This window comes from Carassius auratus, chromosome 36 (assembly GCF_003368295.1).
Source record: "Carassius auratus strain Wakin chromosome 36, ASM336829v1, whole genome shotgun sequence".
Taxonomy (NCBI): Eukaryota; Metazoa; Chordata; class Actinopteri; order Cypriniformes; family Cyprinidae; genus Carassius; species Carassius auratus.
The window spans coordinates 1,478,971-1,550,527 of NC_039278.1; the positions used below are offsets into that span (position 1 = coordinate 1,478,971).

The 71,557-nt window shown below is 43.8% G+C and overlaps 2 protein-coding genes across 3 annotated transcripts; both read right to left on the reverse strand.

Annotated features, from left to right (window-relative positions):
- Positions 1-26,276: 26,276 nt before the first annotated feature.
- On the reverse strand, positions 26,277-34,721 carry LOC113054922 (5-aminolevulinate synthase, nonspecific, mitochondrial-like). 2 transcript variants are annotated; one of them, XM_026220723.1, is made up of 11 exons: positions 34,564-34,721; positions 33,987-34,202; positions 33,758-33,898; positions 32,730-32,858; positions 32,418-32,640; positions 32,117-32,301; positions 31,772-31,951; positions 31,521-31,685; positions 26,939-27,207; positions 26,702-26,864; positions 26,277-26,614 (listed from the first exon to the last, which is right to left on the reverse strand). In XM_026220723.1, exons 2-11 carry the CDS (start codon positions 34,147-34,149, stop codon positions 26,454-26,456), a joined length of 1,779 nt encoding a protein of 592 aa, XP_026076508.1. In that variant the 5' UTR covers positions 34,150-34,202; positions 34,564-34,721; the 3' UTR covers positions 26,277-26,453. The 2 variants fall into 2 exon arrangements, with proteins under 2 accessions (XP_026076508.1, XP_026076511.1); XM_026220726.1 differs by lacking the exon at positions 32,730-32,858.
- Positions 34,722-57,352: 22,631 nt separating this feature from the next.
- On the reverse strand, positions 57,353-59,380 carry LOC113055673 (pro-FMRFamide-related neuropeptide FF-like). The gene is made up of 3 exons (XM_026222072.1): positions 59,237-59,380; positions 58,898-59,019; positions 57,353-57,635 (listed from the first exon to the last, which is right to left on the reverse strand). The coding sequence occupies exons 1-3, from the start codon at positions 59,378-59,380 to the stop codon at positions 57,515-57,517; spliced, it is 387 nt and encodes a 128-aa protein (XP_026077857.1). The 3' UTR covers positions 57,353-57,514.
- Positions 59,381-71,557: the final 12,177 nt, after the last annotated feature.

Consider the following 71,557-nt stretch of genomic DNA (forward strand, 5'->3'; position numbering starts at 1 on the left):
TTTCCTGATCCTGGGGGAGTAGACTAAATGTTACACTCACAGTCTGTAAGTACGTTCACATACGTAAAGAATTTGCCTCTGATGATTAAAATGAGAGTGAATTCGTTCTCATATCCAGTCCCCCTACCTGCACATTTTGTATGTTTCTCTTATTGCTTCAGACATTTGTTCTATTAGAACGTAAGTGCCCTGCAAAGTGGACATCAAAGAATATTCTGTCATGATTCCAGTCCAAAGTGAACATATATGCTCCATTCAAAGTGCACTGAAGTGTGTGAGACGTGAATTTAAATTGTGTTTATTTACCGAGGTGTGCGATGTCACACTTGTCTGTGTGTAAAGACATTGTGCAGCGCAAATGCATGAAAGATTGTTCTGAAGTGAAGTGACTTCAACAGATTTCCCCTGCTCAGGGACTAGGGAGCAATGAACACTGTGTAGGGACCATATAGATGGGGACACAGTTCATGCTCGGAGCTCACTACTAACGAGCTGATTATCTGAATCAGGTGTGTTAACAAAAGCCCCTTTCACACTGCACGTCGGACCCGCAGTATTTCCGGAACATTGCCGAGTCGCCTTCTGTGTGAAAGCAACCACGTCCCGGGATTGATTACCACATTGAACCCGGGTCGGGGACCTAGTAACATTGGGGGGTTCGATCCGGGACGAGCGCTGTGTGAACAAAAGCCAGATCTAATTCCGTATCGAAGTGATGACGCGCGTTATCGTGCGACTCTTTTACCGGCTGTTTTGAAGGAAGATCAACATTCGCGATGAAAACATATGTGCAAACTGTAATGAAGCAGAGATCAGTTAGTTCCTCACTTTCCGCGCTGACTCAGAGATCGTTTGCTTGCTTCAGTTAAAGTATAACGTGCCTAGCGTTTTCGACTCGTACATTACACGTCACGCGCTGATGTCACGTGTCGTTACGGGATCTTCAAGGGTTGTGTGTGAAAGCACGCACATATACCGGGTCATCACTGGCAGTGTGAAAGTGCAGAATATAGCGACCAGGAAACAACTGCAGGAACACTTTACCCCTGTATTTGCCGGAATGGCAGTGTGAAAGGGGCTAAAGAGAAACAAGGACTGGAATTGAGAACCGCTGGTGAAGAGTAGAGCCTGTTGTTTGTCACACTGGACAGCTGGCCAATCACAGCACACCTCGCTTTCCAGAACGATGAGCTTTGTAAAAATCTAGGCGTTTCAGAAGGCGGGACATAGAGGAGAAACTATAATGTACAGGATGTGGAAAATAATGTGTTTGTTGAGCCTTAAACCACATAAACACATTTCATTACACTAAACACACAAAATAATGTTATTTTTAGTGATGTCATATGGCCATAATGCCACATTCACAAAACAAGATACTTTAAGATAAATCCAACTGAAAAATAAAGGCCAGTTTTCAAATTAATTGCTTTTTTTATTAATTTATTTAATATGTTGTATTTGTAACTGACATTTAAGTTTTGCAAATAAATAAATATTGGACTAAAGAAACTGCTGTATAAAAAGGTTATCAGTGAATCTGTTAACAGCTAGTAGCATCCGTGACACACCTCTAACAAATATCTTACATGTCTTGTGTTGATATAGCAGCCAACGTTCAGATTCCCGTTACTATGATTTTCATCAGACCGTTGATCTGATGATAAACAGACTGCACTCATGTGTTTGGTGAGGCGCTCCTCGTTCAGACCTGGTTGGACAGGATTGTTCGTTAGTTGTGTGAAAGGAGCTGACCTGGGGTCATTGTGCAGGGGTTTGTCTTCAGTCGATCACGGGTATGGTAGTGTACAGATGAGGCAGACATCTTGTGATTTTACTAACCTGAGTTACACAAGCCTCACAATACCCAACCAGTGTAACTCTTCCAAACGCTCTCCATCATCAGTCATGCACCAGACTTCATGCTGACTGTCCTACAAACCAGCAGGAATCTGCCCAGAAGCTTTCTGCATTCATCTCAATGCCAATGCTTTTGAAAATAATTTATATGAAATCATTAAACAGAATACATTCAAATCAAGACATGATTGAAATGAATTTGAACTACCATTGTTGAAAATAGATCAGTGTCGTGTCTGGAACAGAACTAATATTGTAGGACATAACTTCCCTCTAATGTATTTCTTTTGTAGTTCTCACACACAAGTGCTCTTTACTCAAGACTCTCATGATCCACACTTTTACCGGGAATTACTGTCATTCAGGAGTGTGATGAATGGTACACATACAAATCAAACTTTGAATTCTGCTTCCCAAGGTTCCCACGACACAGCAATAGTTCATGTGAGTCACACGAGGCGATTCAGAGGAAGTGAGCTGTTTCCACTGATTCATTACAAACAACCACCACTAGTCCTTGACTTAGACCGCTTGTTAAAGGCTTCTGTGTACATTCAGTGTTAGAAAGTGGTCTATTGTTGAATTCAAGTCTCTGTCTCGTACAGTATATACAAGCTCTGTATTCTAAATGATATAAAGCAGTGGTGCTGGAAACACTCAATTACAAGACATTACAGTCATGTATACTCATCTTCACTTTCACACAGAAAGCCTTCATCTGGATGTCTTCTGAGTTTGTGTGTGTGTTTGGCAGTAGCCGTCTCCTCTCATTCCAGTGGGTTTCATTATGTCTGTATGCTTACATGAACGTGGAAGTCAAGACAAGCTGAAGGACTTTGTTGTTGATAGACACCCACACCACGGGTTCAAGCCAGCCTGACCCCTGCGGTGAGGTGATTGACCTTGTGATGATTTCCTGTGCTGACGGCCGGCTGAAGCCTTCTCATCCCCAGCACCTCACTGTGATCCAGCTGTCGAAGTTAGTCTTCCACAGCATCAACACGACACACACCAGCTCATCTGTTCATCTGGAGTCTCCAGTCCTCGAGAAGGACACACAGCCGGCCGGACACTACAAACCAGAACAACAACAGTGTTTATAACGGGACGCCAAACACAAACACTCCGCTCTGGAGGAGAATAAGAGATGAACAACTAAACTTCTCCATCACCCTGCAGAGGAAAGTAAGTCATGGCTTAAACGATTCCTGTGAAAACCACTGTGCTGCACTGTAATAACTTGGTTAAAAGAAAAAAGCACCGAGACGCCAGCCGTTTCCCTCTACACGTACAACTCCCAGTGCCAGAGGAGAGGAGCGCAAAAGCTTGGCCAGTCTGTAGGAGGAAAATTATAGCGTCATGATGCCATATTGACTTTGGTTGAAGAGAGCAGGTTAAATTTAGGCAGTGCATGGCACTCAACACAAAGCAGACACTGCTCTGGCAAACACACACACACAAACACACACACACACACACACACACACACGCGCGCACACACACACACACACAAACACGCTCACACACGCTCACACACACACACACACACACATGTTTGTTTCTGTGTAAAGTGTGTTCATCCCGTAGGTGTAATGGTTTTTATTCTGTAGAAACTGTATATTCTATCTCCCTTCACCAACCCTACACCTAACCCTAACCCTCACAGGAAACTTTGTGCATTTTTACTTTCTCAAAAAAACTCATTCTGTATGATTTATAAGTGTTTTGAAAAATGGGGACATGGGTTATGTCCTCATAAGTCACCCTCTCCTTGTAATACCTGTGTCATACCCATGTCATTATACAGAGTTGTGTCCTGATATGACACACACACACACACACACACACACACACACACACTCCTGGCACAGTCCTCACACGGCTCACATTCACTGTGCTGCTGATTTTATATGTCAGGAACTCTTCTTAGAGCTTCTGTCAGTGTAGACCTTTAGAAAAACAGAAATGCTTCTCCAGTACATATAACACTTTCACAATCATATTTTTATATATTAGCATTTTAAAATATATACATATTTATTTTTATTATTATTATTATTTCTTAATAATTTAAATAATTTTCACTTTTAGTCATGTTTTTTCCTCCACTGGTTCAGTGTAAGTGGTGCTGTGGTGAGATATTCCCCGTCTTCACTCAATCAACACGAGCTCATTAAAAACTGCATATGTACTATAGAAGAATTTGTAGAAGAGCTGTGTATTTTTTAAATAGTATAAAATTAAATATAATGTATACACACACACAATTATTTATTATTTGCTTTTTAATAAGCCAAAGTATCGTAATATGGAGAGTGTTTTGTGGAAAAGGCCTATAAAAATGTTCATTGTTAAATTAATATTTGTTGAGCTTATTTATTTGATTCTCTATATACTGTAAATAATATAATAAACATGAGGTATTATCTTATATAAAAAAACAAGTGACAGTCAACAGACAGCTCATGATGACAATAAAACTGTAATCATATCAGCTGCATAAATCCTGATCTGAGCATCCCTTCTTTATTTACACAGTGACAGAAACTGCCCAAACAACCCTCCAAAATAACAGCTTGATGATTTTAGCTGTGAAAATGAAGAAAATATATATAAAAAGAGAAAAACAATCAATATAAATACTAGTATTGCATTTATTAAGTGTACCATAATTTATTTTCTTTTTTTTTGAATACTCACTTGTTATTTTAACAAATAAAATTATTATTGCAGTTCATTTTTTTTTAATTAATGTTTTTTGTAATAATTGTCATGATTATTAGATTGGAGTACCAATGAACTTCAGTAGATGTTACTTGGACACCAGCACCTCTCATACTGTTGCACCACACCCGAACTACATTCCCCATGAGTCACTGCATCACAATCACCTTGCCACACCTGCACCTTATTTACACACACATAAAAACAGCACAATCACTCTCACTCACTGCGAAGTCTTGTTTAGCCTGTCTAGCACTTCCGAGCGGTTTCCCTTTTGTTTGTTTTTCAGAGAGCTGTAACCTAATTCCACAATACCTTTACAACCTTAGTCACGTTTGATGTGGTAAATTCACAGTAGGCATACACACAGGTTTAAAGACTCGTTCTCGCCCCCTACAGATTCGCCATGTGTGTGTGTGTGTGTGTGTGTGATTAGAACAAAACCTTGATTACCATGTATGAATGCATATTTGTCATTTAACTTTAACTTAATACTGGTGGGGATGCTTAAGATAGTGTTGGTCATTCAGGGTTTCTATTAAAAAAATGTAATAGATCATATTAATTATTATTAAAAGACAATACTACTACTAATTCAACTACCATATTAACAATATACAATGCACTATGGATTGATGAGCTACTGGTTTCATGGATATTAACAGGGACAGTTTATAAGAGACATGCCACTTCCTCAATCCTCAGTACAACTATCCATTGAGATGCAGGGTTGCCAACTCTCACGCATCTGGTGTGACACTCGCGCTTTCAGCATCAAACTCACGCTGAAGTCCAAGTGTGAGTGTCACGCCAGATGCGTGAGAGTTGGCAAACCTGCAGATGAAGTGAAATAATACAGATCACTTGATGGAGAGAGAACTCTGAAGCGCTCGGTCAGTGGTCAGTGAGTGAAAATATTTCTGTGCTAATCTTATAATAGCCTCGAACTCACACACTGGTGAGTAAAATCTAAGAATGTATTAGCCAATGGCTAACAATAGACATAATTTAGTTGCATATGCGATTGATTTACTCGCAATGTAGAGGGTTGATCTGGGAATGTGTGAACTATGAAAACTCAAGTGGAAAGAGATTTTTATTTTACTTCTTTTCTACAAAACAAGGATGATGTTTAAAATAAGCTCAGTGAGACCACACTATGTGCAGTGTGATCACCAAACCGAATCAAACCAGACTGAATATATGGCATATGAGGTGGTGTTTTCTGGGTAAATCACATTTCATGAATTAGGCCCAACGTGTGTTCTTGTGTTTCTGTGGAGGTACTAAAGAGGATGACAAACTTTCTTTAAACCTCATTAAACCAGATGTGGTATTCTTCAAACAGCTGCTAATCACCACGTCAATGTTTCTCCACCATAACAGAAGCTAGAGAAGAAGAGATAACATGTAATTTATCATTTGTAGGACTCTTGACATGGACTAAAGCAGGGTAAAACCATCTACCTCTGCATAGTGTGCCATTGTCGCTGCATAACCACAGGTATGCTTTAACATGCCAAGACTGAGCTTGTTCAGCTTGAAGAGTCTAAAGGCCACGTCAGAGGAGGAGAGGTTGAGATGACAGCAGGTGAATAAGAGGAATGTAAAGTGGTGGGGATGTGGAGAAGGATGGGTCCCTGAACACGTCTGTAACCCGTACATTCAAACACATGCATGCACATGCTCAGAGATGCTTAACCTCCCCTGCCCCTGTCTTGAGTAAAACATGCTAACTATGTACAAAAGTGGGTTGAAATGACATCTGCATGCAATCTGTGCTCACACTTGGAGCTTGTGTGCTTTAGGAGCACCTTCTGATCAATCACAGAAACTAGCTTTCTCTTCTGAAGTGGCATTAGAAGGTATTTAAATCTATTAATACAGACTGTTTAAGGGGATGTTCAAGCGTCTTTTGCACACTCAAGTTTGTTATTTTCAAAAGTGTGCACATAATAGAAACGACGTAGTCAAGATGCTCATGCGCAGTGATGTGCACATTTTTTCCAGGTGCTTCTTGGCAGCAACAGGATGAAAACATTTTAACTTTTCAGAATGCCACAAGCGCACCACAGCTCATGTGACAAAACCAACCAATCAGCTTCATCCTTTCCTTTACAAAGCTCAGCCAAGAAGGAGGAACAGCTGATCATAGCTGTACAGGGATACCCCCTTCTTGATGAATCTAGTAGTAGAGCTACAGTAGCAAGCCATTTATGGTGCATGTCATCAAGGCTAGCATTAGCGACGGCAGACGCTCCCGAGCGCATGGAAAGAAGGAGAAAGGGCTGTGGCCGGCATAAGAGCAGTTATATGACAATTACAACTGTATAATGAGATTGATGCTTTAAATAGAACATTCTGAATACAGAAATATGAAATAAAAACAAAACCTCCAGTAGAAGGGGAAAGTCACTGTTGCTACTGAATCATTCATTCACCAGTAAGACCATTCATTAACCATATTAAAACCAGTAAGAACACCTTAGCAACTGCATGCAAGCACCTTGGCCAACACTCACAACACACTAGCATCATGACAGTGATTTGTATTCACATGCAGTTAAACAATAGACCTTCCTTCAGCTTATTACAAGATACTTTGACTAACATTTTATTAGTAAAATGATTTCATGATTAGATGCAGCGTGTGTTGTTGTGCAGCAGTCACTGCTAAACAGATCTTGTGATGAATATGGTGGGTAACGCTGCACACATGTGAGAGACAGACTGCTGTCACAGTCTAGAAGCACACGCAGACACAACATACACTGTGTGTCGTGTGTTAGCATGCAGCATGCTAGCAGCACCTGCTGATCTTCTCAGAGCCAGGACCGAGTCGCTAGAGCTAAAGACAGCTTCTAACGAGACAGACACTTGCTCATGACTACTGGAACCCAGTGAACCCTCGCTGTCAGCGGTGAAGTACAGACAATAGTATGAGAATGAGATTCAGCCTCTGGATTTACAAAACGTGGCTCATCTGATCATCGCTGTAATGCATCAGTAAAGGTATGTTCACAGGACTGATGGATGCTGATGCTCAACTACAGTGTCTTACTATATCAATCTATCTTTTTTTTTTTTTTTTTAAATGGCAGATTGCTTGGCTAGATAACACCTTTATTCCCTGGCTGGGATCATGTAGAACCCAATGAAGCAGCACTGAAACTGTGATTCGAACCTTCAGCACATTGGTCCCCATTGAAGTCCAATCCTAGAATGTTTTTCTTTGTGACTGTAAATTATCAGGACATTTTTGTTCTGGAAGTGAGCTAATCCTTTAAGTGACTGAAGGTAGGATGTAGGATCCTTAACTCAAACTCAGTCTCTTAACATCTATATGACTTCATTTAATTATCAGTAAAATACTGAATATACTGACAATGACATTGACATTTTTAATTAACTTTTTTTTTCATCTATTGCTGCTATGTAAAAACCCTGTACAACCGGTTTGTACATTCTTCTCTTCTACATTCCTGCTCATCTTATTATTTATGAAGTCTACAGTATACTATCCTGCACATTTTATGTTATTTTTTATCTTACTTTTCCCATGCCATATTTATATATAATTGTCTTGTTTTTGTATTCTTTAATAATTTGACTGTCCATGGAGCGGACCTGACTTACATTTCACTGCTGGTCAGATACTCTCCATATAACCGTGTATGGGACAAATACACATCTTGAATCATGATGTGACTAAAACAAGTCAAACAGGGACACTGATTTAATATCATAATAACGACCTGCTGGAACTCCAGTCGAGCTGATCGTGGTGACAAGTGTTTATGGTTATTGCAGTTATTACTGTAATCTGCAGGGAATGCAGAAAGACAACCTCTGAAGTGTTTTAGTTGATTCGATCAGTTAGTCTTCGACGAAAGCTGCCATACCATCAGAAAACACCAAAGCTTTCTTCTCAAGAAAAACAAGATGTTCTGAAGTAAATTAGAGAACTCAAGAATTTTTCAAGAACTGCAGCTAGAAACATTCTTACAGAGCTTTCTTGAGAATCATATTAACTCATGAATAGATTTCCATCACACTGGTCAGACTGGTCATCGCTGCACTGCTTCAGACGTGAGGACCATGGCACTGAGTTTCTCTGGAACTGAGTTTGAACGTAGTCTGATTCAAAGATTTACATAGCCATGTAAAATATTCTTTAAGATCTGACCACCCATGTCACTTCCCCATTCCCCTGAAGTGTGTGTGTGTGTGTGTGTGTGTGTGTGTAACTGCAAACAGGACGTTTCCAGCGAAAGCAGTCATTCCCTCAAGAGATAATGATAATGAACTGTGACTCATCACTGCTTACACAGTTGTATGTGTGTCGTCAAAGTTTGTTAGGTATGCAATATCCTGCAAGAACTGAAACACATATCATCGACCGGACAACACTGAAACCAGCTGACCAGTATAAAGGCACGTTTAAACACTACTGCTGAAATACTGGTACAAGATGAAACACAAGCTAGCGAACGTCTCACTGAGAGGCTGGGAAACAACAGCAGTCGTTTGAGAGAGCAGCTCTGAATGTGGTGAGTGTGGACTGAACGAGAAGCTTTTAGTGGGAAGTTACGCAACAAGCATGTAGGAAGATGAGGTCAGTCAGGAGAGGCCGACACAAGCACGTCATAGTCCAGAGCGCCAGATGGGATGGAGACCTCGGATGCGTGCGGTGGACTCTGAAGATCATAAATGTGTCAGAGACAAATCCACTAATAGGCCACTGATGGCCAGCGAGCATCTGGAAGTCAGCTCCACTCCTGCAGTCCTCCAGCTTCAGAGCTGCACTTGTGTTTGTCCTCCACAGACACATCTCTGCAGGTGAGAAGGTGGAGAGCTGCTCTCTGAAGGTCATTCGTTTGGAGACCAACAGCAATAACACAGTAATAATAAGTGAGCAGGAGCAAGCATAACATCCAGTGGTTCACAGCAATGTGGACCTGACCCTCAAACCACGGTTTCTAGCAGACTCGAGGGTGGTCCGTCCAATCACAGTGCTCCATTCCTCACACACTGCCTTTATTTCCCTCTTCTGTCACCTCTCAGTGTGTTCCCTCATCTCTCTCCCACTGAGACTAGCAGACGTTCTCCACACTCCACGGTAACGCTGACCAGGAGCATTCAAGTTTGTAAAGCATGTGACTCAGCATGGATAGGTGGGCGGTCAGTTTTTAATACTCTCAGGACAGGACTGATTTAGCCATCTCTCCACTGAAGTGCTGCTATGAACAGGTCATCACTCCTGGGATGTGATCAGTTCATTTATTCACACGCAGAACGAGAGCAGGACAACATTACGCTTTGACCCATACTATTAAAATTCAAACAGGGAAGAAAGATTGCATAATTATTTCTTAACAAAGAAGTTTTAAGAATTGTATTAGAAGTACTAATAGTAGTATTACATACATTTTACTGCACAGTAATAATATATTTCTGTCACAATTTCTTCAAGTTAAACCAAACGTTTATTTTGACAGGACCTTTCTGACGACAGGTTTTCTGAAAGGAAAGGGTGAGATGCTCAGAGCAGTTCTGGAGAAGATGTTCATGTGCTTATTTCTAATTGATGTTTTTACAGACTCTGGCTGATGTCCTGATATAATACAATATCTATGAATTCATTCGAACTAAACTAGACTTACTGACCTCGACACAGTTATGAGTCTGCAGAGATTATCTGTAAATGTATTTCCTGTTGTATGATTTTTTTCCGCTAGTTTTTAAATTCTTTGTGCTATAATATTGGATATCATATATTTCGCATTATGCTGCCCAGAAAATACCAGCAGTAATTCTAATTAAAGCATGCCCATTACAGAAGGGGTGTTTTGACTGATCTGTAGTTATGTATTTGTGAGTGAACGAGGATCCTGTGACTGTGTGCAAGCGTCCTCATTAACACAGAAGGAACAGCGCAGGAGCTGAAGTCTCAGGCTTCCTCTCAGATACAGTGGCACCCATATCAAGCTACAGGAAATCCTGGGGTGGCACACCAAAATAAAGAAAAAATAATGAAGGTTTGAAATATTGACAATATATATATATATTAAGTCAGTAAGTCTAATTCTGAGTATGGGTCACCAGACAGCAAGCAGTTTCGGCCCAGGTCTGGCCCACATGGATTTCATACTACTTTTTTACTTTTTTTAAACTGCTTGCTATCTGGTGACCCATACTCAGAATTCGTGCTCTGCTTTTAACCCATCCAAAGTGCATACACACAGCAGTGAACACACACACACCATGAACACACACCATTGTGCTGACAGATGACTCCTAAATGTTTACTTTAACACAGATTTTCTAAAAGTGTGAACCATCTTTTAGGTCAAATACTTGAATTTGGGCTGTTACCAAGCAAATGCCATCAGTATCAACGAAACTGATCTCTGTAATGCAGAGAAATCAGAAGCTGCATCTGAAGTGCATTTAGATGTTTTTACACACTGTTTAATGCAGCTCTGAGAGACATGGAGTACTTTCACCTGCTGTCACTAATGAAGAAATAATGTTTTGATATTTTCATCATAAAACATTGAAAACTGTTGTTTGAAATAATAAAAAAAAATTAAAAAGTATCTTAAATGTGAAATTAAATCCTCTAGTAGGTGTCTGTGAGCGAGTCACTGTTAATAAGTGAGTCATTGCGATTGAACCGAATCATTTAAACTGTAGCAATCTTTTTTGTTAGCTGCAGTGGTGCTGCATTATTTTTTTTATTTTTTTTTTTTACTTCTTAAACTATTGTGAATCAAATTCTGCATTTAATTTAATAGTACCCACTGCAAATCATCCTGGGGCAGAGTTTATAGAGTGGTGGCCGCCCCTGCTCAGATACCCTGCTCCTCATGAATGGAGGCTGAACACCAGCGAGCGCACCACGCCCCCTGCAGACTGATGCAGAAACTACAGCTACAGCAGCTCCACATACTGCGTGACCTGCTGCAGACTGGGAGAGACACATTCAAAAAGAAAAACGATCTACACTGTTGTGCTTATGCATTACTTGATCATATTGAATCATGACACATATTTCTTTTGTAAACATACACACTGCTCATTGTGTGTGTGGTGGCCTGCAGCATCAAATGTAAGTAAATGACACTACATGTGTGCCTCAGATTTTAAAAATGCAGTATTTTTATGTGAGAAGCAGCATTGTTCAGTCTACAGATCTAATCCAGTTCCTGATCATCATCAGTGTCTTCTTGAGGGCAGTCTCTATTTCAACATGATCACCAGCCTCTGAAGCAGTCATTTCTGCACCAGCAGACAGAGAACTCTTATGGGAGCGTTAGTCACTGGCAGTGTGAAGTGTGAAGAGAGGACAGGGCTCTAACATCTAGAAACACTAGAGAACCACTTGTGGCACACGGCGTGTGTTTGAGCCACATGTTCAGTGCAGTCCCTGCAGAGCTCCTGGGGTTTTGCTGCCCTCTAGTGTCTCCAAACACAGCGTCTTCGACATTCTTTCCACTGTCTGAGCATCTGTTTGAGACAATCTGTTCGGTCTGCTGTAGACACAGAACACACTTCAGCTTCAGATTACAGTCCAGACAGACCTGACATTATTCATAGTCTCTTTGGCAGTTGTAACCAACTAACATATTGGATCATGAGCACACTGTAAAACCCGACAAGTTAACTTAACTCAAACCGTTTGAGTGAACAGATTGCCTTGATTTAAACCATGTAAGTTTTAAAACTTTGCATTTAAGTAATTAAGTGATTAACTAAGTGCTGATTGAGAATTAGTGATGAACAGCTGCTGTTAACAAACAGAATCACTGAAGAAAAGAGAAACACAAGAACTACTACAACTGACTTCAGACACAGCCTTAGATGAAATCAACTGAAATAAAATACATGAAATCTCTCAAGATCTGATGAAACAACCCCACAAACAGCATCACCAGCTCCACTTATTAATAACCAGACTGACTTTATTTCTGTCAGACGTCTACAGAAGATCTTATTGAGAATGAACTAAGGTTTAGATGTTGATTTATTGTTTCATTTGAAGTAACCATGTTAGAGATCAGTATTTGCTTTAGTTGGGCTCTTGATCCTTGATTTCTGTCTTAGTCTTTTCTCTGGCTGTTATAACCGTGTGTTTCTGAAACACATTTGTTGTAACTCAAAAGCCCAGAAGAAATGCCATCAGGTGTTAACCTGTACCTAGATGTAGATTGTTATACTTTATATTGGTATAACAACCAATTATATATATAATTATGCAACTGCTAGGAGTCTAATCTCTGATGAAATATGGGTTGTGTAATTAAATTGACTACAGTAAAAGTGATTCTTAGAGCCAGTGGTTCTGTAATAATCAGTTAATACAAAGACTTTCCAAACAATTTGGTCTTCCACAGTGTCAGTTAGTCACACACAGACATCAATAATCAGAATATGAACCTCAACAATGGTGACCATAAAAAAAAAAAAAAAAATGCCTGGAGCCATGGATGAGTTTTGTACTACAATAGTACCCAGCATGCATTGCAGCATGTTTTTTTGTCACCATTGTTGAGGTTCATATTCTGATTATTGATGTCTGTGTGTGACGAGCTAATGGCATAGAAGACAAATGTATGTGTACAAAATGTTTATGAAATCATTTTTATATTAACTGATTATCACAGAATCACTGGCTCTTAGTGTCATTTTTATTAGGTCCACTTCTACTAATTACACATTTGTTTCATCAGAGATTAGACTCTGTACAGATCAATATTTGTGAATAATAATGAAAAATTATCATCACAGCTATAACGTACAACAATCTACATGTAGGTACAGGTTAACACCTGATGGCATTTCTTCTGGGCTTTTGAGTTACAACAAATATGTTTTAGAAACACACAGTTATAACAGCCAGAGAAAAGACTAAGACAGAAGTCAAGGGTCAAGAGCCCAACTAAAGCAAACACTGATCTCTAACATGATTACTTCAAATGAAACAATAAATCAACATCTAAACCTTAGTTCATTCTCAATAAGATCTTCTGTAGACGTCTGACAGAAATAAAGTCAGTCTGGTTATTAATAAGTGGAGCTGGTGATGCTGTTTGTGGGTTGTTTAATCAGATCTTGAGAGATTTCATGTATTTTATTTCAGTTGATTTCATCTAAGGCTGTGTCTGAAGTCAGTTGTAGTAGTTCTTGTGTTTCTCTTTTCTTCAGTGATTCTGTTTGTTAACAGCAGCTGTTCATCACTAATTCTCAATCAGCACTTAGTTAATCACTTAATTACTTAATTGCAATGTATATCTTCTTTCAATGAACTCAACTGAATTAAGTTCAGAGTACTCGTAACTGTTAGTTTTTTCAACTTAAATGGTTTAAGGCAATCAGTTTCCTCAAACGGTTTGAGTTAACATAACTTGTCAGGTTTGAGTGAGGCTGTGTCTGAAGTCAGCTGTTGTTCCTTTCTCTCTTTTCTTCAGTAATTATGTTTGTTAACAGCAGGTGTTCATCACTAAAGTTCAATTAATCACTTAATCACTTAATTGCAATGTATATCTTCTTTCAGGGAACTCAACTGAATTAAGTTCAGAGTACTCATAACTGTTAGTTTTTTCAACTTAAATGGTTTAAGGCAATCGGTTTCCTCAAACGGTTTGAGTTAACATAACTTAAGGATATCTGTTTACTCAAACCGTTTGAGTTAAGTTAACTTGTCGGGTATTACAGTGCAGGATCTGATGAAAGTAATTAAAAGCTAATAAACTTGGCTAAATTACGACAATCATAAACCAAACACAAAAGCCAAATTGTTACATATTATTAACAAATATCTATGGAGTAATATAATATCAGCTGAAAATCTGTTTTAAACTATTGGGTCAAGATAATAGGTCAAATGCAACAATTTCAATTTAAGTTTCAACACTATTTGTTCTTCAGACATTTCTCTTTTAATGAAAAAAATATATAATATTTATGCAAAGTGACCCACATTTGGTTTTTGACCACTGCAAAATGTGCAGTATTTAACAGTTTACTCCTGGATCCTGAGATCCCAGTGTATCCAGAAATAAACCATACAGGGCCTTTAGTCAAGTCACCTTTATTTATATAGCGCTTTAAACAAAATACATTGCGTCAAAGCAACTGAACAACATTCATTAGGAAAACAGTGCAGAATGATAGTTAAAGGCAGTTCATCATTGAATTCAGCTATGTCATCTCTGTTCAGTTAAATAGTGTCTGTGCATTTATTTGCAATCAAGTCAATGATATCACTGTAGATGAAGTGACCCCAACTAAGCAAGCCAGAGGCGACAGCGGCAAGGAACCGAAACTCCATCGGTGACAGAATGGAGAAAAAAACCTTGGGAGAAACCAGGCTCAGTTGGGGGGCCAGTTCTCCTCTGACCAGACGAAACCAGTAGTTCAATTCCAGACTGCAGCAAAGTCAGATTGTGCAGAAGAATCATCTGTTTCCTGTGGTCTTGTCCTGGTGCTCCTCTGAGACAAGGTCTTTACAGGGGATCTGTATCTGGGCTCTAGTTGTCCTGGTCTCCGCTGTCTTTCAGGGCAGTAGAGATCCTTTCTAGGTGCTGATCCACCATCTGGTCTGGATACGTACTGGATCCGGGTGACTGCAGTGACCCTCTGATCTGGATACAGACTGGATCTGGTGGCCACGGTGACCTCGGAATAAGAGAGAAACAGACAAATATTAGCGTAGATGCCATTCTTCTAATGATGTAGAAAGTACGGTGTTATGTGAAGTGTTTCCGGTTCCGGTTTACCTAATTAATGCAGCCTAAAAATCCTTTAACGGATTTGGATATTAAAAGCATATTAGTATGTTATGTGTATGCCAGGTTAAAGAGATGGGTCTTTAATCTAGATTTAAACTGCAAGAGTGTGTCTGCCTCCCGAACAATGTTAGGTAGGTTATTCCAGAGTTTAGGCGCCAAATAGGAAAAGGATCTGCCGCCCGCAGTTGATTTTGATATTCTAGGTATTATCAAATTGCCTGAGTTTTGAGTACGTAGCGGACGTAGAGGAGTATAATGTAAAAGGAGCTCATTCAAATACTGAGGTGCTAAACCATTCAGGGCTTTATAAGTAATAAGCAATATTTTTAAATCTATACGATGTTTGATAGGGAGCCAGTGCAGTGTGGACAGGACCGGGCTAATATGGTCATACTTCCTGGTTCTAGTAAGAACCCTTGCTGCTGCATTTTGGACTAGCTGTAGTTTGTTTACCAAGCGTGCAGAACAACCACCCAATAAAGCATTACAATAATCTAACCTTAACCTTAAAACCATAATTAAGTTAATGCAGTTTTACAAATGCTAGAAACGTGGCTTTCTAAGGAAAGATTGCGATCAAGTAGCACACCTAGGTTCCTAACTGATGACGAAGAATTGACAGAGCAACCATCAAGTCTTAGACAGTGTTCTAGGTTATTACAAGTAGAGTTTTTAGGTCCTATAATTAACACCTCTGTTTTTTCAGAATTTAGCAGTAAGAAATTACTCGTCATCCAGTTTTTTATATCGACTATGCATTCCATTAGTAGTAGCAGCCCTAGTACTGAGCCTTGAGGTACTCCATACTGCACTTGTGATCGATATGATACATCTTCATTCACTGCTACGAACTGATGGCGGTCATATAAGTACGATTTAAACCATGCTAATGCACTTCCACTGATGCCAACAAAGTGTTCAAGTCTATGCAAAAGAATGCTGTGGTCAATTGTGTCAAACGCAGCACTAAGATCCAATAAAACTAATAGAGAGATACACCCACGATCAGATGATAAGAGCAGATCATTTGTAACTCTAAGGAGAGCAGTCTCAGTACTATGATACGGTCTAAATCCTGACTGGAAATCCTCACAGATACCATTTTTCTCTAAGAAGGAATATAATTGTGAGGATACCACCTTTTCTAGTATCTTGGACAGAAAAGGGAGAATCGAGATTGGTCTATAATTAACAAGTTCTCTGGGGTCAAGTTGTGGTTTTTTTATGAGAGGCTTAATAACAGCCAGTTTGAAGGTTTTGGGGACATATCCTAATGAAAATGAGGAATTAATAATAGTCAAAAGAGGACCTATGACTTCTGGAAGCACCTCTTTTAGGAGCTTAGATGGTATAGGGTCTAACATGTTGTTGGTTTAGATGATTTAACAAGTTTATACAATTCTTCCTCTCCTATAGTAGAGAATGAGTGGAACTGTTCCTCAGGGGGTCTATAGTGCACTGTCTGATGTGATACTGTAGCTGACGGCTGAATGGTTGCAATTTTATCTCTAATAGTATCGATTTTAGAAGTAAAGTAGTTCATAAAGTCATTACTGCTGTGGTGTTGGGAAATGTCAACACTTCTTGAGGCTTTATTTTTCGTTAATTTAGCCACTGTATTGAATAAATACCTGGGGTTATGTTTGTTTTCTTCTAAAAGAGAAGAAAAGTAATCAGATCTAGCAGTTTCTAATGCTTTTCTGTAGGATATGCTATTTTCCCGCCAAGCAATACGAAATACCTCTAGTTTTGTTTTCCTCCAGCTGCGCTCCATTTTTCGGGCTGCTCTCTTTAGGGTGCGAGTATGCTCATTATACCATGGTGTCAAACTGTTTTCCTTAACCTTCCTTAAGCGTAAAGGAGCAACTGTATTTAACGTGTTAGAAAAGAGAGAGTCCATAGTTTCTGTTACATCATCAAGTTGTTCTGAGGATTTGGATATGCTAAGGAATTCGGATACATCAGGAAGATAACTTAAAAAGCAGTCTTTTGTGGTAGAAGTGATGGTTCTTCGATACTTGTAACAAGAAGTAGAATTTACAATTTTGGCTATATGAAGTTTACACAGAACTAAATAATGATCTGAGATATCATCACTTGGCTGAATAATTTCAACACTATCAACATCAATTCCATGTGACAGTATTAAATCTAGAGTATGTCTCATGTGTTGTACTTGTCCCCTTTCAATGACATCAAAGGGAACCCCCGTTACACAGGAGATGCAAGTAACCTCCAGGCTCTGACCTGTACTGGTGTATCTAATATAATTTTAACATCATTGAGGAACTCAGTGCGGGGGTTAATTACGTGATTGATGGCTGTTCATGTCTATTCAATTTCACGTATTGCTGTAAACTTGGGATTCCACATTTCCATTCTCTTAAACTCATCTTTCCCTAACTTTCGATCTTCCTGCAACTTGTGTGAATGTCTGAGTGTGTGCGTTTATGTGATAGATTAGTTTATATGTCTTAGATTTATCTAATAAAGCCTTATTCATATTGAAAAGAGAAGTATCTTGTGTTTTGTGCTTACAAGTTAATGTCTTAAACTGCCGATCTTGTGCTAATTAATAGTGTTTTCACTATACTTTGGATATTAATATCCATTGCAGATTGGATGTTAAACGGCTCATTCAGTGAATCGCAGGGCGTCTCAGTCAGGGGCGTAGATTACGCGGGGGACGCGGGGGACGTGTTCCCCCCACTTTTAATATCATGGAAACTCGTCCCCCGCACTTTTTCAGTCAAGTTTATTCTCATAGAGGTTTCCAAGAGCTGGTGTAAATAAATATAGATTGAAACTCAAAGAGATGGGATAGTCTGCATATGATTTGATATTTAATTCGGACCCAGAATACAGCGAGATGGACATGACCGAGCGCAAACACTCCTGCAGTGTGTGTTTCATTCATCCTCGAAGCCGGAGGGCGCTCTCGCGCAGAAAGTCATTTCAGGAAGATCCTAATATGGGCAAAAGCGTCCAGCTATGGCTGTATGAAAACAGTTTTTACACAGGAAAAAAGTCCAGAAACTTTTGCAAACATGAAGACATTAAACATACGATTGCAACAATATATGGTTTTTCAAGTAATCTCCAGCAGGTGATAAATAAAGTATGACCAATTTAGTACCAATTGACATAGCATTTATTACAGAATAGAAACTATTCTGCCTTATTATGTGATTAAAAAAATGTGTTTGTAGAATATAAACATATCATTATTACTTGTTATTGTCCAGCAGTTGTAGATTTCTAAGACAATTAAAAGCTAGAATCAAATAAATGTAGGCTTGGTGAGCAGAAGAGACTTCTTTAAAAACAAAATATTTTACAGTTCAAAAACTGTTGATTGGTAGGCTATATAGATTACAGAAATGTTTATGTTTATGCATATAGATGTTCTGATTCATATGTGTGGATGTGTTACAGTTTTTCTCAATTGTTTAGAAATTAAAATATGCACACCGACTCATCACATGGGCAAACACCTGTCACTCATTTTTACAATTAGCAAACAGAGCTTTAGCATAAAAGGGCAACAGGTGAGCTCTTCTGTTTTGGAGCAATGGATGCCAACAACAGAGGCAGAGCCAGATCCAGAGGAGTGAGAGTAAGAGAAGGAGGACGGGGAGGATGAGGACGAGGAAGGCCAAGGACTGTAATCTCTAATGAGATCCGAGACACTTTGGTTGACCATGTGATCAATGAGTACAGTAGTACAGAATTGCCTGTGGACTGTTCTGTAGGACTGTAAAAATAAAGTATGTTTCAAGTATTTGGGAAATGTATTCCTACTTTGTATTCCTACACATTATTTACAGTATTTTACTATTTGTTTGGCAGAACTGAAAGATTACCTACACGAGGTGGTCAGGAACATGTTCTGTCTCCTGAACAGGAAACTGCAGTCATGAACATGGTCTTAGAAAATAATGCCACCACATTACGGCAAATACAAAGAAAAATAATAGTAAACAATGAGATATTTCCAAATATTGATAGGGTAAGCAGGTCTATAGGGTGCCATTGGAACGCGGTTCAGAGAGTGAAAGAATTGTGATGTAACTGTGCAAGTGAGTCCTATACAGTCCCACAACTGATGCATTCTCTCAACACTGTGTAAATGATACATATTTCAGTACTGTAATCATAATGATAGTGCTTCACAATAGTGACCTCTCCATGTCTGCTTCTGAATTTGTCATGTGTGTTTCAGAGAGTCCTGGAGCTAGAGGTGGCAGCGGTGGAGTTCATCTTCAGAACCTCATAAAGAGACGGAAGAGGGGAAGGAATATCATCGGCCAGCACGGAGGGAACATCCGAATGTGTGCAGCGGTTACCCTCCACGGCGTCATCCATCACCTTGCTACCCTTGACCCCTACAACACTGTCCATCTGATCACATTGCTGGACACGCTACACAACCATCTCATTCCCCCAGATCAGATCGACAGCCCAGAGCAGCTCAGGTACGTCGTCATTTGGGACAACATAAGTTTCCACCGGGCTGCTCTGGTTCGTAACTGGTTCACTGCCCACCCACCCTTTTTAGTTCTTTATCTCCCTCCATATTCCCCATCCCTCAATCCTCAACACCTATCTGCCTGGAGAATAACAAATCCACAGACGCGTATACCCCTTCTTCAAGCTATGGAAGACCCATGTGGAGATCTAACAGTTGATTCTCTTCATGGCTGGACTCACCATGCTAGGATATATTCCCCCGATGGTTGGCCGAACTTTGTGAAATTGGGAATTGGGAAAACATTGCTTGTGATGTGGATGAGGTGCTGTGGCCAGACCGAAACTGAAGAGAGGATGCAGCATAGTTTTTTTTCTTTTTTTTTTTACTGTAACGGTATACAGTAAATTCTTCAGTTGTTTTGTATGTAAACCACTGTGCAACTTTGCATTGATTGGGATGTACACTGTTTGTTGGAGTGTTTAGAGTTCTGAGAGTATGAGGCATGCTTTCAGAAAATGTGTGAAATAATAAAGAAAAACTATAATTGTGTGCAGTGTTTTGACAAAATGAGCCTTGTTTTTAAAATTGTGTCTAAGCAATTGTTAAAAACTGTGAAGTGTTCGCTCAGCGCTGACCGGTCATTGCACAGAAGACGTGTTTACCAGCGCCACCGAACTGACAGCATGGCGTAATGTTTAATGGTGGATGGCAAACCAACGTTTGGTGCATTTAACGCCAACTGAACTGTGTGAAGCACTAATAAGCAACAAATATATTCATATTTATATATAAAAAAATTATAACAAAAAAAACCCATACATTTAACAAACGAAAAATGCTCCAAACATTTTTCTAAATTGACTTTTTTTTTTTAAATGAAACGAGAAAAAAATCACTTTTCCATTATATACAAATCTGAACTATTTTAATAGCTGAGACAGTAGTTAACATTTTAGGGAAAAGGGGAAAAATACGGGCTAGGGCCTATATTTGAGGCCTGTGCAGGGCACACTTCATACAAGGCTATTTTGTTCTTGATGTATGTATTTAAACACATTTAACATGAAGAGTACATGAAAAATGTAGATACATCGGACACATCTATGGGGCACCATCAGCAAATATCAAAACTCAACAGGAACCTCAAGGTTGATTTAAGAAAATGTGTTGAAATATATAGGGCCACATTCCTATATTTTGCCTGGGGCCCCCAATTCACTAAATCCCCTGCCCTCCAGTATGTGCTCTTTTGTTGAAGAAAAACAACTGTGTCTATAATGGACTGTTAATGGCCGAACAGATGTGTTTAATAGTTCACATTGTTGTTGCAGAAATATAACCAAATATAATACAGATAACATATATCAGATAGCATCAATATAACGTCATTTTTCATACCACTATAACAACAATAACTATTCTTGCATTATTGTAAGGGTGGGTTTAGGGTGGGAGTAGATGTTAATAAAACATCATCTAATCGGTAGAACTAATTTATTGTTAGCTTCTGGTTGTTGCTGTATCCCTTCAGCCACAGCTGTATCCTTCACTGAAACCTTTAGGCACACTCCGTTCAACATTGTGCTTCGGGACACTGTTCTAATCTCACGTCGTATTTAGGATGGATGGTATGAACATTGAGACGCAGAAGTGAATCCGCATTTCATGATGATAAAGAAACAGGAAACAGAGCAGAAGAGCAAGAACTCTGATAAACACACAGCACAATAAATAGTATTTTAAAAATAAATGCATGCCATTTTCATTTAGCTAAGTATTAATATATGTTTAATTATGTATTAATACCGTTCATTTTCATTTTACCTGACATTATACTGTATGTCACATGACGTGACCTCTGACCTCACCTAGCCAGTGTCATGTGTCTTCACCGCCCAAATGGCAATATATATATATAATTATTATTATTATTATTTTTTATTATTATTATTATTATATTTATTTATTTATTTTATTTATTTATAAAAAAAATTGTGGCTATATATGCTAAATATTTGTTGCTCAATGAAATGTAGTGTCAGTCTGTTTAACTCTTTGTGTTCCTGTCTGGTGCCGCTAGGAGGCAGTCTTCCACTGCTGAAGTGTGCACAGTAGTGTGCACTGTATCATCTCATCCAGTCTCCAGCTCCTTTACACGTGAGTCAACATCACAGTGACAAAGATTTCATTTAGTGAAAGAAAAAGAGCATAGGTGAAACGAACAGGAAATGAACTCTGCAGCACACAATTAAGTGTGTGTTTCCTTGTTCACAGAAAAATAAATCCAGATTACATAAGGAAATACCTCGACTGTTGTTATTTTCAGTGTTAAGAGATGACTTGTGATTAAGGAATGTCTTCTCTGCACGTCAGGGGAATTGTCATTTATGTTCCTGTTCCTGACAGAGAGAGAGAGAGAGAGAGAGAGAGCTTCAGTCTGTGTTTCTGAGAGCATCACATCACTTGGACTTCGACTCCATGAACCCTCGAAAGTTAATGTTACACCTCTTTATCTTTTCCAATCCTGTAGTTGACTGATCTCTCAGTGATTAACCCCATGAGGTTAGAAGAAGTGTGACAAACGTCACGCAAGATTGCAGAAATCACCTCTGTTGATCTTTATTGCATCATTTACATAATCTTATATGCTTTTCCTTCCTTCAACAGAAATCCCTGTGGAGTCTATAGAGCTTCCCACTGGCTGATCACACGAAGTGTAAGACTGTCACTGGTTTCCAGACAGACATGTTGTTTTGATCACGTGTTCAGCTGAGCACACTTCATGGCTCACATATTGTCCATTTTTTTGTATTATTTTTCTTTATGACTATTGTTCTTTCTTTTATGTTAAGCACTTTGAATTCCCATTGTGTATGAAATGTGCTATAGAAATAAACTTGACTTGGCTGCTGTAGTTGTTTTTATCTAAACCCATAATAGAGGCTACACAGACAAGGCACATTAAAATGATATTAATAAACAATATATGCTATTAATATTACTGATGTAAATGTAATAATATCAAGGAAAATCATTTAATTATAACACCATCTTATATGTGACCCTGGAGCCTGGAGTCTTTTATTTTCTACATCATCTGAAGCTGAATAAATCATCTCTCATTGATGTGTGTTTGTTCGGAGGACAAGATTTGTCTGAGATACAACTATTATAAATCTGGAATCTGAGGGAGCAAAAACATCTAGTGAAACTTAAGAGAACATCATGCATCTTCAATCTATTGTTTTACTTGTGGTTTTTATCAGACTCTCATTCTGACGGCACCCATTCACTGCAGAGCATCTGTTGATGAGACACTGATGCAGTGACACATTTCTCCAAACCTGATGAAGAAATAAACTCCTGATCTCAGATGAACTGAGGATGAGCACATCTCCACACTTTCGTTTTTGCTAAACTATTTCTTTAAACCAGCACATACTAAAATATATCACATCACAGCACTGGATCTTTATTTGATGTTAAGAACGAGCTCTGTTCATCTTCAACTCTGGAGCTCTGATGGAAGTGTTTCAGAAGCTCCTCCAGTCTGTGAACACTGCTTGAATAAAGGCAAGGGTTTCCTGTGTGTGTGAGGAGATCAGTGATGATCTGAGCTCAGAGCGGCAGCGTCTGTCCTCGTCTCAGCTCTGTCTGTGTTTCTGTGCTGCTGGACTGTGTCTGGGTCTGAACGTGATGGAGCTTGTGTTTCACCTCACTGATCTACAACACATTCAGTGTGCTGTCTAAATCAACTACATGTCCCTGGAGAAACGGCTGAATGATCTGTTTTCTGCAGAACCAGTACCTGTCTCTCTGCCCCTGACCAGGTCCTGACCCCTGACCCCTGACCCCTGACCTTACATCAGCTCCAGCTCAGGGATGAGCAACCGGTGGCCCTATCGTAAAAAAGTATTGATACTTACTGTTTAAATTAATATATTACACAATATATATAGACTTTTTTAAATGGTGATGTGATCAACACTTCCTTTCTCTTTGGAGTGTTACAAGCTGTTTGTGAATAAATAAGATCCCTAAAGTTACAAAGTTACAAGCTAACGGCCCTGTGTGATGATTCGATTATAGATGAAGAATATGTGCTTGACATTTCATAATCATCTCAAGCGAACTGTAGACTGCGTGACGGTTAATGAAATACTGTGATGTTAGAGAAGATGTGAGAACAGTACGTGTGTGATTTCAGGTGAACCCTCTGCTGGAGAAGCCTGTGTGACATGAAGTGATGCGTTGAGTCACATGACCAGACAGGACGGGGCAGGACCCCTGACAAACTCTCTCAGGAGCACAGACAGATTCCAGCACCACCGTCCATTCTGAGCTCCCTGCATGAGGGCAGCAGTGTAAATGAGCCGTAGCTCTGAGATCTGCACAGATCCAGCTGAGGACCACTGAACATGTGCTCAACACACAGAGAAGACGTCTCATCACCAGCATCTGAAAAACACCGCACTCATGCATCATTTGTTACTCTCATTTTACTCTCTGTGAGGTTCATCCTCATTTAAAAAAAATTATAAATAGTGTTCGGTTTTTATCAGTCATTTTCATGCAGGTTTTAGTGCAAAAAATGTTTTTAAAAGAAGTCTCTTCTGCTCACTAACACTGCATTTATTTGATCTAAAGTACAGTAAATACATGAATATTATGAAAATTTCAGACAGCTGTTTCCTGTGAACCTGTCGCACTCAGGAAAGCGTGAGAAGATGCTGGGGACAGATGAACTAATTAATGACACACAGCTGGAGACCAACACACATGAGGAAGACATGCACAGGAAGGACCATATAAGGAAAACAGGAACATACGCGTGACACTGTTAAAGTGTAATGTATTTCTGTGATGCTCCGCTGTATTTTCAGCATCATTCCTCCAGTCTTCAGGGTCACATGATCTTCAGAAATCAGAATAATATGATGATTTACTGCTCGAGAAACATTTCTGATTATTATCAATGTTGAACACAGCTGTGCTGAACAATATTTCTGTGGAAACTGATATGTTTTTATTTTTCAGGATTCACAAATGAACAGAAAGTTCAAAAGAACAGTATTTATTTGAAATAGAAATCATAATATTGTGAAAAATGATCATGGAGTGTGCTCTTATTTGTTGAGCACAGAAACAGTTTGTGTTGGACTCGTCCACTGTGAGACACAGCTGACACGCTCACTTATTCAAACCTGCACCTCACTCACTACTCATTCAGAAGAGGACCGCCACTAATAATGCTGAATATATGAACAAAAATATTGTTTATCCTTTTGATCTTTCATTCAAAACATTCACAAAATAGCAACCTTTCATCAAAGTAAAACAATGGTTGTTGGCCACAATTACTGGCACGCCTAGAAATGCTGAATATCTCTGAAGTACACTCCTGTTCATATTTACAATAGTTCAGCACACCAGGGTGACTGAAACTGTCCAGCCGTGACTTCCTGTTCCACAGGGTTATTAATAGAAGAACACAAAGGCCAAATTCCCTCCATCATCCATCACAAGGAGTTCAACCAAAGAATATCGCTCTGCTGCAAAGAACAAGATTGTTAAGCTTCACAGAAAAGAAAGTGTGTGTAAGAAAAGAGCTAAAGCTTTGAAAATCCCCGTTCCCACCATCAGGTCATGAATACATATGAAAGACGTTGAGAATCTGTCCGGAAGAGGATGTGAAAGCGTCAGACAGAACTGCTTCTGTGGTCAGATCAGATGAAGCTAAAAACAGATGTTTATCTGTCAGCGATGGGTTTGGATCAAACAGCCCACTGTCACACACTGATGCATCTCTGATGAGGAGGACCTGCCTAACCAATTAGATTTAGGAATGATTACAAACATTAGAACTTGACCTGCATATAATATTTACATTATCACATCTAGCTGTGGCTTTAATCTGCTGTGTTTGGGGAGGCTTCTGTCAGGACTAATTTTCATGATAAAGAAGTAATACGATTACTTATTAAAACATTTGGTAGTAATACTTTTATGTGAGGTTGTGTAACTGCAAATAATAAGCGCAGAGATGAGCGAGGTATTGTCCCCTGCCCTAGTTTCCTTCCTAGATTAAAATCTAATTAGGTGTAATAGCTTCCCATGCTGCTCTTGTCTGATAACTGTGGCTACGTGACACACTCCATTCATCAGCACATTAGGAAACTCAGCTGACGTAGGAGAGAGGGGCTGGGACGGCGGCACCCATCCTTCACTGTGTGTGAGAGCAGAGACGACGGATCAGCACAGATCCAGGTCACTGTGCCAGTTATGCACCTGATTCAGCGCTCACTTTCACTTCCACAAACAGAGAGGAACAGGTCAACGTCGTCACCCAGCGCTGATTTAACAGCCGTCTGCGTCTGGACAGGATCAGTGCAAACAACACACAACAAACAAACACAGCACTGCAAACGTGTGTGTAATCAGTTTATTAAAACCTGTGAATCCAGTGTAACACTTGATTGATTAAATACGATTGGTCTACATAAGTTAAACATCTTTCAAATATAAAACAGTTCAGTATAATTTACTCTGTATAATCTGTTAAAGTTCACACACAGATCAGGAGTTGTAGTGATGTGAGTGATGTGTCAGGCGCAGGCTGGTATGGGCTGACTGAGGCCGCTGAAGAAGGACTTCTCTCTCTCGCTCATCAGCTGGAAGTGCAGCGGCTGCCGGCAGAAGTTACACTCGGCGGAGGAGTGCGGCTTCAGCTCCAGCCCGGCCTCGGTCCACGCCTGCGTCAGCTTCTCTGTGCACACACACACACACACACAAAATGAACACTGTGCTCTGAAACACTCTGAGATCTGAGTTTAGTTGGGCGTGCAGGACTCACCGGTGAAGTAGCTCATCATCTGCGGCGTGTGGTGAGGCGTGGGAGCGATGCGCAGCAGCTCCTCTCCTCGAGCCACCGTGGGGTAGTTAATGGCCTGCACGTAGATGTTGTAGCGGCTCATCATGATGTCACACACCTGCGTGTTCTTCTCTGCGTCCGCCACCTGAGCAAACACACCAGCGTCAGTGGCGATCTGAGAGCGGTCAGTGTGAATGAACGCAGGAGTATTGTACGTACCCTGATGGGGATGATGTGGCTGGGGCAGTGCACCACTGGCAGACCCGTGTCCAGCAGCTTCTGCCGCAGCAGCTTCACGTTGCGCTGGTGTTTGCGGCGCAGTGCGCGGCCCTCCTCACTCTTCAGGATCTGGACAGACTCGCGCGCGCCGGCCAGCAGCATGGGAGGCAGAGACGTGGTGAAGATGAAGCCAGCGGCATACGAGCGCACCGTGTCCACCAGAGCGTGAGTGCTGGCGATGTAGCCCCCCACACAGCCAAACGCTTTCCCTGCGCAAACACACAAGAAGAGTGGTCAGACAAAACTGACCTGCTGCAGCCTACAGGAAACTACTACACCACACACAGCTGAGAGACTGTGGCAGAGTCTGGACCAGGGATGCACCCATATGAACATTTTGGCTGCTACCAAAAAACTATAATTATTTATATATGAACGCCGATGAACAATATGTTGGCTGATGAATCTAAATCCAAATTTTTACATAATTTTTGAGAGCCTGATTGCAAAAAACATCTCATCATTAAGTCATTAAACCCTTCAAAATAAAACAAAGCATGAATAAAATAATGCAAACAATTCCCTAGATTACATTTAAAAAAATGAAATATATCTAGATAAGTTATAAGGAATAGACTCTGCACTGACAATAATTAAATTATTTTAATTAAACCATATTGTTGATGAAAATATTAAGATAAAAATAAAAGTGGTGGTTATTATGAATAATACATCAATGATTTTTGAAAAAGTATCCTAAATAATACCATTGTTTCAAATTATAATATATAAGAATCAGATACATGCGCAAGTGATCTTGACCTGTTCTGCGCACTAGTCAGCTGCGTCACTAGTCAGATGTGTCAGTAGTGAACGTGTCACTAGTTAGGCTCTTCAATAGTCAGGCGCGTCACTAGTCAGGAGCGTCACAAGTGAGAAGTGTCCTTAGTCAGGCGCGTCACTAGTCAGGCGCGTCACTAGTCAGGAGCGTCACTAGTCAGGCGAGTCACTAGTCAGGCGAGTCACTAGTCAGGAGCGTCACTAGTCAGGCGAGTCACTAGTCAGGCGAGTCACTAGTCAGGCGAGTCACTAGTCAGGCGAGTCACTAGTCAGGCGAGTCACTAGTCAGGAGCGTCACTAGTCAGGAGCGTCACTAGTCAGGAGCGTCACTAGTCAGGAGCGTCACTAGTCAGGCGCGTCACTAGTCAGGCGCGTCACTAGTCAGGCGCGTCACTAGTCAGGCGCGTCACTAGTCAGGCGCGTCACTAGTCAGGCGCGTCATTAGTCAGGAGCGTCCTTAGTCAGGCACGTGACTAGTCAGGAGCGTCACTAGTCAGGAGCGTCACTAGTCAGGAGGGTCACTAGTGAGAAGTGTCCTTAGTCAGGCACGTGACTAGTCAGGAGCGTCACTAGTCAGGAGCGTCACTAGTCAGGAGCGTCACTAGTCAGGAGCGTCACTAGTCAGGCGGGTCACTAGTCAGGCGGGTCACTAGTCAGGAGCGTCACTAGTCAGGAGCGTCACTAGTCAGGAGCGTCACTAGTCAGGAGCGTCACTTGTCAGGTGCGTCACTTGTCAGGTGCGTCACTTGTCAGGCGCGTCACTAGACAGGCGCGTCACTAGACAGGCGCGTCACTAGTCAGGAGCGTCACTAGTCAGGCGCGTCACTAGACAGGCGCGTCACTAGACAGGCGCGTCACTAGTCAGGCGAGTCACTAGTCAGGAGCGTCACTAGTCAGGCGCGTCACTAGTCAGGCGCGTCACTAGTCAGGAGCGTCACTAGTCAGGAGCGTCACTAGTCAGGCGCGTCACTAGTCAGGAGCGTCACTAGTCAGGCGCGTCACTAGTCAGGCGCGTCACTAGTCAGGAGCGTCACTAGTCAGGCGCGTCACTAGTCAGGCGCGTCACTAGTCAGGAGCCTCACTAGTCAGGCGCGTCACTAGTCAGGAGCGTCCTTAGTCAGGCACGTAACTAGTCAGGAGCATCACTAGTCAGGAGGGTCACTAGTGAGAAGTGTCCTTAGTCAGGCACGTGACTAGTCAGGAGTGTCACTAGTCAGGAGGGTCACTAGTCAGGAGGGTCACTAGTCAGGAGGGTCACTAGTCAGGAGCGTCACTAGTCAGGAGCGTCACTAGTCAGGAGCGTCACTAGTCAGGCGGGTCACTAGTCAGGAGCCTCACTAGTCAGGAGCCTCACTAGTCAGGCGCGTCACTAGTCAGGAGCGTCCTTAGTCAGGCACGTAACTAGTCAGGAGCATCACTAGTCAGGAGGGTCACTAGTGAGAAGTGTCCTTAGTCAGGCACGTGACTAGTCAGGAGGGTCACTAGTCAGGAGCGTCACTAGTCAGGAGCGTCACTAGTCAGGCGGGTCACTAGTCAGGCGGGTCACTAGTCAGGCGCGTCACTAGTCAGGCGCGTCACTAGTCAGGAGCGTCACTAGTCAGGCGCGTCACTAGTCAGGCGCGTCACTAGTCAGGCGCGTCACTAGTCAGGCGCGTCACTAGTCAGGAGCGTCACTAGTCAGGAGCGTCACTAGTCAGGCACGTCACTAGTCAGGCGAGTCACTAGTCAGGCGAGTCACTAGTCAGGCGCGTCACTAGTCAGGCGCGTCACTAGTCAGGAGCGTCACTAGTCAGGCGAGTCACTAGTCAGGAGCGTCACTAGTCAGGAGCGTCACTAGTCAGGAGGGTCACTAGTCAGGAGGGTCACTAGTCAGGCGAGTCACTAGTCAGGAGCGTCACTAGTCAGGCGCGTCACTAGTCAGGCGCGTCACTAGTCAGGCGCGTCACTAGTCAGGAGCGTCACTAGTCAGGAGCGTCACTAGTCAGGAGCGTCCTTAGTCAGGCACGTAACTAGTCAGGAGCATCACTAGTCAGGAGGGTCACTAGTGAGAAGTGTCCTTAGTCAGGCACGTGACTAGTCAGGAGTGTCACTAGTCAGGAGGGTCACTAGTCAGGAGGGTCACTAGTCAGGAGCGTCACTAGTCAGGAGCGTCACTAGTCAGGAGCGTCACTAGTCAGGCGGGTCACTAGTCAGGAGCCTCACTAGTCAGGAGCCTCACTAGTCAGGCGCGTCACTAGTCAGGAGCGTCCTTAGTCAGGCACGTAACTAGTCAGGAGCATCACTAGTCAGGAGGGTCACTAGTGAGAAGTGTCCTTAGTCAGGCACGTGACTAGTCAGGAGGGTCACTAGTCAGGAGCGTCACTAGTCAGGAGCGTCACTAGTCAGGCGGGTCACTAGTCAGGCGGGTCACTAGTCAGGCGCGTCACTAGTCAGGCGCGTCACTAGTCAGGAGCGTCACTAGTCAGGCGCGTCACTAGTCAGGCGCGTCACTAGTCAGGCGCGTCACTAGTCAGGCGCGTCACTAGTCAGGAGCGTCACTAGTCAGGAGCGTCACTAGTCAGGCACGTCACTAGTCAGGCGAGTCACTAGTCAGGCGAGTCACTAGTCAGGCGCGTCACTAGTCAGGCGCGTCACTAGTCAGGAGCGTCACTAGTCAGGCGAGTCACTAGTCAGGAGCGTCACTAGTCAGGAGCGTCACTAGTCAGGAGGGTCACTAGTCAGGAGGGTCACTAGTCAGGCGAGTCACTAGTCAGGAGCGTCACTAGTCAGGCGCGTCACTAGTCAGGCGCGTCACTAGTCAGGCGCGTCACTAGTGAGAAGTGTCCTTAGTCATATATATATATATATATATAGATGTAGATCTAGATGAGCAAAATAACACACGGACAATGAACGGTCATCATTGATCATGAGATAATCCTGGAGGCTCTTTTAATGAATCAGTGTCAAACTGGATCAAACCACTGAATAATTAGATTCACGCTTTAAAGTGAAGCAATAAAGCCATAAATATCAGTTTTCTAATTCTACACCACTAACTTTGTTATGAACATTAAAGTTACTAAACAAAAACTAAATAAATATTACCATTACAATATTTCACTGTAAAAAAGTATAGTATAAAACTATCATACAATTTTTTTTATTTTAAAAAGTTAAATCATAAGAGCAATTTATAAATTGTAATAATAAGATGCAAAGAAATAGGGTTAGGGTCATAATTTCATGGTGTTTTGTTTTGTTTTTTTGTTTTTTTCTTTAGATAATTACATAGACAAATTCTAAGTTCGCTTTTATTTGTTTTTTACATTTAATAATAATAATAATGATAATAATAACACTGTTGTTATTATAACCATTTTTATATTTAAAAAAATTTGGCTAAATTGTGCAGCTCTACAAACAAGCACAGAAAATCTGGACAAAAAATAAATAAATAAATATACAATCATGATCTTTATCAGTAAATCAGACACTGTGCAGCCCTGGTGACCGTTGAGCATGTTTTTAGGTAGAGTGCACTGGATTCTGCCCAACAGATTACAGACGGCATGAATGAACAGGTCTGGGTGGTGTACGTGACTGAGGGCTCGTCTCTGACAAACAACAGTCTTCAGGGTCATTCAGTGAGAGAAAAACAAGAGCGCTGGTCTCTAAGCAACAGCACAAGAGCTGGAGCTCAGGGTTTCCTCCCTAGAGCATTGAGGACAGCAGCAGGGAGCCGTTAAACAGGCCAGCTCACCCAGAGTGCCAGAGATGATGTCCATCTTGTGCATGACTCCGTCCCGGTCTCCGATGCCGCCTCCCCGGGGGCCGTACAGCCCCACCGCGTGCACCTCGTCCACGAACGTGATGGCGCCGAACTCATGGGCCACGTCACACATCTCCTCCAGCGGACACACAGCACCTGACGACACACACACACACGGTCTGCGTGAGCACACACTCGCTGACCTCACCTCAGAGCGAGCAGAGAGAGAGCCTGTGACTGACCGTCCATCGAGTGCACCGTCTCAAACGCCACGATCTTGGGAGCCGAGGGGTCAGATTTCTCCAGCAGCTGGCGCAGGTGCTTGGCGTCGTTGTGACGGAAGATAAACTTCTTGGCGCCGCTGTTCCTGATGCCCTGGATCATGGAGGCGTGATTACCCGCATCTGAATAGATCTGGCAACCTGAGGAGAAACAGTGCTGTCACAAACCAGGGCAATCTGACACAAGCACGCAAATAAAGCCTGTCTTCTTCATGAGACTCACAGTAACATAAAGAAATCTGCTTGTGTTTGGACTAAAGTGTGATGGATTTTGTATTGGAGTAATGAGATTGTGGGAATAATCACCAGGCATCATCTTGGCCAGCGTGAAGAGCGTGGAGTCATTGGCCACGAAACACGAGGTGAAGAGCAGAGCGGCGTCCTTCCCGTGCAGATCCGCCAGCTCGTGCTCCAGGTCCACGTGAAACTTACTCGTCCCGGATATATTCCGAGTCCCTCCGGCTCCTGATCCATGATTCCCTAAAGTGTCCCTGTCAAAACACACGGCAGAGAGTGTGAATGTCTGCCCAAACCCAGAAGATGATTGCATTTATCACTGAGACATCACTTTAGGAAAGAGCAGGGTCATGTTCAGCGTGGGACTCACATGATGGTCTGCAGCACCCGCGGGTGACGGCTCATGCCCAGGTAGTCATTGCTGCACCACACAGAGACGTCTCTCTTGAAGGACAGGGACTCGGTGTAGTTATCTGCCATCGGGAACTCTGTGGCCCTGCGGTTCACTGTTTTAAACACACGGTACGTGTGGTCCTGCTTCTTCTCCTCGATCTTCTTCTCGAAGAACTCGTCATAGCGAAAGTTGGACACAGCTGAAAGAGAAGAGTCAATGTGGAACTGCATTTCAAAACAGGAAGTGGTTTTCTGCAGGAGTTTCTTCACAGGAACAGAGCACACATACTTTTGGGCATGTTCTCCTGCAGACGAGAGACACGAGGGGAGCGCGGCTTCAGCAGGTTTGCTCTGATCTGGGTGTTCTTCAGAGGATTCAGCTCCGGTGGACACACGTCTGGACAACAGTCTGCACTGGCTGGATCAGAGACCGACTACATTTCATTCTAGAGTATCCTAACATCAACCAGTTTAACAATAACTCCTGAATCACATCTGGTAGAGCTGCACGATTGAACACAACTCCACACACACACCAAACACACTTATCAACAGAGGAGAAGCAGAGGATGGGTGCCATGGTTTAACGGCTGATGCTGAAAACTTACACATTTTAGGACAGACATAAACATCTGTGTTGGAATTTTGCTGGTATTATTATTAAATAACATTATATTATTTTTACTACTCCACTGTTTTTATTTTACAGTGAAATGTCACAAAAGCATTTTTTCTTTTTTGCATTTCATTGCAATTTTCACATTTTTAGTAATAACAACAATTATAATAGTAATAGCAATAGTTATTTTTCTTAAACACACAATTAATGTTGTTTTTAAATGAACAATCTAATAATAATAAAAGTAACATTTTCCAGTAAGGCTGCATTAGTTAATGTATTCACTCCCATCAACAGTCACTTATTACTGTATGTATTCATCTCTGTTAATGTTAATGCGAATACAGTCATTCATGTTAATTCACAATGCATTAACTAATGTTAATAAGCACAACTTTTGATTTGAATAACGCTAATGTAAATGTTGAAATTAACATTAAGATTAATAAAAGCTGTAGGGTTGTAGATAACTAATGAACCTTATTGCAAGGTGTTTCAATAACAATAGTTTTAGTAATACTCTTAATTTCTTAGTTTTATAGGGTATTTTTAGACTTCAAGTAGCACTTGGACATTCTTCTGCAGAAGTGTGAGCGTATCATCCGGTCTCTGAGCGGACAGTGTTGTAAAGGCATTGCTTCACGGCTGTAGAGCGCAGCAGCACACACACATACACACACACTTCCTCACACACACACCTGTACACACTGTGTGGACTTCAGACACGTCCTCCTGAAGAGCCATGCTGGCCTGCCGCACCACGCTGCTCTGCCCCATCTCAGCCGCCAGGAACGGGCACCTGGAGGACGGCTGACCCGCGGGGTGACCCACAGACCCTCCTGATGGACAGAGCGGAGGACAGACGCTTCAGTGAGGCACACACACACACACACACACACCCGGAGGAGAGCAGCAGCACACACTCACCCTCGCTCTCAGACGAGGAGCACAGAGAGCGCACCAGCGGTCTGGACGCCAGCTCCATCATCACCGGACACTTCACAGCGTACGCCACCAGAGACTGTCTGGCCTGCTGCAGGAACGACGGGTGCACACGGGACAGGAACGGGCAGCGGAGGAGCGCGTCCATCACCAGTGTCCAGAGAGTCAAACACAGAGGTCAAGGGTCACTGAGCACTACAGCTGAAACAATCAATTATACTCCAATTAACAGAATTCTCTCCTGAGACCACACAAGCAAAATATTAATGCAAAGCATAAGATAACATGACCATCTGTGAAAGAAAAAACAAGTGCATAATGTTTATAAATCAGTTTAACTAACTTACGTTGCTTATGCAACTAACAAACAGCATCATATATTTATGCATAGATTAATACAAAAAGAAGAAATCCAAACATACAGAGTACATTTTTCATTACAAAAACATGAGATGCAGTGGAATGAGGGGAAAACAGTCTCGATATATGTTTACGGTTGTTATAAACGCGTGTGAACGCGACGCGAGCGCTGAGACGCGTCCCTCCGCCGCCTCTTCCTCACCTCTCTGCGTGACTGTGCGGGGTCAGCGCTCTTCTGTGCGGGATCGGTGTGGAGCTCTGCTCGGGGTGCGGTGAGCGCGTCGCGTTATCCTGCACTGAGGACGAACGAGAGGGCGAGCCGACGCGCCGCGCTTATATCGCAGCCCAGCGCGAGCAGATATCGCGAGAGACGCGTCACTGCCCGTCAGCGCAGCTCCGCCCATTTCCTTCCGCGAAACATTTGTTTCTATTTTTTTTTTAAACAGGTTTTTTTTTTTTTTGCCAATTAAAACAGAACAATCGTAAGTAGTAACATACTGACAACATCACATGTAGATATAACAGCTACAGAAATCAACATATCAACAATAATAATAATTTAAAGATATCTAAAACTGATTCAAGAATGATAAATGTTTTAGAAGACTTTGAGTTCACAGGTTTAGACACTCTCTTAAAAGATGTAAAAAAAAAAAAACTATAAATCACATGAAAACATTCTAAAATTAGTAAAATTTAGTTTACGATGAATGTTTCTGGCTTTATGAAGGTTAAATTTACCCAGGAAACAAAGCAATAAAACAATATGTTCAAGAATACTGTCTGACAAATCTGACAAATAAATAAATAAATAAAATAAAACATTTATGGTTTGTAATGCGTATAATGATATTTGTATTGGAAACCATAGGAAGTTTTTATTTATTTATTTTTTTCCCAGCAGGGACGTGATACACTAATACGCATATATTGACTAAGTATCGAGGAACATGTAATTTTGTCAGTAATTCAGTTTGTTGAAATACATTTTGGGACTGCATTCTCCATGAAAGACATAATGATCGTGAAACTTTTGAAACCTGACGTGGTTTAATGCGTTTAGAAAGTCATATTAAGCGATCAAATAATGAATGCTGCAACAAGCGAGCAGTTTGACATGAAGCACTTCTCCCACAGAAAACACATCTGGATGAAGACAGTGATGTAGAAAGAGCAGATGTCGACCCCATACCAACACTATCGATGTGAGGATCGAGACTAAAACACTCCGATTGTGTTGTTATTATTATATATGATTATTATCTCTTTATCTCTCGGGTTTGTTTGTGCTGTAGAGAGATATCAGGAAGTTTGAGGTACGCCTCTTACAGGAACACTTCACAACAAATATGAAATTAATCGTCCCAGTGTTGCCAACTCATTTTCAGGGGAAGTTTCTAAAGGAAGTTGCTAAATTATGTTTATTATTATTATTATTATTATTATTATTATTATTATTATTATTATTATTACTATTATTATTATTGCTTCAAACAAAATTAACAAAAACATTTTAACATATAAACACAACACATTATTTTTAACGAATTTCTCCATAAAACTGATCAAAATGTAATTATTTAATTATTTTCAGGACTTCATGCTAAATGCTGTTGTGATGTCATTGATTGCTGAAAATGTTAATTTAGATATGTTTGTAAAATTACATAAATTCACAATATAATACAAAAATAGAATTATTTTTTTTAAAACACAACACAGAATTGTTTTACTCTTACACATTTATGAACAATTACAATTAGTTTTTATTATCTAGTAAACTAGTAAAGCTTCACGTTCTGAACAATTCAAGTTCTAAGCAGTGTATTAAGAGATAGTTATTAAAAGTCTATGAACTATTACTATCATTATCAAACTGAACACTGCATGTGAGGTGTGTACTGCTAGAGAACTTTGGTTTCCTCTTTTTGTGAAATTTAGATGGAAAATATGTGCCTTTTTATTGTTTGAGTCGCTTATTAAAAGTTAATAGTAGCCAAATAAAAATTAAAATAGCAAAATTTGTTGCTAGGTGCTTTTGGAAGAAAAAGTTGCTAAGGTGGTCTGAAAACCTGTTAAATTTAGCAACAGAATTCCAGAAGTTTAGATGTTAAGACAGAATGAGTGAATATAAGAAGAAATAAGAGCGACTGAGACCGTCAGTTCTTAAATACGTGCCTAAAGTCTTTCATGTCACTCATCATTAGGGTTTGTAATGACATAAAGGTGACTAAAGAATGATTTTCATTCTTGAATATATATATATATATATGTATGTATGTATGTATGTATGTATGTATATATGTATATATATATATATATATATATATATATATATATATATATATATATATATATATATATATATATAATCTGTTTAAAGTAATAGCTCACCTTCAGCTGCTGATGACCAATGACTTAGTGTTTTTTTTTCCCATACTATGGAAGTCAATGGAGACCAGCAACAGAAAGTGAAGTATCCCTGAAATGTGCCAAAAAGTGCGACACCCAGCGGTCACTTAATTATTATAAAAGCTGTTTAAAGTTGTTCGATTGCACCACCTAGTGCTGAAGCAGGAGGTTCTAGAGCAGGGTTCCTCAAATCTTACCCTGGAGGGCCAATTCACTGCAGAGTTTAGCTCCAACCCTGATCAACCCTTTCTACCTGTGATTTTCTAATGATCCTGAAGACACTGATTAGCTTGCTCAGGTGTGTTTGATTATGGTTAGAACTAAACTCCGCAGGAAAGTGGATCTCGTGGGCCAGATTAGAGGATCCCTGTCCTAGATGTTCAGACACCTACCGATAGATTTTTTTTTTTTTTTTTTTTTTTAATGTGACATCTTAAAATCACTTCATATAAACAAAGTCTGGAAAAAGCCTACCTACCTACATACCTACAGCTCTTTGAATAAGAAGCATTAAATGTAATATTAAATAATATTAAATCTTGGCTGTGGGCTGAAAAAACACTGCCGTTAAATGAATACTTTAAGTGACTTGGACTACTATTTTTGCATTATCTTAAAAAAAAAATAATGATAATAAAATTACTAAGGCAAAAATCCCTATTATTATTGCTTATAACATAGCATGGAATTACAAGACATTGAAGAGCATAAAGTAAAAAGAGATAATAAAATGAATAAAGTGAATAATTGACATAGCCTAATTATACATCAAAACAAAGGAACAAAATATCAAAAGTAACACTTCATTGAGTTATTGATTTGAACAAAGCACCATTGGGTTATTGATTTGAACAAAGCACCTTTTCATACAGACAAACAAAGTATATATATATATATATATATATATATATATATATATATATATATATATATACATATATACATACATATATATATATATATACATATATATATATATATATATATATATATATATATATATATATATATATATATATATATATATATATATACATACATATATATATATATATATATATATATATATATATATATATATATATATATATATATATATATATATAAAAGACAAAACGAAATGTAAGCATTTCTGTATTATGCATTATATTAATATTATTTATTATCTTATTTATACTGTAAGTCTAAGTTGTTTGGTCCCTTGAGCAATTATAATTACAAAGATGAGCCTGGCCACCTCTAACAGTCTCTGTCACTTTGACATTAGTAAAGTGAGAAGGAAATGCCAGTGTGGTCAAACAGAAGATGATGATGCCTCCAACACCAAGGTCCAGCAAGACAGGTCAAGAGTTGCAAGCCAGTTGCACACAGTACCATTTGAGCCGTGATTTTGTTGCTTTGACACAAATTCTGTCTGTGTCATTCATTTTGAAGCTTCAGGAACCAACAAGAGAACAGAACCTGATAAGGAAATCATTGCAATAACAACAAACCATCACAGGGAAAATGTTGAAAAGAGACTGCACTAACAAACATGATCAAATTGAACACGAGATTGTTTTTGTTTGCTAGCCACCATTTCAATTCTACATGTAATTGATGATGTAAAACCATGCACAAGTCTTCTGATATACGTCTGTTTTTAATGATTTCGACATTAGGGACATCTGTCTTTTAGATGGGATCAATAAGATGCTGTCTCGCCCTCTGTTTCTGTGGTATATGCTGTCTCGTCCTCTGTTTCTGTGGTAGATGCTGTCTCGTCCTCTGTTTCTGTGGTAGATGCTGTCTCGTCCTCTGTTTCTGTGGTAGATGCTGTCTCGTCCTCTGTTTCTGTGGTAGATGCTGCTTCTCCCTCTGTTTCTGTGGTAGATGCTGCTTCTCCCTCTGTTTCTGTGGTAGATGCTGCTTCTCCCTCTGTTTCTGTGGTAGATGCTGTCTCGCCCTCTGTTTCTGTTGTAGATGCTGTCTCGTCCTCTGTTTCTGTGGTAGATGCTGTCTCGCCCTCTGTTTCTGTGGTAGATGCTGCTTCTCCCTCTGTTTCTGTGGTAGATGCTGTCTCGTCCTCTGTTTCTGTGGTAGATGCTGTCTCGTCCTCTGTTTCTGTGGCAGATGCGGTCTCGCCCTCTGTTTCTGTGGTAGATGCTGCTTCTCCCTCTGTTTCTGTGGTAGATGCTGTCTCGCCCCCTATATTTCTGTGGTATATGCTGTCTCGTCCTCTGTTTCTGTGGCAGATGCTGTCTCGCCCTCTGTTTCTGTGGTAGATGCTGCTTCTCCCTCTGTTTCTGTGGTAGATGCTGTCTCGTCCTCTGTTTCTGTGGTAGATGCTGTCTCGCCCTCTGTGTCTGTGGTAGATGCTGTCTCGCCCTCTGTTTCTGTGGTAGATGCTGTCTCGTCCTCTGTTTCTGTGGTAGATGCTGCCTCTCCCTCTGTTTCTGTGGTAGATGCTGTCTCGCCCTCTGTTTCTGTGGTAGATGCTGTCTCGTCCTCTGTTTCTGTGGTAGATGCTGTCTCGCCCTCTGTGTCTGTGGTAGATGCTGTCTCGCCCTCTGTTTCTGTGGTAGATGCTGCTTCTCCCTCTGTTTCTGTGGTAGATGCTGTCTCGCCCTCTGTTTCTGTGGTAGATGCTGCTTCTCCCTCTGTTTCTGTGGTAGATGCTGTCTCGCCCCCTATATTTCTGTGGTATATGCTGTCTCGTCCTCTGTTTCTGTGGTAGATGCTGTCTCGCCCTCTGTGTCTGTGGTAGATGCTGTCTCGCCCTCTGTTTCTGTGGTAGATGCTGCTTCTCCCTCTGTTTCTGTGGTAGATGCTGTCTCGCCCCTATATTTCTGTGGTATATGCTGTCTCGTCCTCTGTTTCTGTGGTAGATGCTGTCTCGCCCTCTGTGTCTGTGGTAGATGCTGTCTCGCCCTCTGTTTCTGTGGTAGATGCTGTCTCGCCCTCTGTTTCTGTGGTAGATGCTGTCTCGTCCTCTGTTACTGTGGTAGATGCTGTCTCGTCCTCTGTTTCTGTGGCAGATGCTGTCTCGCCCTCTGTTTCTGTGGCAGATGCTATCTCGCCCTCTGTTTCTGTGGCAGATGCTGTCTCGCCCTCTGTTTCTGTGGCAGATGCTGTCTCGCCCTCTGTTTCTATGGTAGATGCTGTCTCGCCCTCTGTTTCTGTGGTAGATGCTGCCTCTCCCTCTGTTTCTGTGGTAGATGCTGTCTCGCCCTCTGTTTCTGTGGTAGATGCTGCTTCTCCCTCTGTTTCTGTGGTAGATGCTGCCTCTCCCTCTGTTTCTGTGGTAGATGCTGTCTCGCCCTCTGTTTCTGTGGTAGATGCTGCTTCTCCCTCTGTTTCTATGGTAGATGCTGTCTCGCCCTCTGTCTCTGTGGTAGATGCTGCCTCTCCCTCTGTTTCTGTGGTAGATGCTGTCTCGCCCTCTGTTTCTGTGGTAGATGCTGCTTCTCCCTCTGTTTCTGTGGTAGATACTGCTTCTCCCTCTGTGTCTGTGGTAGATGCTGTCTCGCCCTCTGTTTCTGTGGTAGATGCTGCTTCTCCCTCTGTTTCTGTGGTAGATGCTGTCTCGCCCTCTGTTTCTGTGGCAGATGCTGTCTCGCCCTCTGTTTCTGTGGTAGATGCTGTCTCGCCCTCTGTTTCTGTGGTAGATGCTGCTTCTCCCTCTGTTTCTGTGGTAGATGCTGCTTCTCCTTCTGTGTCTGTGGTAGATGCTGTCTCGCCCTCTGTTTCTGTGGTAGATGCTGCTTCTCCCTCTGTTTCTGTGGTAGATGCTTTCTTGCTCTCTGTTTCTGTGGTAGATGCTGTCTCGCCCTCTGTTTCTGTGGTAGATGCTGTCTCGCCCTCTGTTTCTGTGGTAGATGCTGTCTCACCATCTGTTTCTGTGGTAGATGCTGTCTCGTCCTCTGTTTCTGTGGTAGATGCTGTCTCACCCTCTGTTTCTGTGGTAGATGCTGCTTCTCCCTCTGTTTCTGTGGTAGATGCTGTCTCGCCCTCTGTTTCTGTGGTAGATGCTGTCTCGCCCTCTGTTTCTGTGGTAGATGCTGTCTCGCCCTCTGTTTCCGTGGTAGATGCTGCTTCTCCCTCTGTTTCTGTGGTAGATGCTGTCTCGCCCTCTGTTTCTGTGGTAGATGCTGCCTCTCCCTCTGTTTCTGTGGTAGATGCTGTCTCGCCCTCTGTTTCTGTGGTAGATGCTGCTTCTCCCTCTGTTTCTGTGGTAGATGCTGTCTCGCCCTCTGTTTCTGTGGTAGATGCTGTCTCGCCCTCTGTTTCTGTGGTAGATGTTGTCTCGCCCTCTGTTTCTGTGGTAGATGCTGTCTCGTCCTCTGTTTCTGTGGTAGATGCTGTCTCGCCCTCTGTTTCTGTGGTAGATGCTGCTTCTCCCTCTGTTTCTGTGGTAGATGCTGTCTCGCCCTCTGTTTCTGTGGTAGATGCTGTCTCGCCCTCTGTTTCTGTGGTAGATGCTGTCTCGCCCTCTGTTTCCGTGGTAGATGCTGCTTCTCCCTCTGTTTCTGTGGTAGATGCTGTCTCGCCCTCTGTCTCTGTGGTAGATGCTGCCTCTCCCTCTGTTTCTGTGGTAGATGCTGTCTCGCTCTTTGTTTCTGTGGTAGATGTTGTCTCGCCCTCTGTTTCTGTGGTAGATGCTGCTTCTCCCTCTGTGTCTGTGGTAGATGCTGTCTCGCCCTCTGTTTCTGTGGTAGATGCTGCTTCTCCCTCTGTTTCTGTGGTAGATGCTGTCTCGCCCCCTATATTTCTGTGGTATATGCTGTCTCGTCCTCTGTTTCTGTGGTAGATGCTGTCTCGCCCTCTGTGTCTGTGGTAGATGCTGTCTCGCCCTCTGTTTCTGTGGTAGATGCTGCTTCTCCCTCTGTTTCTGTGGTAGATGCTGTCTCGTCCTCTGTTTCTGTGGTAGATGCTGTCTCGCCCTCTGTTTCTGTGGTAGATGCTGTCTCGTCCTCTGTTTCTGTGGCAGATGCTGTTTCGCCCTCTGTTTCTGTGGTAGATGCTGCTTCTCCCTCTGTTTCTGTGGTAGATGCTGTCTCGCCCCCTATATTTCTGTGGTATATGCTGTCTCGTCCTCTGTTTCTGTGGTAGATGATGTCTCGCCCTCTGTGTCTGTGGTAGATGCTGTCTCGCCCTCTGTTTCTGTGGTAGATGCTGTCTCGCCCTCTGTTTCTGTGGTAGATGCTGTCTCGTCCTCTGTTACTGTGGTAGATGCTGTCTCGTCCTCTGTTTCTGTGGCAGATGCTGTCTCGCCCTCTGTTTTTGTGGCAGATGCTATCTCGCCCTCTGTTTCTGTGGCAGATGCTGTCTCGCCCTCTGTTTCTGTGGCAGATGCTGTCTCGCCCTCTGTTTCTGTGGTAGATGCTGTCTCGCCCTCTGTTTCTGTGGTAGATGCTGTCTCGCCCTCTGTCTCTGTGGTAGATGCTGCCTCTCCCTCTGTCTCTGTGGTAGATGCTGTCTCGCCCTCTGTCTCTGTGGTAGATTGCGACTCGCCCTCTGTTTCTGTGGTAGATGCTGCTTCTCCCTCTGTTTCTGTGGTAGATGCTGCTTCTCCCTCTGTGTCTGTGGTAGATGCTGTCTCGCCCTCTGTTTCTGTGGTAGATGCTGCTTCTCCCTCTGTTTCTGTGGTAGATGCTGCTTCTCCCTCTGTTTCTGTGGTAGATGCTGTCTCGCCCTCCGTTTCTGTGGCAGATGCTGTCTCGCCCTCCGTTTCTGTGGTAGATGCTGTCTCGCCCTCTGTTTCTGTGGTAGATGCTGCTTCTCCCTCTGTTTCTGTGGTAGATGCTGCTTCTCCCTCTGTGTCTGTGGTAGATGCTGTCTCGCCCTCTGTTTCTGTGGTAGATGCTGTCTCGCCCTCCGTTTCTGTGGCAGATGCTGTCTCGCCCTCTGTTTCTGTGGTAGATGCTGTCTCGCCCTCTGTTTCTGTGGTAGATGCTGCTTCTCCCTCTGTTTCTATGGTAGATGCTGCTTCTCCCTCTGTGTCTGTGGTAGATGCTGTCTCGCCCTCTGTTTCTTTGGTAGATGCTGCTTCTCCCTCTGTTTCTGTGGTAGATGCTGTCTCGCCCTCTGTTTCTGTGGTAGATGCTGTCTCGCCCTCTGTTTCTGTGGTAGATGCTGTCTCGCCCTCTGTTTCCGTGGTAGATGCTGCTTCTCCCTCTGTTTCCGTGGTAGATGCTGCTTCTCCCTCTGTTTCCGTGGTAGATGCTGTCTCGCCCTCTGTCTCTGTGGTAGATGCTGCCTCTCCCTCTGTTTCTGTGGTAGATGCTGTCTCGCCCTCTGTTTCTGTGGTAGATGCTGCTTCTCCCTCTGTTTCTGTGGTAGATGCTGTCTCGCCCCCTATATTTCTGTGGTATATGCTGTCTCGTCCTCTGTTTCTGTGGTAGATGATGTCTCGCCCTCTGTGTCTGTGGTAGATGCTGTCTCGCCCTCTGTTTCTGTGGTAGATGCTGTCTCGCCCTCTGTTTCTGTGGTAGATGCTGTCTCGTCCTCTGTTACTGTGGTAGATGCTGTCTCGTCCTCTGTTTCTGTGGCAGATGCTGTCTCGCCCTCTGTTTTTGTGGCAGATGCTATCTCGCCCTCTGTTTCTGTGGCAGATGCTGTCTCGCCCTCTGTTTCTGTGGCAGATGCTGTCTCGCCCTCTGTTTCTGTGGTAGATGCTGTCTCGCCCTCTGTTTCTGTGGTAGATGCTGTCTCGCCCTCTGTCTCTGTGGTAGATGCTGCCTCTCCCTCTGTCTCTGTGGTAGATGCTGTCTCGCCCTCTGTCTCTGTGGTAGATTGCGACTCGCCCTCTGTTTCTGTGGTAGATGCTGCTTCTCCCTCTGTTTCTGTGGTAGATGCTGCTTCTCCCTCTGTGTCTGTGGTAGATGCTGTCTCGCCCTCTGTTTCTGTGGTAGATGCTGCTTCTCCCTCTGTTTCTGTGGTAGATGCTGCTTCTCCCTCTGTTTCTGTGGTAGATGCTGTCTCGCCCTCCGTTTCTGTGGCAGATGCTGTCTCGTCCTCCGTTTCTGTGGTAGATGCTGTCTCGCCCTCTGTTTCTGTGGTAGATGCTGCTTCTCCCTCTGTTTCTGTGGTAGATGCTGCTTCTCCCTCTGTGTCTGTGGTAGATGCTGTCCCGCCCTCTGTTTCTGTGGTAGATGCTGTCTCGCTCTCCGTTTCTGTGGCAGATGCTGTCTCGCCCTCTGTTTCTGTGGTAGATGCTGTCTCGCCCTCTGTTTCTGTGGTAGATGCTGCTTCTCCCTCTGTTTCTATGGTAGATGCTGCTTCTCCCTCTGTGTCTGTGGTAGATGCTGTCTCGCCCTCTGTTTCTTTGGTAGATGCTGCTTCTCCCTCTGTTTCTGTGGTAGATGCTGTCTCGCCCTCTGTTTCTGTGGTAGATGCTGTCTCGCCCTCTGTTTCTGTGGTAGATGCTGTCTCGCCCTCTGTTTCCGTGGTAGATGCTGCTTCTCCCTCTGTTTCCGTGGTAGATGCTGCTTCTCCCTCTGTTTCCGTGGTAGATGCTGTCTCGCCCTCTGTCTCTGTGGTAGATGCTGCCTCTCCCTCTGTTTCTGTGGTAGATGCTGTCTCGCCCTCTGTTTCTGTGGTAGATGCTGCTTCTCCCTCTGTTTCTGTGGTAGATGCTGTCTCGCCCTCTGTTTCTGTGGTAGATGTTGTCTCGCCCTCTGTTTCTGTGGTAGATGCTGCTTCTCCCTCTGTGTCTGTGGTAGATGCTGTCTCGCCCTCTGTTTCTGTGGTAGATGCTGCTTCTCCCACTGTTTCTGTGGTAGATGCTGTCTCGCCCTCTGTTTCTGTGGTAGATGCTGTCTCGCCCTCTGTTTCTCTGGTAGATGCTGTCTCACCATCTGTTTCTGTGGTAGATGCTGTCTCGTCCTCTGTTTCTGTGGTAGATGCTGCTTCTCCCTCTGTTTCTGTGGTAAATGCTACTTCTCCCTCTGTTTCTGTGGTAGATGCTGTCTCATCCTCTGTTTCTGTGGTAGATGCTGTCTCGCCCTCTGTTTCTGTGGTAGATGCTGTCTCGCCCTCTGTTTCTGTGGTAGATGCTGTCTCGTCCTCTGTTTCTGTGGTAGATGCTGTCTCGTTCTCTGTTTCTGTGGAAGATGCTGTCTCGTCCTCTGTTTCTGTGGTAGATGCTGCTTCTCCCTCTGTTTCTGTGGTAGATGCTATCTCGCCCTCTGCTTCTTTGGTAGATGCTGTCTCGCCCTCTGTTTCTGTGGTAGATGCTGTCTCGCCCTCTGTTTCTGTGGTAGATGCTGTCTCGCCCTCTGTTTCTGTGGTAGATGTTGTCTCGCCCTCTGTTTCTGTGGTAGATGCTGCTTCTCCCTCTGTGTCTGTGGTAGATGCTGTCTCGCCCTCTGTTTCTGTGGTAGATGCTGCTTCTCCCACTGTTTCTGTGGTAGATGCTGTCTCGCCCTCTGTTTCTGTGGTAGATGCTGTCTCGCCCTCTGTTTCTCTGGTAGATGCTGTCTCACCATCTGTTTCTGTGGTAGATGCTGTCTCGTCCTCTGTTTCTGTGGTAGATGCTGCTTCTCCCTCTGTTTCTGTGGTAAATGCTACTTCTCCCTCTGTTTCTGTGGTAGATGCTGTCTCATCCTCTGTTTCTGTGGTAGATGCTGTCTCGCCCTCTGTTTCTGTGGTAGATGCTGTCTCGCCCTCTGTTTCTGTGGTAGATGCTGTCTCGTCCTCTGTTTCTGTGGTAGATGCTGTCTCGTTCTCTGTTTCTGTGGAAGATGCTGTCTCGTCCTCTGTTTCTGTGGTAGATGCTGCTTCTCCCTCTGTTTCTGTGGTAGATGCTATCTCGCCCTCTGCTTCTTTGGTAGATGCTGTCTCGCCCTCTGCTTCTTTGGTAGATGCTGTCTCGCCCTCTGTTTCTGTGGTAGATGCTGTCTCGCCCTCTGTTTCTGTGGTATATGCTGTCTCGCCCTCTGTTTCTGTGGTAGATGCTGTCTCTTCCTCTGTTTCCTTGGTAGTTGCTGTCTCGTCCTCTGTTTCTGTGGTAGATGCTGTCTCATCCTCTGTTTCTCTGGTAGATGCTGTCTCGCCCTCTGTTTCTGTGGTAGATGCTGTCTCGCCCTCTGTTTCTGTGGTAGATGCTGTCTCGCCCTCTGTTTCTGTGGTAGATGCTGTCTCGCCCTCTGTTTCCGTGGTAGATGCTGCTTCTCCCTCTGTTTCCGTGGTAGATGCTGCTTCTCCCTCTGTTTCCGTGGTAGATGCTGTCTCGCCCTCTGTCTCTGTGGTAGATGCTGCCTCTCCCTCTGTTTCTGTGGTAGATGCTGTCTCGCCCTCTGTTTCTGTGGTAGATGCTGCTTCTCCCTCTGTTTCTGTGGTAGATGCTGTCTCGCCCTCTGTTTCTGTGGTAGATGTTGTCTCGCCCTCTGTTTCTGTGGTAGATGCTGCTTCTCCCTCTGTGTCTGTGGTAGATGCTGTCTCGCCCTCTGTTTCTGTGGTAGATGCTGCTTCTCCCACTGTTTCTGTGGTAGATGCTGTCTCGCCCTCTGTTTCTGTGGTAGATGCTGTCTCGCCCTCTGTTTCTCTGGTAGATGCTGTCTCACCATCTGTTTCTGTGGTAGATGCTGTCTCGTCCTCTGTTTCTGTGGTAGATGCTGCTTCTCCCTCTGTTTCTGTGGTAAATGCTACTTCTCCCTCTGTTTCTGTGGTAGATGCTGTCTCATCCTCTGTTTCTGTGGTAGATGCTGTCTCGCCCTCTGTTTCTGTGGTAGATGCTGTCTCGCCCTCTGTTTCTGTGGTAGATGCTGTCTCGTCCTCTGTTTCTGTGGTAGATGCTGTCTCGTTCTGTGGCAGATGCTGTTTCGCCCTCTGTTTCTGTGGTAGATGCTGCTTCTCCCTCTGTTTCTGTGGTAGATGCTGTCTCGCCCCCTATATTTCTGTGGTATATGCTGTCTCGTCCTCTGTTTCTGTGGTAGATGATGTCTCGCCCTCTGTGTCTGTGGTAGATGCTGTCTCGCCCTCTGTTTCTGTGGTAGATGCTGTCTCGCCCTCTGTTTCTGTGGTAGATGCTGTCTCGTCCTCTGTTACTGTGGTAGATGCTGTCTCGTCCTCTGTTTCTGTGGCAGATGCTGTCTCGCCCTCTGTTTTTGTGGCAGATGCTATCTCGCCCTCTGTTTCTGTGGCAGATGCTGTCTCGCCCTCGAGACAGCATCTACCACCCTCTGTCTCTGTGGTAGATTGCGACTCGCCCTCTGTTTCTGTGGTAGATGCTGCTTCTCCCTCTGTTTCTGTGGTAGATGCTGCTTCTCCCTCTGTGTCTGTGGTAGATGCTGTCTCGCCCTCTGTTTCTGTGGTAGATGCTGCTTCTCCCTCTGTTTCTGTGGTAGATGCTGCTTCTCCCTCTGTTTCTGTGGTAGATGCTGTCTCGCCCTCCGTTTCTGTGGCAGATGCTGTCTCGCCCTCCGTTTCTGTGGTAGATGCTGTCTCGCCCTCTGTTTCTGTGGTAGATGCTGCTTCTCCCTCTGTTTCTGTGGTAGATGCTGCTTCTCCCTCTGTGTCTGTGGTAGATGCTGTCTCGCCCTCTGTTTCTGTGGTAGATGCTGTCTCGCCCTCCGTTTCTGTGGCAGATGCTGTCTCGCCCTCTGTTTCTGTGGTAGATGCTGTCTCGCCCTCTGTTTCTGTGGTAGATGCTGCTTCTCCCTCTGTTTCTATGGTAGATGCTGCTTCTCCCTCTGTGTCTGTGGTAGATGCTGTCTCGCCCTCTGTTTCTTTGGTAGATGCTGCTTCTCCCTCTGTTTCTGTGGTAGATGCTGTCTCGCCCTCTGTTTCTGTGGTAGATGCTGTCTCGCCCTCTGTTTCTGTGGTAGATGCTGTCTCGCCCTCTGTTTCCGTGGTAGATGCTGCTTCTCCCTCTGTTTCCGTGGTAGATGCTGCTTCTCCCTCTGTTTCCGTGGTAGATGCTGTCTCGCCCTCTGTCTCTGTGGTAGATGCTGCCTCTCCCTCTGTTTCTGTGGTAGATGCTGTCTCGCCCTCTGTTTCTGTGGTAGATGCTGCTTCTCCCTCTGTTTCTGTGGTAGATGCTGTCTCGCCCCCTATATTTCTGTGGTATATGCTGTCTCGTCCTCTGTTTCTGTGGTAGATGATGTCTCGCCCTCTGTGTCTGTGGTAGATGCTGTCTCGCCCTCTGTTTCTGTGGTAGATGCTGTCTCGCCCTCTGTTTCTGTGGTAGATGCTGTCTCGTCCTCTGTTACTGTGGTAGATGCTGTCTCGTCCTCTGTTTCTGTGGCAGATGCTGTCTCGCCCTCTGTTTTTGTGGCAGATGCTATCTCGCCCTCTGTTTCTGTGGCAGATGCTGTCTCGCCCTCTGTTTCTGTGGCAGATGCTGTCTCGCCCTCTGTTTCTGTGGTAGATGCTGTCTCGCCCTCTGTTTCTGTGGTAGATGCTGTCTCGCCCTCTGTCTCTGTGGTAGATGCTGCCTCTCCCTCTGTCTCTGTGGTAGATGCTGTCTCGCCCTCTGTCTCTGTGGTAGATTGCGACTCGCCCTCTGTTTCTGTGGTAGATGCTGCTTCTCCCTCTGTTTCTGTGGTAGATGCTGCTTCTCCCTCTGTGTCTGTGGTAGATGCTGTCTCGCCCTCTGTTTCTGTGGTAGATGCTGCTTCTCCCTCTGTTTCTGTGGTAGATGCTGCTTCTCCCTCTGTTTCTGTGGTAGATGCTGTCTCGCCCTCCGTTTCTGTGGCAGATGCTGTCTCGTCCTCCGTTTCTGTGGTAGATGCTGTCTCGCCCTCTGTTTCTGTGGTAGATGCTGCTTCTCCCTCTGTTTCTGTGGTAGATGCTGCTTCTCCCTCTGTGTCTGTGGTAGATGCTGTCCCGCCCTCTGTTTCTGTGGTAGATGCTGTCTCGCTCTCCGTTTCTGTGGCAGATGCTGTCTCGCCCTCTGTTTCTGTGGTAGATGCTGTCTCGCCCTCTGTTTCTGTGGTAGATGCTGCTTCTCCCTCTGTTTCTATGGTAGATGCTGCTTCTCCCTCTGTGTCTGTGGTAGATGCTGTCTCGCCCTCTGTTTCTTTGGTAGATGCTGCTTCTCCCTCTGTTTCTGTGGTAGATGCTGTCTCGCCCTCTGTTTCTGTGGTAGATGCTGTCTCGCCCTCTGTTTCTGTGGTAGATGCTGTCTCGCCCTCTGTTTCCGTGGTAGATGCTGCTTCTCCCTCTGTTTCCGTGGTAGATGCTGCTTCTCCCTCTGTTTCCGTGGTAGATGCTGTCTCGCCCTCTGTCTCTGTGGTAGATGCTGCCTCTCCCTCTGTTTCTGTGGTAGATGCTGTCTCGCCCTCTGTTTCTGTGGTAGATGCTGCTTCTCCCTCTGTTTCTGTGGTAGATGCTGTCTCGCCCTCTGTTTCTGTGGTAGATGTTGTCTCGCCCTCTGTTTCTGTGGTAGATGCTGCTTCTCCCTCTGTGTCTGTGGTAGATGCTGTCTCGCCCTCTGTTTCTGTGGTAGATGCTGCTTCTCCCACTGTTTCTGTGGTAGATGCTGTCTCGCCCTCTGTTTCTGTGGTAGATGCTGTCTCGCCCTCTGTTTCTCTGGTAGATGCTGTCTCACCATCTGTTTCTGTGGTAGATGCTGTCTCGTCCTCTGTTTCTGTGGTAGATGCTGCTTCTCCCTCTGTTTCTGTGGTAAATGCTACTTCTCCCTCTGTTTCTGTGGTAGATGCTGTCTCATCCTCTGTTTCTGTGGTAGATGCTGTCTCGCCCTCTGTTTCTGTGGTAGATGCTGTCTCGCCCTCTGTTTCTGTGGTAGATGCTGTCTCGTCCTCTGTTTCTGTGGTAGATGCTGTCTCGTTCTCTGTTTCTGTGGAAGATGCTGTCTCGTCCTCTGTTTCTGTGGTAGATGCTGCTTCTCCCTCTGTTTCTGTGGTAGATGCTATCTCGCCCTCTGCTTCTTTGGTAGATGCTGTCTCGCCCTCTGTTTCTGTGGTAGATGCTGTCTCGCCCTCTGTTTCTGTGGTAGATGCTGTCTCGCCCTCTGTTTCTGTGGTAGATGTTGTCTCGCCCTCTGTTTCTGTGGTAGATGCTGCTTCTCCCTCTGTGTCTGTGGTAGATGCTGTCTCGCCCTCTGTTTCTGTGGTAGATGCTGCTTCTCCCACTGTTTCTGTGGTAGATGCTGTCTCGCCCTCTGTTTCTGTGGTAGATGCTGTCTCGCCCTCTGTTTCTCTGGTAGATGCTGTCTCACCATCTGTTTCTGTGGTAGATGCTGTCTCGTCCTCTGTTTCTGTGGTAGATGCTGCTTCTCCCTCTGTTTCTGTGGTAAATGCTACTTCTCCCTCTGTTTCTGTGGTAGATGCTGTCTCATCCTCTGTTTCTGTGGTAGATGCTGTCTCGCCCTCTGTTTCTGTGGTAGATGCTGTCTCGCCCTCTGTTTCTGTGGTAGATGCTGTCTCGTCCTCTGTTTCTGTGGTAGATGCTGTCTCGTTCTCTGTTTCTGTGGAAGATGCTGTCTCGTCCTCTGTTTCTGTGGTAGATGCTGCTTCTCCCTCTGTTTCTGTGGTAGATGCTATCTCGCCCTCTGCTTCTTTGGTAGATGCTGTCTCGCCCTCTGCTTCTTTGGTAGATGCTGTCTCGCCCTCTGTTTCTGTGGTAGATGCTGTCTCGCCCTCTGTTTCTGTGGTATATGCTGTCTCGCCCTCTGTTTCTGTGGTAGATGCTGTCTCTTCCTCTGTTTCCTTGGTAGTTGCTGTCTCGTCCTCTGTTTCTGTGGTAGATGCTGTCTCATCCTCTGTTTCTCTGGTAGATGCTGTCTCGCCCTCTGTTTCTGTGGTAGATGCTGTCTCGCCCTCTGTTTCTGTGGTAGATGCTGTCTCGCCCTCTGTTTCTGTGGTAGATGCTGTCTCGCCCTCTGTTTCCGTGGTAGATGCTGCTTCTCCCTCTGTTTCCGTGGTAGATGCTGCTTCTCCCTCTGTTTCCGTGGTAGATGCTGTCTCGCCCTCTGTCTCTGTGGTAGATGCTGCCTCTCCCTCTGTTTCTGTGGTAGATGCTGTCTCGCCCTCTGTTTCTGTGGTAGATGCTGCTTCTCCCTCTGTTTCTGTGGTAGATGCTGTCTCGCCCTCTGTTTCTGTGGTAGATGTTGTCTCGCCCTCTGTTTCTGTGGTAGATGCTGCTTCTCCCTCTGTGTCTGTGGTAGATGCTGTCTCGCCCTCTGTTTCTGTGGTAGATGCTGCTTCTCCCACTGTTTCTGTGGTAGATGCTGTCTCGCCCTCTGTTTCTGTGGTAGATGCTGTCTCGCCCTCTGTTTCTCTGGTAGATGCTGTCTCACCATCTGTTTCTGTGGTAGATGCTGTCTCGTCCTCTGTTTCTGTGGTAGATGCTGCTTCTCCCTCTGTTTCTGTGGTAAATGCTACTTCTCCCTCTGTTTCTGTGGTAGATGCTGTCTCATCCTCTGTTTCTGTGGTAGATGCTGTCTCGCCCTCTGTTTCTGTGGTAGATGCTGTCTCGCCCTCTGTTTCTGTGGTAGATGCTGTCTCGTCCTCTGTTTCTGTGGTAGATGCTGTCTCGTTCTCTGTTTCTGTGGAAGATGCTGTCTCGTCCTCTGTTTCTGTGGTAGATGCTGCTTCTCCCTCTGTTTCTGTGGTAGATGCTATCTCGCCCTCTGCTTCTTTGGTAGATGCTGTCTCGCCCTCTGTTTCTGTGGTAGATGCTGTCTCGCCCTCTGTTTCTGTGGTATATGCTGTCTCGCCCTCTGTTTCTGTGGTAGATGCTGTCTCTTCCTCTGTTTCCTTGGTAGTTGCTGTCTCGTCCTCTGTTTCTGTGGTAGATGCTGTCTCATCCTCTGTTTCTCTGGTAGATGCTGTCTCGCCCTCTGTTTCTGTGGTAGATGCTGCTTCTCCCTCTGTTTCTGTGGTAGATGCTGTCTCGCCCTCTGTTTCTCTGGTAGATGCTGTCTCGTCCTCTGTTTCTGTGGTAGATGCTGTCTCGTCCTCTGTTTCTGTGGAAGATGCTGCTTCTCCCTCTGTTTCTGTGGTAGATGCTGCTTCTCCCTCTGTTTCTGTGGTAGATGCTGCTTCTCCCTCTGAGTCTGTGGTAGATGCTGTCTCGCCCTCTGTTTCTGTGGTAGATGCTGCTTCTCCTTCTGTTTCTGTGGTAGATGCTTTCTTGCTCTCTGTTTCTGTGGTAGATGCTGTCTCGCCCTCTGTTTCTGTGGTAGATGCTGTCTCGCCCTCTGTTTCTCTGGTAGATGCTGTCTCACCATCTGTTTCTGTGGTAGATGCTGTCTCGTCCTCTGTTTCTGTGGTAGATGCTGTCTCGCCCTCTGTTTCTGTGGTAGATGCTGCTTCTCCCTCTGTTTCTGTGGTAGATGCTGCTTCTCCCTCTGTTTCTGTGGTAGATGCTGTCTCGCCCTCTGTTTCTGTGGTAGATGCTGTCTCGCCCTCTGTTTCCGTGGTAGATGCTGCTTCTCCCTCTGTTTCCGTGGTAGATGCTGTCTCGCCCTCTGTTTCTGTGGTAGATGCTGTCTCGCCCTCTATTTCTGTGGTAGATGCTGCTTCTCCCTCTGTGTCTGTGGTAGATGCTGTCTCGCCCTCTGTTTCTGTGGTAGATGCTGCTTCTCCCTCTGTTTCTGTGGTAGATGCTGTCTCGCCCTCTGTTTCTGTGGTAGATGCTGTCTCGCCCTCTGTTTCTGTGGTAGATGCTGTCTCGCCCTCTGTTTCTCTGGTAGATGCTGTCTCACCATCTGTTTCTGTGGTAGATGCTGTCTCGTCCTCTGTTTCTGTGGTAGATGCTGCTTCTCCCTCTGTTTCTGTGGTAGATGCTGCTTCTCCCTCTGTTTCTGTGGTATATGCTGTCTCGCCCTCTGTTTCTGTGGTAGATGCTGTCTCTTCCTCTTTTTCTGTGGTAGATGCTGTCTCGTCCTCTGTTTCTGTGGTAGATGCTGTCTCATCCTCTGTTTCTGTGGTAGATGCTGTCTCGCCCTCTGTTTCTGTGGTAGATGCTGTCTCGCCCTCTGTTTCTGTGGTAGATGCTGTCTCGTCCTCTGTTTCTGTGGTAGATGCTGTCTCGTCCTCTGTTTCTCTGGTAGATGCTGTCTCGTCCTCTGTTTCTGTGGTAGATGCTGTCTCGTCCTCTGTTTCTGTGGAAGATGCTGCTTCTCCCTCTGTTTCTGTGGTAGATGCTGCTTCTCCCTCTGTTTCTGTGGTAGATGCTGCTTCTCCCTCTGAGTCTGTGGTAGATGCTGTCTCGCCCTCTGTTTCTGTGGTAGATGCTGCTTCTCCTTCTGTTTCTGTGGTAGATGCTTTCTTGCTCTCTGTTTCTGTGGTAGATGCTGTCTCGCCCTCTGTTTCTGTGGTAGATGCTGTCTCGCCCTCTGTTTCTCTGGTAGATGCTGTCTCACCATCTGTTTCTGTGGTAGATGCTGTCTCGTCCTCTGTTTCTGTGGTAGATGCTGTCTCGCCCTCTGTTTCTGTGGTAGATGCTGCTTCTCCCTCTGTTTCTGTGGTAGATGCTGCTTCTCCCTCTGTTTCTGTGGTAGATGCTGTCTCGCCCTCTGTTTCTGTGGTAGATGCTGTCTCGCCCTCTGTTTCCGTGGTAGATGCTGCTTCTCCCTCTGTTTCCGTGGTAGATGCTGTCTCGCCCTCTGTTTCTGTGGTAGATGCTGTCTCGCCCTCTGTTTCTGTGGTAGATGCTGCTTCTCCCTCTGTGTCTGTGGTAGATGCTGTCTCGCCCTCTGTTTCTGTGGTAGATGCTGCTTCTCCCTCTGTTTCTGTGGTAGATGCTGTCTCGCCCTCTGTTTCTGTGGTAGATGCTGTCTCGCCCTCTGTTTCTGTGGTAGATGCTGTCTCGCCCTCTTTTTCTCTGGTAGATGCTGTCTCACCATCTGTTTCTGTGGTAGATGCTGTCTCGTCCTCTGTTTCTGTGGTAGATGCTGCTTCTCCCTCTGTTTCTGTGGTAGATGCTGCTTCTCCCTCTGTTTCTGTGGTATATGCTGTCTCGCCCTCTGTTTCTGTGGTAGATGCTGTCTCTTCCTCTTTTTCTGTGGTAGATGCTGTCTCGTCCTCTGTTTCTGTGGTAGATGCTGTCTCATCCTCTGTTTCTGTGGTAGATGCTGTCTCGCCCTCTGTTTCTGTGGTAGATGCTGTCTCGCCCTCTGTTTCTGTGGTAGATGCTGTCTCGTCCTCTGTTTCTGTGGTAGATGCTGTCTCGTCCTCTGTTTCTGTGGAAGATGCTGTCTCGTCCTCTGTTTCTGTGGTAGATGCTGCTTCTCCCTCTGTTTCTGTGGTAGATGCTATCTCGCCCTCTGCTTCTTTGGTAGATGCTGTCTCGCCCTCTGTTTCTTTGGTAGTTGCTGTCTCGTCCTCTGTTTCTGTGGTAGATGCTGCTTCTCCCTCTGTTTCTGTGGTAGATGCTGTCTCGCCCTCTGTTTCTCTGGTAGATGCTGTCTCGTCCTCTGTTTCTGTGGTAGATGCTGTCTCGTCCTCTGTTTCTGTGGTAGATGCTGCTTCTCCCTCTGTTTCTGTGGTAGATGCTGCTTCTCCCTCTGTTTCTGTGGTAGATGCTGGCTCGCCCTCTGTTTCTGTGGTAGATGCTGTCTCGCCCTCTGTTTCTGTGGTAGATGTTGTCTCGCCCTCTGTTTCTGTGGTAGATGCTACTTCTCCCTCTGTTTCTGTGGTAGATGCTGTCTCGTCCTCTGTTTCTGTGGTAGATGCTGTCTCGCTCTCTGTTTCTGTGGTAGATGCTGTCTCGCCCTCTGTTTCTGTGGTAGATGCTGTCTCGTCCTCTGTTTCTGTGGTAGATGCTGTCTCGTCCTCTGTTTCTGTGGAAGATGCTGTCTCGTCCTCTTTTTCTGTGGTAGATGCTGCTTCTCCCTCTGTTTCTGTGGTAGATGCTGCTTCTCCCTCTGTTTCTGTGGTAGATGCTGTCTCGTCCTCTGTTTCTGTGGTAGATGCTGTCTCGCCCTCTGTTTCTCTGGTAGATGCTGTCTCGCCATCTGTTTCTGTGGTAGATGCTGTCTCGCCCTCTGTTTCTGTGGTAGATGCTGTCTCGCCCTCTGTTTCTGTGGTAGATGCTGTCTCGTCCTCTGTTTCTGTGGTAGATGCTGTCTCGTCCTCTGTTTCTGTGGAAGATGCTGTCTCGTCCTCTTTTTCTGTGGTAGATGCTGCTTCTCCCTCTGTTTCTGTGGTAGATGCTGCTTCTCCCTCTGTTTCTGTGGTAGATGCTGTCTCGTCCTCTGTTTCTGTGGTAGATGCTGTCTCGCCCTCTGTTTCTCTGGTAGATGCTGTCTCGCCATCTGTTTCTGTGGTAGATGCTGTCTCGCCCTCTGTTTCTGTGGTAGATGCTGTCTCGCCCTCTGTTTCTGTGGTAGATGCTGCTTCTCCCTCTGTGTCTGTGGTAGATGCTGTCTCGCCCTCTGTTTCTGTGGGAGATGCTGCCTCTCCCTCTGTTTCTGTGGTAGATGCTGTCTCGCCCTCTGTTTCTGTGGTAGATGCTGTCTCGCCCTCTTTTTCTGTGGTAGATGCTGTCTCGCCCTCTGTCTCTGTGGTAGATGCTGCCTCTCCCTCTTTTTCTGTGGTAGATGCTGTCTCGCCCTCTGTTTCTGTGGTAGATGCTGCTTCTCCCTCTGTTTCTGTGGTAGATGCTGTCTCGCCCTCTGTTTCTGTGGTAGATGCTGTCTCGCCCTCTGTTTCTGTGGTAGATGTTGTCTCGCCCTCTGTTTCTGTGGTAGATGCTGCTTCTCCCTCTGTGTTTGTGGTAGATGCTGTCTCGCCCTCTGTTTCTGTGGTAGATGCTGCTTCTCCCTCTGTTTCTGTGGTAGATGCTGTCTCGCCCTCTGTTTCTGTGGTAGATGCTGTCTCGCCCTCTGTTTCTGTGGTAGATGCTGTCTCTTCCTCTGTTTCTGTGGTAGATGCTGCTTCTCCCTCTCTGTCTGTGGTAGATGCTGTCTCGCCCTCTGTTTCTGTGGGAGATGCTGCCTCTCCCTTTGTTTCTGTGGTAGATGCTGTCTCGCCCTCTGTTTCTGTGGTAGATGCTGTCTCGCCCTCTTTTTCTGTGGTAGATGCTGTCTCGCCCTCTGTCTCTGTGGTAGATGCTGCCTCTCCCTCTGTTTCTGTGGTAGATGCTGTCTCGCCCTCTGTTTCTGTGGTAGATGCTGCTTCTCCCTCTGTGTCTGTGGTAGATGCTGTCTCGCCCTCTGTTTCTGTGGTAGATGCTGCTTCTCCCTCTGTTTCTGTGGTAGATGCTGTCTCGCCCTCTGTTTCTGTGGTAGATGCTGTCTCGTCCTCTGTTTCTGTGGTAGATGCTGCTTCTCCCTCTGTTTCTGTGGTAGATGCTGTCTCGCCCTCTGTTTCTGTGGTAGATGCTGCTTCTCCCTCTGTTTCTGTGGTAGATGCTGTCTCGCCCTCTGTTTCTGTGGTAGATGCTGCTTCTCCCTCTGTTTCTGTGGTAGATGCTGTCTCCCCCTCTGTTTCTGTGGTAGATGCTGCTTCTCCCTCTGTTTCTGTGGTAGATGCTGTCTCGTCCTCTGTTTCTGTGGTAGATGCTGTCTCGTCCTCTATTTCTGTGGTAGATGCTGCTTCTCCCTCTGTTTCTGTGGTAGATGCTGTCTCGCCCTCTGTTTCTGTGGTAGATGCTGTCTCACCCTCTGTTTCTGTGGTATATGCTGTCTCGTCCTCTGTTTCTGTGGTAGATGCTGTCTCGCCCTCTGTTTCTGTGGTAGATGCTGCTTCTCCCTCTGTTTCTGTTGTAGATGCTGTCTCGCCCCCCTATATTTCTGTGGTATATGCTGTCTCGTCCTCTGATCTGTGGTAGATGCTGCTTCTCCCTCTGTTTCTGTGGTAGATGATGTCTCGTCCTCTGTTTCTGTGGTAGATGCTGCTTCTCCCTCTGTGTCTGTGGTAGATGCTGTCTCGTCCTCTGTTCCTGTGGTAGATGCTGTCTCGCCCTCTGTGTCTTTCGTGGATTTGTAACTTCCCCCAGTGTATTTAATATTTAATAATGTAATCATGCAATCATTCACAAGTATAGTTCTTGGAAGATTAAATAATTAGATTTTTTATTTGGACATTTTAGTATTCACTTTTAAACCAATCAATGCGTTTCACTGGTGATCAGGAACTGGAAATGTCATGTATCATTCTAAATGCTTTGGAATAATAATAAAAATAATTTTCTTTGGCTCAAAGAACAGATGATATCAGTGTGACAAAAGAAGCATGACTTTATCCACTATAAACATTTTGAGTAAATATGTGTATGCTTAGTTGCGGAAAGTAGTTATCATTATTAACCATAACTTTTAAATTATGCATATAAATATCCTAGAAATTAAATCAAATACATTAAATGTCTCATCATTGCATCCCACATCACATCACAAACCTTGACCCATGAAAATGTATCTGGCAAACATTGGTTAGTTGGTAGAAAGAAAGAAAGAAAGAAAGAAAGAAAGAAACTCAACCAATACTGTAGACAAAGTGTCAAGAATAAGAACAGCCAGAAACGTCTATGAAGCAGCTGGTTATTTATTTATAGCCAGAAAATACAATATACAACACATATTATTTACAGTGGATTAATAATCACATAATGACTATTTCCTCCCACCCATTCAAAACGTATGAAATAAGTACTGCATATAAATATAATTTTTTTGCTGTGTTATAATCAATATTACGGGTTTGTTGAAATGCACAGAAGAGTGACCGCTTGTCTTGGATTGGTTTAGTAGGTGAGACAAGAATGGGAGAATGACATGCTTATAGGTGATTGAGATCTAATAATTACAAGACTCTAAAGACCTCACTGAGTTTTTATGATGGATAGTGTTATTTTTTGCCAAATCTTTGTGGCACAGCCATGCTCCAGATCTGTCCGGGAACCGTCCCCCAGTCCCGAGACTGTATCCTTTCCTCTGTGGACAAGCCAGTCCGAGTCCCCCGACCAAACCTGCAGACCAGAAGAACAATGCCAAAGTGAATCCTGGGGATATTTTTGTCATATTTATGGCAGATCATAATTTACAGACCACCCACAATCTTCCACCATCATTGAAATGTTAAAACTGGTCTTAATATTAGAGTACAGCTGAATAGAGGATCCACTTGCATCTTTGACACAGTAACATCTTCTGTTCCAATGAACATGACACTAGGCATCATGGTAAATGCTCTCTGCAACCCAGGTCTTTCAGGGTAGTTTGTTGGAGGAGAGCAGTGTCTATGCCACATCAACTAAACACTGGTGTACCTCAGGGTTCAGTCTTGGGTCCTTTACTCTTTTAACATTACTAAGACCTTTCCTGCATGTTTCCCACCACTGCTACATCAATGATGTGCAGCTCTAACTGTCATGATCTTTTCATGTATTTTAGCTGGACTATTTCAATGATCTGCTTGTGATCTTTCCTCTGTATGCATTCAAAACCCACAAAAACCACACTCACTCACTTGTGCTTGCAAGCAGAACAGCCACTGGATTTACACTCACTTATACAAGTGTGTGTTCCTGCTGATGGTGAGTGAACAGAAACTCTGCATCAATTCTGCATTGATCCGTTTCTCATATTATTACCTTATTCTCACTAATGCTTTAGCATAGTTAAAATGCTTCGGACAAAATAATCTACAAAATGAATAAATAGGTATTGTAGTAAGAATACATATATTAAAACTATTTCTCTGAAAATATATATATTTTTTACCTTGTTGATATTATTGTTTAGATGATTATTTAAAAGATGTGGTTATGATGACATGCTAATGATGCCCTTGTGAAAAAAAGGTGTGATTAATTGTATTAAATGTGCACTAGTGGCATACGTACTTACAAATAATACAAATAATAAGAATAAAAACAGTATTTGCAGATAATATCAAATTAATTAAATGAAAGGACACTTAAGTGAATTAAAGCAAGAGAGTTTCATGATGTTTCTATAAACATTTGAGTACACTTAAAAAAATGCTTTGTAATAATGTCAAATTAAAAGTATTAAAGTAAATTTTAAATAAATTATCTGACAATTTTCCATTATGCTTTAAAGAAGAACACTTATTTTGATTAACATTAGGGTTGCAAAAAAGTGGAAAATATCCAACACTATCCAGAAATTTTGGAATTCTGAATTTCTGAATTTTCAGAAACTTTTCAAATGTGCAATTAATTACAAATATATTTAAATACATGACATACAATCAAAGTTTACGCACCGCTGTGGCTGGTGCAGCACTGAAGGGTTGCGTTCGTATCTCTGGGAGCCGTGGAGTAAAGAGCGCAACATCTCCACCAGAAGACGATCTTCCAGAAGTTGATCCATCTGCTCCTCAGAGGCCTGTTACATATCAGTGACAGTCATCATCACAAACACTCATCTGCTCTTTTACTTGAATGGCTCCAGTCAGATATGCTACAACTGAGTGAGGAAGCTGTGGGGAACATTCTTTAAATACATGAGAAATTTCCAAACCCTATTTCATAGCCATAGGCATCTACCTGCTGCTTTGCACTTCTGAACTTTACCATCAAACACAGAAACGTGTGCATCTCACCCCTCGACTCTCCAGCATGTTGTCGCTGTCTGCGTCCTCGCGTGACTCTAGCAGAAGTTTGCTCTGCTCCAGCATGTCATTTTTAGGGATGGACTGGCCCATATCAGTCATGACCAGCAGCATGAACCACACGCCCGCTTCCATCTCGACAGGACTACAGGCTCATGTGTACCTGCACTGGGGTTATAGTGTGTGGAACAGATCTGGAGACTGTCCTTATATAGAGACAGCGTTTGACCCCAGAGACAGATGAGGGTCCAGCTGTGATGCTGGCACCCACAGGAGATCAACACACTCATTAAATCTCATTAACAGATCAGCACATACACCTCCCAACCAGGGTTGCCAACTTCAGAAAAGCCAAATAATGGAAAATGGTTATTCTTTATAGGAAAATAATGGATGCTCAAAATAGTTGTTCTGTACCACACAGTTTATGTCATGTCCATATCTGTAGTTAAGTGTGTGTTCTCAGAAAAATCATATTAGTTCTGTTTAACCTATTTATGTACAAAAATGTCATATAAAAAAAAAACTGCACCACTATAGAATTGTGACTGCACAAGGGGTGTAGTAATTAAGGTGAATATACTGTGAAAATACATACATATGGCTTAAAATTTGAAAGCATAACAGCTAAACGTCTTTTAAATGTCAGTCAATTAAGCATTGTTTTGTTTTGTTTTAAATAAGCGCACTAAAAATTGTGAACTATAATATTATTGCAACCATGTAGCAAATGAATGAATTAAAATGCATATTTTATCAATTTAAGAGTTAGTTTGGGCTGATTTTGGTGCTTGAACTTGTTCTTCAGTAATGAGGTCAAAGTTTACCAATATGCTATAAGTCTTTTTTTCTCTGTTTAACAATATTAGCTTACAATAGTGAAAGAGGTCTTCCCTCCGGTAGAAGGGCATTGGCATTAGTGTGAGTGGAAGCAGGAAGGAGCAGTCTTAATGCCTTCCTCGAAACAAATAAAACAGTGTGCAGTAAGTTTGTGTGCGGCAAGGAAAAGGACAAAGGAGTCGGCCGGACTGCTGACGTATTTATTTAACAGAAAACAACTAAAACTTTGCAAACACCAAATGGTGACTTTTATTCTGACACGTTGGCAGAGCAATTTCGGTTTACTACTTCCGTTTTCCGTCTCCAGTCCGGGCAGTCCGTCAGCAGTCCATCTCTCTCTCACTTGCTTCCGTCTCTCCTGGCGTTTTATACTCTCTCCACGCCATTTACTGGAACAAGAAACAGGTGATGATAATTTTTGCCCAAACCACTCACTTACCGCTTGTCTCCTGATTCTCTCTCCCGCTGCAGACTTCGCTAAACCACGCCCCCCCTGCCACATACCCCCACCGCCCGTCTCAACAGAAAAGGGAGACAAAAATCAGGAGAGTGTAACAACGGCCCACCACACAGAGCGCCTTGACCTGAGTAAAGGCCTGCTGACACGGCTCCGTCCACTTGACCGTATCTGGCACCTCCTTTTTAGTAAGGTCAGTCAAAGGGCTGGTGAGGTCCGAATAATTAGGAATAAACCATCTATAATATCCCGCCAGCCTCAAGAACTGCCTTATCTCCTTTTTGGTCTTGGGACGTGGGCAGGTCGCAATAGCGGCTGTCTTATCAATTTGGGGACGCACCTGTCCATGACCCAAGTGGAAGCCCAGATACCTTACTTCCACACGCCCAATCGCACACTTCTTTGGGTTGGCCGTGAGCCCCGCTCCCCTCAGCGACCTCAGGACAGCCCTCAGATGCTGCATATGCCGCTGCCAATCATTACTAAATATAATGATATCATCCAGGTAGGCAGCTGCATATGCAGCATGGGGCCGCAGAATCCTATCCATGAAGCGCTGAAAGGTAGCTGTAGCCCCGAACAAGCCAAACAGAAGGGTAACAAATTGGTGTGATCCAAACGGCGTTGTGAAAGCTGTCTTTTCTTTGGACAATGGAGGCAAGGGGATCTGCCAATAGCCCTTTGTTAAGTCCAATGTCGAATAAAAACGAACCGTGCCTAGCCGATCAAGCAACTCGTCAACCCGCGGCATTGGATACGCGTCGAATTTCGACACAGAATTCACCTTGCGGTAATCTACACAGAACCGGACTGAGCCGTCCGTTTTCAGAACTAAAACTATCGGGCTCACCCAGTTACTATTAGATTCTTCTATTACCCCCATGTCCAGTATAGCGCTTAATTCAGCCTGAACTACTTTTTTCTTGTGCTCAGGTAAACGATACGGCTGGCTGCGAACTACCACGCCCGGCTCGGTCTCGATATGGTGATGAACGAGGTTAGTACGGCTCGGTAGGGGTGAGAAGACATCGGCAAACTCTGCCTGCAATTTCGTTAAATCAGTGAGTTGGGACAGCGAGAGGTGATCTCCACCTGGAGCCAGGGTGAGGGATTGTGGTTTGATATTCGCTCTGGCCCGAGATCATCCTGGTGCAAATTTGCGTAACCTAGTTCCCCTGTTATATAGCTGGCTCTGGCGGTCCTGGGCTTGTAACAAATTCTCCATTGATAGCCGCCCCAATGTGTGGAGTTTGTTCTCAAGTCCAGCACATAATGAATTTTGTTTTTGCCATGAGATGGTCCCTCCTCCCAAGTTTCTCTCAGTACGTCAAGCACCCCCCGGGGCTGGCGTCCATAGAGAAGCTCGAAGGGGGAAAAACCCCGTGGAGGCTTGCGGGACCTCTCGCACAGAGAATAACAAGGGCTCTAGCAACCTATCCCAATTTTTAGCGTCTTTGTGAACGAACTTACAGATCATGGATTTATGAGGCCACTGCTCGCGGGGCCACCCACAGGCCTCCGCCAACTTTTCGAACAGCTCCAGGAAGGCCTCTGGATCGTCCTGGGGCCCCATCTTGTGAAGTGGCAGGTGAATGGGGGCGGCGGGCGGCCTGGCAGCCTCGGCGCGAACCTCCCGATCAATCCAGCTCCGGAACCTCTCGCGGTCCTCCTGCTGGGCCTGAACGATGGCCTGGAAGCATCTCTCCTGATCGGTCCTCAGGTCCAGGAGGGCCTGGTGTTGTTTGTGGTGCAGGACCGCGAGGGAGGCGATGATATCCGCAAGCGGCGTGGAGGACGGGCTTTGCATGGCGGCGGCGGCGCTCCTTCTTCCTTCCCGGGTTTCAGCACCAGTGTAGTAAGTTTGTGTGCGGCAAGGAAGAGGACAAAGGGGTCGGCCGGACTGCTGACGTATTTATTTAACAGAAAACAACTAAAACTTTGCAAACACCAAATGGTGACTTTTATTCTGACACATTGGCAGAGCACTTTCGGTTTACTACTTCCGGTTTCCGTCTCCGGTTCGGGTCAGCAGTCCGTCTCTCTCTCACTTGCTTCTGTCTCTCCTGGCGTTTTATACTCTCTCCACGCCAATTACTGGAACAAGAAACAGGTGATGATAATTTTTGCCCAAACCACTCACCTACCGCTCGTCTCCTGATTCTCTCTCCCGCTGCAGACTTCGCTAAACCACACCCCCCTGCCAAAAAGTGATTTATCTAAAAAGAATGTGTAATTATCAATATGGTCTATGTGGTCATATATCTGTGAAGATAAGACAAACTGTGTTCTGTATGGACTTCATACAGAGCACTTCTGTGATGATTCTGTATTATACAGAACAGCTGACAATGCTCAACACACTGGCCTGCTCCTTTCATATCAATCAGGAAAAGTGACACTCTAAAAGTGAACAAAACACACACTTTCTGCCTGTCACAGGGGAATCTAAGAGGACAGTAGTACTGCATGCTTCATACCTCTGAGCCTTTAGTTTTATCAGATTTATAGATATATTATATTATATAATTTATATAACTTTAACTATGTCTAAAGATAAGGTCCCTCTCAAGCAGTTTTATGCAGTGCCCTCAGGAGTAGCCTGTGTGACCCTAATATAATGTTTTAAATGTTTACAGCAACGTTACTATGGTAGAATACACAGCAACTTTTGAATAGCCATCAATGGAAAAATATATTTTGCCCTCTTAAAGAGGTTGTTACAGATGCCTGCCATACACACACACTGGGATCTGCCATTAAAGTGCTGCTCATGTCATCGGGGATGAAACTATGCAGCACGTCCATTAACCTCCATGACTACTAATCAGATTACAGACTGAAGAGCTGATGAGTGTTTGAGATGTATCAGAGCATGTGTCTGTCTTAAATATAGATTTAATAAGGTCCATCTTTAGGACATCATGCATTCATCTGATGCCATTTACTGCAGCCCAACAAGTTGTAAATAATGCAAAAAAATATATATATTTTACAAATATTTAAGTGTTTTACAAGAAAACACTATTTCAGTTTTTCTATACTTCACATTTCTGAGATTGTTTCTACACCAAATGCTTTGGATGAAAGCATCTCCCAGATGTGTTTGAATGAACAAACGTGAGACGGAGCATGAAACATGATGAAATGAATAAAACATTAATTTGTAAATGCACCAGTGTTCAGGCATTTTTTGTGGTTTATATAAATGAGATATGGTAAGAACATTAACTTTTCCATGAAGGTCTACTGACATTACTGTTCAGTTGAGTAATATAGCCTACTAAATAAATCTAATTAAGTAATCAAATGTAAATGAACACTGCTATAGTTTTCACTGTATGATTGGATAGATTAATGCTAATGTTAATCAGATTGAGAGATCTGAGTAATTTTGTTGTTTGTATATATTAAAGTGAACATATATTAACAAATATAATGAGTTTTCTCCGATATGTTAACATCCACGTAAGACATAAACTGTAAGGGAATACTCTCCAAGCCGGCCATTTTTACATGTTTGTGTGTGCGCTGAATCTCCTCCGCATGAGAGCGAAAATACATCTCAGACAAATTACTGAATATTATTGCATATAACAACAGCTGGCAACTCTGGTGAGATATCAATATAGCGTCTATATAGTGATAAGAAACGAGTGTTTTCTTGATCTCTCCCGTCCCGACAGCAGAACTGTTCACGTCAGATCTTACTGATCATCATTTAGCCCCGGGTTTGGGGACCCGTCCCAGTCTCTGGGGAGAGCCCTTGTGTTTTACAGGGGATTTACTCTAACAGCTCTCTGAAGCTGATCTTTTAACCACTCTACAGCTAATCTCTTACAGGTTTCCCTGTGGATGATTGTCAAGTGTGCTTACTTAATGTGCACTTCTTAGTGTTCTTCAGATCTTAAGAGTGTCTCTACTTATAAACAACATAATATAAATGAAATAAACTTTCATGACTATGTTTCTAATTACACCTTTAAATAATGTATCATTCAAAGTTTTACTGTCAAATTAAACCATTTACTTTAGAAGTAAATGAAATCTGGCCATGCATTAAAGTGTCCTCTGTCGTATTTAACACTGTGGTCAACGGTGATGCAGCAACTGTACATTTGTCTCCACTGTAAAATGATCCGCCATTTTCTTGGGATTTCACTTCGGTTCTGGAGAAAGAAACACAATCCATTTGCCCAATTAGAAATCAGTGTACCAGCAGAATTACAACTGGACAACTAGGTAAACCTGAAAAAAGGAAACAAAAGAAGTATGTATTTTACAGTTGACAGTGCACTTAAAGTGCACTTACTTTATATTTCAGCCGAGTGTATTAGTGTTACAAACAAGCCAGGTTCTATCTCCACTCATTCACAACGCACGCCCTCACCTGAATAATGAGCACTTCCACCTGACCCTCATCATCATCCAATCACCTCTGCACTACAAATACCAGACACACACACGCACTCAGTCAGCGTCCGGTCTCGTCCGCAACAAGGTCTTACCTGTATGCCAACTCTAAGAACTAACTCTATCTCTAATTACCTCTCTCCAGCGATCTCCTAAAGTCCCCAGCCTTCTCCGTGCGCGTGTGTGTTACACCTCCCTCCTTTGACATCTCTACCCAGCTACTACGGACCCATTAATCACAGCCAGCCTTCACATCACTTTACCCAGCACTACCCATTCCTCTGTCTTTCTGTTATTCCAGAGCCTCCTGTGGTATTCCGTACCAGAAGACTGGACCAACACCGATTGGCACAAGCATGAGCCTCACAGACCCCTTTCAAGACCTGGTCGATGCATTACGTAGGACACTCACCACTCTACCCGCATCCCCAACACCAGCGAGCACTTCCGTAAACGACGCTAGCACTTCCTCACCTGCCGTGCAAGCCAGTCCCATGGCCAGACTGACGCCCTACCCTGAATCGGCGGAGGATTGCAGCGGTTTTCTCCTTCAATGCTCGCTGGTCCTGGAGATGCAACCGCACTTATACACAACCGAAAGATCCGAGGTAGCATTCGTAATTTCTCAACTGCAAGGTAAAGCACTTCTGTGGGCAGATTCAATTTGGACTCAGAATAACCCAGTTATCCAGTCTTATTCCAGCTTCATTTACCATTTCCAAGAAGTTTTTGGCAGACCAGCTTGGGACTTGTCAATTGGTGAGAAGCTGTATAACCGTAAACAGGGAAAATGTCTGTCAATGAATATGCTCTTCAGTTCAGGACTCTAGCGGCCATCAGTGGATGGAACAAACAGGCGTTGATGACTACCTACCGTAAGGGATTGGAACCTCGAGTGCAGTTGCATCTCACTGCATACTCATTTCCATCTGCTTCGCCACCAGTATGCAGTATTGCTTATAAGAGCACCAGGGCCAGGCGTATTCCACCTCACCACTCTGCCGACCAGACGCCATCAGCTCCCCAGAACCAGCCAACGAACCTATGCTAGTCGACTCCTATCAAATCTCTACGGATGAAAGAAAAAGATGGCTGGCCCAGAATCTATGCCTCTACTGTGCATCCCCGGGGGATATCATCTCTGTATGCGAGCACTTCCGTCCTCCTCGTCCTATGGTGTGTGCCATTCTCCCTTCAAAGTACCAAATGAAACCACTCACCACTGTTGTGACACTTACTGCCGCTGACATCACTCTTACAGTTTCCGCCCTCCTCGATTCTGGGTCAGCCAGCAACTTCATCTCAGGCGCCCTGTACCGTCACCTCAAACTCACTACCACGGTAACGCCGTCAGCCTGCCAGGTCCACACAATAACTGAAAGGCCGTTGTGTGTGTTATAGTGTGGATCCCATTACCCTCCAAACCGGACTACTCCATCTGATCCATCTGCTGATTATGGTGGAATCCACCACTGACGTCATTCTAGGGTGCCCATGGTTGGAGCAGCACAACCCTGTCATCTCATGGAAGATGGGCGAAATCCTGAAGTGGGGCAATTTCCTGTTTCAAGAGCTGCATCACTGGTTGTCCTGTCCCAGCCAAACCTTCCCCTGCACCTCTTCCAGTTTATACTTCCTCAATTGAGAGCCCAGTGGAAAACCAATCCATTTCCATCCCTACATCCTACACCCCCTTCAGTGACGTCTTCTGCCCCAAACGGGCTTCCAAGCTGCCTCCACACCGGCCATGGGACTGTGCCATCGATCTGTTGCCGGGTGAACCAGTGCCTAAAGGAAGGATCTACCCCGTTTCCATTCTGGAGGAGAAGGCCATGGAGGAATACATCAAGGAGGTGCTGGCCCAGGGTTACATTCGTCCATCTACCTCCCCTGCTGCTTCAAGCTTCTTCTTCGACAAAAAAGGACGGAGGCTTACGACCCTGTATCAATTATAGGGCTCTTAACAACATAACCGTCAAATTCCGATATCCACTTACCCTCGCCCCAGCAGCCCTGGAACATCTCCGTGATGCCACTGTCTTCACCAAGTTGGACCTCCGCAGCGCCTACAACCTCATCCGGATATGAGAGGGGGACAAGGGGAAAACTGCCTTCATCACCCCTACTGGCCACTATGAGTACTGCGTGATGCCGTATAGACTTATTAACGCCCCCTCCGTCTTCCAGGATTGTATCCATGAGGTGCTCCAGGAGTTCCTCCATAAGTTCCTCCTCGTCTACATTGATGACATCCTCATATACTCCCGGAGCCTAGCGGAACATCGTCGCCACATTGTGGAGGTCCTGCAACGCCTGAGGGTCTTTCAGCTCTACCTAATGGCCGAGAAATGCTCCTTCCATCAGCCCTCAGTGCAGTTCCTTGGTTACAACATCAACAGCAGTGGCATCCGGATGGACTAGGGGAAGGTGAATGCCGTAAGGTATTGGCACACTCCTACCACCATCAAAGAAAGTCAGGTCACGTGAGTCACGCTTGCATCAGCTGAAAGTCAGCTGTTCCTGACATGTACCAATCCAGTCTTGACACCTATTTCCTGCGGTCTATTTAAATTCCCATTATTCAGTGTCTCTCCATCGCATTGCTGCTTGCAATTAACTGATCGCATCGCTGCTTGCAAATCAAACTGTTGCATTGGTTCTTGCAAATCAAACTGTTGCATCGGTTCTTGCAAATCGAACTGTTGCAGTTTGTTTCAGAACATCTGAAATCTGCGTCTAAGATAAGTCAATGTTTTTTAATCCATATCACTGTGTATGTTGCCTGGTGGTTAACGTGATTTTGCATCGGTTGCAGGAATGAATATTAAGCATATTTGCAGCAGCATTTATACATCTGTGTTCATACACCTGGAGCAATACGCAGCTAGAGCATGCAACACGCCGATTAAGAAATGAGAACAGGGTTAAACGAGACCAGCATTTTGGTGTAAGCCTTTCAGTTCACTGTATTTAGCGGCGAAATATCAATATCACTGGTGTTTATTTCTAAGGTTGAGGTCACATTAACTGTTTTTCAGATGCACGCAGCTTCAAAAGCAGGCATTTATCGCTCTATGGCTTCTATACATAGGCTTATAAGAATGTGACAAAAATAGCCATGTTTACATGTATTTTATTTCTTCATCCAGATTTAAAGATTCGGTGGACCATATGAGACGTTATCTAATCCGATGTGGTGTTTACATGTGCTCGTGTTTCGTTTTTGGGACATAAGTGGCTACGATGATATGCAAATTATCAGAAAAAAACGGGTTTGCATTCATATTTTTAATAGCTGCTCGCACTTGTTTGGAATTAGCAGACTAATATTGAAACCGTAGTGTTCATTCGTGTGCTCAGTGTGTAAGTGACCGTGTTCAGTTCACATGACCAATGCCATCTCCTGTCGTACCACTGTTGTGGTCGGGGCCAAAAGTGTATACTCACTTGTATTGTTGCTTCGCAAAATCTGTAATTTACTATCAGGAATCGTTCCATTTAAAGGTGTACCATACAGTTGAGAAACTAGTAGTTCTTTGTTGTAATTGGTGCATTATCAGTTCTGTCATCTCACATTTCCTCGCCCATCATCTACTGAGTGCACGTGTCCACTGCAGCGAGAGAATCCGCTCAAATGCCATCAGGTGCACCGGGACATTTCTGGTCCGATGTTCTGTCGATTTGTCCTACGCTTTCAGATTTTCCTACCTCCCACTAAAACAGTGGGTAGTACAATTCCACAACGAAAAATGCTACTGTAAAGTTATGGTTTATTAATGTCTACACCTACCACAACCCTAATCATACCCTTACAGAACTGCAAATACAGTAATTATGTGTTATATTCGCGGTTGTAGCTAGAAGGGATACAGTTACAGGAAACCAACAATAAATATTAGTTTCTACCAATTAGATTGCGTTTTTATTAAAGTCTACACCTACCCCAACCCTAAACCTACCCTTACAGTAATGCAGATACATTAAATATCATTGTTTAGCATGAGACAAAGGATGCGATATTGATGTGCGCGTGCGCAGTAAACCCGGGTAGGAAAATATGACAGGGTAGGATAAAATGTCAGGACACCGGTTGAGTGAGATCTGATCGCCGAAGCGAGGGAGTTCTCCCCCACTTTAGGCACCGTTTTCTAAATTACACCAAACTGCAAAAAAGTGTGAGGCGGCGCAACGCACTGCATCCGCCAGCTGAATGCAAGAGCTTAGTCTCCCGCACAGCGCTGCGTTTGCGCAACAATGTAAAGTGATAAACCGCTTCAGCCATTCAGATGTTACACAGAATTATTGATACTGTCGTGTGAAGCATGAGAACATTAAAGGGGGGGGTGAAATGCTTGTTTTCACTCAATATCCTGTTAATCTTGAGTACCTATAGAGTAGTACTGCATCCTTCATAACTCCAAAAAGTCTTTAGTTTTATTATAAGTCTTTAGTTTTATTATATTCATAAGAGAAAGATAGTCTGTACTGATTTTTCCTGGAAAAACACGACCGGCTGGAGGCGTGACGTGTTGGAGGAGTTAAGAATCACGAGCGCCAGTAGGCTTTTGCGTTGAGAGCGTTTGGAAGTTGTGACATTAACGTGAGGGAAAAAAACCATCATCCAAAACAAACCATGGCTAACAGTCAGATTCAGCCGTTTATTTATGATCCAGAATCAGATCCTGAGGCTGAAACTGAACGAGAGCAGCAGCAGCAACGACTCGCTCCTAGCGGGGCTCGAACCCCGGTCCCCGCAAGGGGAGGCGGACGCACTAACAAGTAGGCAGAGATATTTGAAGCAGTTTTACTCACCGCCTGCGGTTCCAACACACGATCGTGACCCTTTTTCGTTGGGATTGCATCATCCTTAAGAAATAAACGATACGCAAATCCGTCGTCAAACTGGGCCCTGTTTGTAAAACAAGCATCTTCGAAATGCAGGGAACAAACAAAAAAACACTTGCACAACTCCGTTGATGCTCTGTAAAAATAAACTCCATCCACTGGTCCCTTAATGCTGTTTTTTTTTTTTTTGGTAATCTGTGCAGGGTTGTCTTGCCATGGCAACCAAAAACACACTTCTTTTGTGACATTTGGCGACGCTCTCGCTCTGATCAGTGAAGTCTGTTGTGCTCTCAGTGCTCTGCTATACGGGAGCGCGCTCTTCCAGCAGAAGTGCCTCAGGACCCATATAAGGAAATTCTGCTCCATCTAACGTCACACAGAGACATACTCGAAAAAAACTTTCTGAAACTTGTGACAAACCGGATTGGAGTATTTTGGGAACAAAAATACTCCTTCAGACGTACAACTTAATTTTTGAAACTTTGTCCATGTTTAGCATGGGAATCCAACTCTTTAACAGTGTAAAAACTCAGTATGCATGAAATAGCATTTCACACCCCCTTTAAAGGTTCTGTAATGTTGCTGGCTGAAAACATCCAGAATAATGTTAATGGCATGAAGAGGGAAAACTGGGAAACACCAAGGTATGTCAATTCAGCATGGGGAAATAACTGCCTAAGACCTTCTTTAATGCAGCTCTGAAATAAATTGTTTTATGATATATAAATATATATATATATATATATATATATATATATATATATATATACAGTATTGTTCAAAATAATAGCAGTACAATGTGACTAACCAGAATAATCAAGGTTTTTCGTATATTTTTTATTGCTACGTGGCAAACAAGTTACCAGTAGGTTCAGTAGATTGTCAGAAAACAAACAAGACCCAGCATTCATGATATACACGCTCTTAAGGCTGTGCAATTGGGCAATTAGTTGAAAGGGGTGTGTTCAAAAAAATAGCAGTGTCTACCTTTGACTGTACAAACTCAAAACTATTTTGTACAAACATTTTTTTTTTTCTGGGATTTAACAATCCTGTGAATCACTAAACTAATATTTAGTTGTATGACCACAGTTTTTTAAAACTGCTTGACATCTGTGTGGCATGGAGTCAACCAACTTGTGGCACCTCTCAGCTGTTATTCCACTCCATGATTCTTTAACAACATTCCACAATTCATTCACATTTCTTGGTTTTGCTTCAGAAACAGCATTTTTGATATCACCCCACAAGTTCTCAATTGGATTAAGGTCTGGAGATTGGGCTGGCCACTCCATAACATTAATTTTGTTGGTTTGGAACCAAGACTTTGCCCATTTACTAGTGTGTTTTGGGTCATTGTCTTGTTGAAACAACCATTTCAAGGGCATGACCTCTTCAGCATAGGGCAACATGACCTCTTCAAGTATTTTAACATATGCAAACTGATCCATGATCCCTGGTATGCGATAAATAGGCCCAACACCATAGTAGGAGAAACATGCCCATATCATGATGCTTGCACCTCCATGCTTCACTGTCTTCACTGTGTACTGTGGCTTGAATTCAGAGTTTGGGGGTCGTCTCACAAACTGCCTGTGGCCCTTGGACCCAAAAAGAACAATTTTACTCTCATCAGTCCACAAAATGTTCCTCCATTTCTCTTTAGGCCAGTTGATGTGTTCTTTGGCAAATTGTAACCTCTTCTGCACATGCCTTTTTTTTAACAGAGGGACTTTGCGGGGGATTCTTGAAAATAGATT

Bases quoted from the DNA above. Each gene is read 5' to 3' on its own strand.
- LOC113054922 (XM_026220723.1), bottom strand. From the start codon at position 34,149: ATGGACGCGCTCCTCCGCTGCCCGTTCCTGTCCCGTGTGCACCCGTCG. The intron at 32,641-32,729 runs GTATGTGTGCTC...CTTCTCTTTCAG, and splicing joins GCAGGAGAACATGCCCAAAA to CTGTGTCCAACTTTCGCTAT. The intron at 26,615-26,701 runs GTGAGTCCTGCA...GTGTGTGCACAG, and splicing joins GATGATGAGCTACTTCACCG to AGAAGCTGACGCAGGCGTGG.
- LOC113055673 (XM_026222072.1), bottom strand. From the start codon at position 59,380: ATGGAAGCGGGCGTGTGGTTCATGCTGCTGGTCATGACTGATATGGGC. The intron at 59,020-59,236 runs GTGAGATGCACA...GATATGTAACAG, and splicing joins ACATGCTGGAGAGTCGAGGG to GCCTCTGAGGAGCAGATGGA. The intron at 57,636-58,897 runs GTGCGTAAACTT...TCTGGTCTGCAG, and splicing joins GTGCTGCACCAGCCACAGCG to GTTTGGTCGGGGGACTCGGA.